General features: G+C 31.9%; 2 protein-coding genes across 5 annotated transcripts; one reads left to right on the top strand and one right to left on the bottom strand.

Annotated features, from left to right (window-relative positions):
* Positions 1 to 16,297: 16,297 nt before the first annotated feature.
* LOC145313571 (transient receptor potential cation channel subfamily V member 5-like) lies at positions 16,298 to 36,146 on the bottom strand. 4 transcript variants are annotated; one of them, XM_080153031.1, is made up of 26 exons: positions 36,038 to 36,146; positions 35,699 to 35,770; positions 34,945 to 35,062; positions 34,147 to 34,259; positions 33,598 to 33,684; positions 31,481 to 31,615; positions 31,280 to 31,374; positions 30,853 to 30,955; positions 30,057 to 30,110; positions 26,825 to 26,929; positions 26,595 to 26,686; positions 26,259 to 26,370; positions 24,462 to 24,587; positions 23,616 to 23,735; positions 23,030 to 23,093; positions 22,510 to 22,585; positions 22,042 to 22,093; positions 21,703 to 21,895; positions 21,244 to 21,323; positions 20,974 to 21,065; positions 20,321 to 20,438; positions 19,719 to 19,824; positions 19,139 to 19,233; positions 18,486 to 18,604; positions 18,004 to 18,129; positions 16,298 to 17,608 (listed from the first exon to the last, which is right to left on the bottom strand). In XM_080153031.1, exons 1-26 carry the CDS (start codon positions 36,068 to 36,070, stop codon positions 17,506 to 17,508), a joined length of 2,589 nt encoding a protein of 862 aa, XP_080009157.1. In that variant the 5' UTR covers positions 36,071 to 36,146; the 3' UTR covers positions 16,298 to 17,505. The 4 variants fall into 4 exon arrangements, with proteins under 4 accessions (XP_080009157.1, XP_080009156.1, XP_080009159.1 ...); XM_080153030.1 differs by lacking the exon at positions 19,719 to 19,824 and adding an exon at positions 19,568 to 19,673; XM_080153033.1 differs by lacking the exons at positions 19,719 to 19,824; positions 33,598 to 33,684; positions 34,147 to 34,259; ... (1 more) ...; positions 35,699 to 35,770; positions 36,038 to 36,146 and adding exons at positions 19,568 to 19,673; positions 32,398 to 32,437.
* A 30,498-nt stretch (positions 36,147 to 66,644) lies between these two features.
* LOC145313570 (uncharacterized) lies at positions 66,645 to 68,173 on the top strand. The gene has a single exon (XM_080153029.1). The coding sequence runs from the start codon at positions 66,707 to 66,709 to the stop codon at positions 67,811 to 67,813; it is 1,107 nt and encodes a 368-aa protein (XP_080009155.1). The 5' UTR covers positions 66,645 to 66,706; the 3' UTR covers positions 67,814 to 68,173.
* Positions 68,174 to 72,089: the final 3,916 nt, after the last annotated feature.

Genomic DNA, 72,089 nt, shown 5'->3' with positions numbered 1-72,089 from the left:
TTAAAAGAAGCCTTTTTTTACTTTTTCTATAATCCATTCTACTGCGGCTTTTTGGCATATGCAAATTTTAATCTTAAATATTTTTCACAATTCAATTTCTTTTCAAACAATTAGTTATTTGAATTGACTACACTATAATTGAGTGGATAAAACAAACCAGTAATTAATGCTTTTTATATTTTTCCAAAAATATCTAATATGTAATAATTATTTTCCCAACTTTAATTAGTTTACAATCAGTAACATCATTGTTTATTAAACAAAATTCACTACATTAAAAATTTTACATACGACATCTATAACATCGATTTTTCTCTTGATGAAAGAATAGTTATTTCTTTCATCGTATTATAAACCGCTTTCCGCGGATATAGAATGTACAATTATAAGATTAAAACCAGTTTTTTTAGCCCCCAGGTGCCAAAGGCACGGGATAAAAAACTGGTTTTAATCTTATGATTGTACATTTTTATATTCGTAGAAAGCTGGATATAATACGATGCTAGACATAGTTTTTTCGTATGGATGAGAACCGGTTCCTATCCACCGGATTCGAATGAATACGATCGAGAAACATTCTTATCCTTTAGAACATTATATAAGTTTGAAAATCCAACATGTAAGACACAACGAATAAGTAAACTAGGGTACTTTCAACTTTCAAAATACATTTTTGACGATGATAGAAAATTCAAATGTTGTAAATGAAACAATTTTTCGGCACTCTTTGTTTGATTTTTCCATCAAGTTGTTTTGTAATTGAATCATTGAGAATAATAATGGATGTAGAGGAGTGTTCTTTAGTTTTCGCATATTAGAACTTTGTGAAATATTTGTTTTATTTTCTCATTTATATCCACTTTACTTTGGTTACATCCCAGAACCAGTTTAACCCTGATTTTACCTTATCAAAATATCAAAATTTTCGACTATTTAAAGTTACAGATTTGTGACCCTTGCACAATGACAAATAAATGAGAGATTAAAGCAAAGAGTTTGTGTTTTTATGTTTTGTCATCCTGATGTATTTACGATTTTATAACTATGCGGCATTGATAAAACACCATAGAGGGGGCAAAAAGTGGTCAAAGTTTTCAACTCTGAATTGTTCAATTGCAAAATCAGTTTCTTGAAAACGGTGTTGCCGAATTTCAGAAATAAAATAGCCAATTTAGTTAGGCCCTTTTAAAATATGTTAGATATGTCTATTTTATTTAATCAGAAAAATAACATAACTGATAGATTAAATAAGATTATGACTTAAGTAAGTCCTTTCCATACTTGCAAATGGCAGTATATTGTAAAATAAAACGCTTTTTAAATTTTTTTCCGGCAACGTTGACATAGTTTTAAGCAGAAGAGCATAAAAGGAAAAGGTTTGTATTTGTAAATAAGCTAATCTCAAAAACTTTTTGCCACAATAAAAAATTGTTACATTAAAAAAATAAACAAGGATGACAAACTTTAAGATGCTGAATAATGGCATAGTTTGAATGAATTTGATTGTAGAAATTCTACGCCTATAGCATTATTTCTGATCTCTACAAAAAAAAGTGCTCGAGAAACTGGATATTGCTAAATGTTTCTCAGTTTTTAGTAGCGAAGCTATTCTATAATTCGGAATGGCCGTCCGTCCGTCTGAGACAAAGTGGGGAAAACTTTTTGACAACATTCCCATCACTAAGGAGCATAATAACCTTTAACATATACATGACGGTCGGACTGCTTTTTAGCAAATTTTAGGCTATTTTTGTATTTTTCACATTTTTAAAAATATCCCTGTTATTCGAAAAACTAAACAACTTAGTGCCAATATTACAAATAAAAAATTGCATAGCATTGCTACCTTTACAAGATATGAAAAAGTGTTACTGGAATCCACAAGAAAAGTTTAAAATCGATATGTGCCTATTCTACCATACCTACATTTCCAATCTGTTCATTATAAGCGTAGAAATGCTTTGTCTTTTTAAAAAGTCACAAAACATTAAAAAAAGTAATGTTTATTTTTTGGTTATATTTGAACCTTTAAAACAATTGTTAAGTCATAATGCTTGAAGAAAGTGTTAGTTTTAACTAGGACAATTGTGTTCAAAGTAGCGCAGCAATAAGAAACTACCAACATACTAGTTAAAATTTTTAATGTAATTACGCGCTTGGACATAAAACCTACACTTCTGAAAGTCAGTCAGACCTACAGGCATACTTACCTACTCTAGTTTGTCCCTGACTCTAGTTATATATAGCTAAGCTTCTAAAATGTTTAATTACTAGTCTTGGCACATAGACAACACACTTCTAAAAGTATCTTTCCACCACTTACATTAGAGCGGACAAAATTTCAAAATTAACACAGGCCACATCAAGATTTGAGAGAAAGGTTAATGGAAAACAAATTATTTCTATCTCCAAGACAGAATTTGGTCATTTTTTAATTAGAGTGTTGACATATCTTGGTATGCTAATATAATCCTAAAAAGTTAACTTTTATAATTAATTTTACTTAGTTTTTAAAAAGTAAAAATAATCAGTATTCCATTCTTAAAATTTCTACGGAGCATTTACTTGAGAATTTATCAGGCTTTCGACCATTTGTGTATGTAAAATGTATATGAGGAGGGATTTATGAGTCTCATTTCCCCTATTCTTCAACACCGTACAGGGGGGAGGGGGGATTTATGAGACTTATACCCCCACCAAGTCCATTTAAACATTTTCTCTAGAGGATCAATAGCGGACTTTTATTGTATGTACATTTTGAAATGTTAAAGACTAATAGATATTTGGTCTACAAATCTTATTTATAGGTCTTTCTGCCTGTTGATCTATAATGTTCTCTTAATCTTTTTTTTACTCCCTTTAAGTTTTTTTTCTAAGGCTTTTCGCGGAATCAAGTTACCCTGACATTTTCTTTCTTAATAATTTTCTTACAAAATATCCTAAGCTAAATAATTCAAAAAGTTCACCTTATATGAACAAATCACCCATTTTATTACTAAAATCTTAATAGGTGTCAAAATTGTTCAAATGCTGAGGTGCAATTATTGTTCATCTTTCTTTAACAGTTAAATTTAAAGGGCTTTCTTTGAAACTAATGGTTATATGAGTTTGGTTGGATTTTAGGAACGCAGGGATTGGACAATGAATAATAATTTACTACCTCCTCCCACAACTAATATGTGCGAAATTCTCCGGTTTGTAGCACATAGTTAAATATGGGTGGGGGAGAAGGGTTTAATATTAATTTAACAGCTATTTTCCACTCCCTCCCTGGGTTGGTTTAAATAGTCATATTCTTATAGTCGTGCTTTTCCCAAAAGTATAAATCTTTTTTCCACACAAAAAAATCACTAAATAAAAATTTGCGTTGGAAATAGAATGATTTTTTTTGCATTAAGAGTCTATTATGTTCATATTTTTGGTATTACTGCATCTTGAAAAGGTTTTCTTTTATTTGCCATGTAGGACATAAAGAGTTTACTTTGAATTTTTTAGACGCTGTTTTGAGACGGCAATACCGTATTCTCAATAACTATTTCAAAACTATTAATTCAAATATTTTTTGTTGAGCCATATATATGTCTAGGGGTTTATCGAAACATACACACTGACTAACATCTGCATTCTCTATAAAGATTTAGATTTTGTTGTTATTCAAATGTTGGTTTAATATTGTTGTACTCATGATATAATTGTATTTTAACACCTAGTTCTATTACAGGGATAAAGGGATGGACAATAGACGAAGAACTGAACTTCTCCTAATTTTCATGTTTGAAATTCAAGTTTGGTGGCTAGTAGGAAAGAAAGGGTTGTACAATAAATTAGTCATCATTGAACTCTCCCTCCCTAGTTTTGATATAGAGAATCAATTCGTATGTGCTTAATTGTTTATCAGGGAAAGAATGGATTGTAGTTTAATTTCAACCTCCATTGTCCTTTCTATCTGTGGTTATAATCCTAAACTCGTGCCTTTATCACATACCTTGTCTAACTTATATGAAAAGACTTTAAACTTATGCTCAAAAAATAATCCAATTCGTTTTGGCTCACTGATTTTCTAAGCCTAAAACCTTTATTATTAGAAGCGCGGCTACTATATAGAATAGTATATCTGCCCGATAGCTTGTAAATCATTTGACATGTCCTCTGTACATCTGAAGGCAGTAGTAAATTTTAAAAGATGATTAAAACTGCTTAGAATTCTATTTCAATAAAATTTCATTAGGATAATTTGATAGCACTAGCGAAAAATTTTTCTTCTTTTCTTTTAATAATAATTCAATTAATAATGTTAATAATAAATTGCTTATATTAATCCAAACATTCTTATCCTGCTATTGGTGTGCTACTTATGGGCAATGTGCATAATTGCACTTGTTAGAATCTATAGATGAATTATTGATGTGTTATATATTGTGTAAGAATCTTCACCATTTGTTCTTGAATTCCAAAGTGTAAAAATCTACACTCAAACATTTTTGGGGCTTATTCATAAAAATGGGTCTCCTTAATAGAATTTTTGATAGTAAAATATTATGCAGTAAAATAAAATTTTTAAGAACCGTTGAAAAAAAGAAGATAGGTTAATTGAAATTTCTTTAAAATCTTATTTTTGACCGTAGATGAGTGGATGGACATGTTCCAATTAATTCAAAAAGGAGATGCATTATAAAGCACTACCTATTTGATATTAATAAGTAAGACTATCTGTATCTGAATATTTATTCTTTTTTTATGAATATACCTCTTTTAAAAAGCTTAAAATAAATAGTTAGGGTTATAAAGAAAAGAACCTGCTAGGAGCCCCCTCCCCCTGTTCTGGGACCCCCCGCCATTTTACGGCAAATAAGAGATTTAGCAGCGCTCATGTCTTGGGGAGATGATTTCAATAATCATATGAAAGAGACTTTTAAGAATTGACTTTTTAAAAAGTAAACCTTGTAAAATTTGATAAAATGTATTATATGTACTTCTTATTTTTAACAGAAATATTAATCTGTAATTTTCATTATCCAAAAATTTTGTTGAAAAAAACCAAGATATTCTGAAAAAAATCAAAATAGTGTGGTTTTTGGTAAAATACCTAGAGCGTATTTGTAATAGATCCAAGTATTCTTATATATAAAATATGTTTGTTTTTATCAAATACCAGAATTTAAATGATTTTAAATGGAGAGGTGGAAAAAGGAATTCTAGCACACATTTTAAAATTTATTTTATTTTATTACAAACAAAAGTTAGATTTCATTTAAAATACCTATATAAAAAAAGCTATGAGTATTTGAAATTACCAATCATAATTCAGTAAAAGTACCCAGAGTTTTTGAGCGGAAGAATAAGATTTTTTTCTTTTAATTAAACTTAATTAACAGCCCAATGATGATTATTAAGATTTGTTTGGCCATTTGGTTTTGTCCAGCTTTACTAAAATAGATATTTGCATCCTTCCATTCTTAAAAAAAATATGACCACAATTAAAACTGTAAGATATTCAATAAGTTTAAATAAGCAAAGTTCTTGAAAATTAAGAATTCAAATATTCAATTTTTAGAATTTAGGGTATGCGATCACCGTAGCTTCCTAGACAATAAAATCTTTAATTTTCAGAAATATTTGGATATTGATTTGGTGGTATCAGTAGCGGAGAATAGCAATATCGTATAATTAGATGCAAAGCATTGTGGCATGATAAAGATATTAATACAAGGGGAATAGTCCCTTTCGTGGCAACGCCCCTTAAGGCGCGATTCGTCGTATTTTTAATATGGCTTTTTATAGGTTATTTTAGGTTAGGTTATGTTATATTGGGTTAGGTGATTGCCCCACAGGGTAAGGCAATTGGACTCGCGGGGTTAGAGCCCCCCGCAGGGGCTAGAAATTGGAGAAAAGATACTGTGAAAAACACGAAAAATCGCCCCTTAAGGTGCGTTGCCACGAAAGGGACCTAAAACAAGTACACAAGAGTTAAGTGACACAATATTGAATGCCTTATTTTTTAACAAATGCAATGTAATACCTTTAAAAAAGTCATGCATTTAAAGAGAAGATTGGTTAATGTATGTAACTTGTCAAAAATACAATATATACATAAAATTTGATTCTTTATCTAATTACTATCGGCTGCTCCCCCAGCATCTAGGGGCTTAATGTTTGAAGAGAAGAAAAATGGTCTAAAACCATACATAGACTTTTTATAAAAATGAAATGGCCTAAAACCATTCCGGGACTGTAACAGAGATTTATCCTATTATATACAGTAGTAAGCTTTTTATATAATATATGCAAATTTAACCATTCCTTTCTTCCTGAATTTTAGAATAGTTTTGACATTTGTAGATGAATTAAAAAGAATTGATGGGTTCACTCCGGCTGTGAGTCCTTCAAACTTGGCGGGAAATTTATACATTTTTACAAATAAACTATTCAAATCCTTTATTTTTAGGATTTCCAGTATTTTTATGCTTTTAAATTTGTGTTTCAAGAAGACAATGAACAAAATTGGAATTGGAAATATATGATAACAGCATTACAAGCACATATAGGAAATAGAAGGAAAACTTTATAATAATTTTCATTGGAAACCCTATATTCACTCAAAAATTATCCACAATGGCAGGATACCATGTAAAGAAAGATATTTAGAATTTTATTGTAGTAAAACTATGGCCGGGCAGACGCTTCTCTTTACGGCTACTCATGAGCGGTTGCCGAATATAAATAAGCATATCACCAGCATCAGTAGCTACTACTTTCAGAACAATTTTGGTAGCTGTGGCTGCATATTTTCTGAAAATATTGTGGCTCTACTTTGGATGATCAGAAATGAACTAATGGATGTGTATTCGGCTTGTTATTGAAACGGCAGAAAACACAACAGCGGCTGGCGAACCATGAATAAAACATTCAAAATTCAATCACAAGGCATTAAATAATTCTTTGAAAAACTTACAGATTTATGTAAATGTTAAAATTTACATCAAATTCTTTAAATAATTTAAAATAAAAAAAAACACTGCACTGTATTTCTAGATTATAGAATTTTTGATGAATTATGCATTTGCAGTTATTCTATATACCTCGAAGTTTTATGGCAACAAAATTATGTTTTATTTTTTGTCTCTTTACCTTTTAAAATTACTTTAAATTATTCTTTCTTGGGTTAGGGGTCACGTGTAATAAATTAAAAACATATCATCTCCTTGCAAATTGTTATGTCTCTTTCAAAATTCATTTAAAAAGGCAGCCATTAAATATGTATCTTTTCAATCTATCTGTATGTACCATTCATAATTCTAATTAACATATCCTTGGTTAGTTAAACAATATCGTGTACCTTGCATAAATTTGGTGTTTTAACAAAACAAGAATCAAGGCGTTTAGTAAAAAATAATAATTTGAATTTGGGATATAAAGAATAATTTAAATCCATGATAATTTTTTTATAGTAAAACAAAAGCCTTATTCTACCTTGTACTATTTTAAAATATATTTCTGCAAACATAGCACCTTTAATTGAAAAGAAGGTTTTTTTTGTTGCAAGATTAAATAAACACTATTCTTGTTATGTAGATATGGGTAACAAGATGTCTTATTTGCATATTCTGTTCTTCTAATTAGTAAAATTTCCAGGGAGGGAGAGAACAATGGCATTTACATTATCATTAATATAAAACCCTTTGTTTTCCCTGTAAGCACTAGCTACCAAAAGAAGAATATATACATACAAAGTAGAGAAATATTTAAAAACTTGTCTATCCATGCATCCCTGGTAAAATTCTTAATTAATTCAGATTTTTACTTATTTTCAATTCAGTAGCAGGATAACAAGGCCATGGTAGGGATATACCACCCAAGGGGAACTTCTGGCTTATTACCTTTTCCAAGTATGAATATACAGTGCTTATATTCATAAGAAAATACCCCGGTATTAAAAAAACTATTTTTTGACCGACAATATTTTTTTTGTTTTGTTTTAATACATTTGAATTCCCAAATTATAATTATATCTTTGTAAGAAAATCTTTTATTTATCTAAATTCAATAATCTTGAAATTTGTTTAGCAATAAAAAATTCTTAAATGTTTACAAACAAACAAAGTTAAAACTTAACAGTTACAAACGACCCTTATCTATACATTTTTTAACAACCCCTATAGCTGTCCTTTCTAATTATCAAGCTTTGCCAATTTTTTTTGCATGCGAATATTTTCTTTAATTTGCTTCATCTTTCGTGCTATTATATTTTATTTTAATGGCATTAGAATATTGTTTGCATATGAAGTATATATTTCTAATAATCGCTTCAATTGGTCATAATGTCCACGTAAACAAGCATATTGAATTTAATGAGCTGCGCTTTTAAATAATTTTTCCCCTTGTTTTGCAAATATACATATTATTATCCAATATATAATAGTTTGCAAATCTTTGCCCCTCCCACATCCTTCTCCATCTGCCTATGTTTTTCAGAGAGGAAGGGAACATTAGCAGTCAAATCATTCTGCAACCCCTTTTCCCCATACATTAGCAAACTACCAAAGAAAGGAATCTTTACAAAAAAGTTGGAAAGAAGATTAAATAATCGTTCATTGTCCTGTCTCTGAATTCCTGGGTTTCTTGCAAACTTTCTTATCTAATCCTTAGAGATCCGCTCTTCCATGTCGTAGGACTTACGGATAAAGGATATGTATGGTTAAAAAAAATTTCTTTGACTTTTTAAAGATAATAGTATTCTTGGACGCTTGTCATGATGTCATCGGCAAAATCAAGCATGATTTAGGCTCTTATAAGAGATTTAATAGCCATTTAAATTGTCTGTTTAGCTCAAAACTTTTAGTTTTCCTAGGCAAGATTTAAACTATATAAAGCACTACATCTGAAGTCTTAAGTTTATATAATAACAGCACAAGAACTAAAGTAGTGCTAAATATAAACATTAAACAAGTTTTGATTCCTTTTGTATGCATTTAAAAAACTAGAATAACAAGACTATCCATTTTCCGTGGCAAAAAAAGCTTTGCAATCATTTTCGCTAGACTAATACGCACCGACACGGGGCTTTCTGCAACACCAGAAGGTGTTAGCAAAAAAATTGCAAACATTTTTAAGACGCGTGCTTTTTTTAAACGAGAACGATAAGGTCCAATTTCTGCGATGTTATGATTGGAAATATAATTGTAAAGGACAGTTATGTTTATTAATAGTGCAGAAAAAACAAGCTAATAAAATTCCTATAACGACAAACATAGATTATCTTTGTTAGTTAATGTACCTTAAATAGCTACAGTAAACTAATCCTACTCTTAAAGGACGCCTGCAAGAAATAACATGCTTTAACTGCTGAAAGACTGCCACAAGAAGACCCAATACCCCAAATTTAAAGCCTTCAGCTTCAATAACAAAAAAGTTCTAGGCATTTCAAAATAGCATTTTATGTACAATGGAATTGTTGAAAGATTTCCAATGCTCATAAAAGAAAAAAACAATATTAAATTACGTCGCCTAGACACAAAATTATAACCTTATCTTTGTCAGAAACTTAGATTGCATGTAACTAATTATATTTTTACAATAAAAACACCACATTTCATGGTCAAAATCTATGAAAAAAATTCGATTTAAATTGCATTTTTAAACGAAAATCATAGCGGAAACAAAGGGGTAAACTAAAACAAGCTTAGCTGTGATTGGTTGTTAAGCTGAATCAGCCTTCTGATTGGCTACAGTACATTCGGTACAACGCAAGTAAAACTTAATTTTTTTTAATGATTTTGACTATAAAAATGGGTATTTTTATTGTAAAAATATAATTAGTTACTGGAAACCTAAATTTTTGACAAAAATAAGCTTATAATTTTGTTTCTAGGCCACGTAGTTTAATTTCAAAGTTTTCAACATGAGCATTGCAATTCTTTCAAAATTTTCATTGTACATAAAATGTCATTTTAAAATGCCTAGAACTTTTTTGTTATAGAAGCTGAAGGCTTCAAATTTGGGGTATTTGGTCTACTTGTGGCAGTCTTTCAGCAGTTAAAGCGTGGTATTTCTTGCAGGCTTCCTTTAATCTAAAAATTATTAAAATATTTTACTTTATTATCACCTTCTTTTTAGTTTCAAATATTTGATTATTTTAATTGACTATAAAAAAGGTATTTATATTTCCCTATCTAAATATGTAATTAATTTTTTAATATCCCCTATGGAACCAATAATTAAAGCTTTGGTATAATATTTATGTATGTAATAGTTTTTAGGTGGATTCTTTTTAATCTCATATAAGTTCATATTCATAAACATTAAATATATGTATATTATATAAGCACAAGTAAATTCATAGATAAATGAATATGTAAAGTTTTAAACATTATCTTCACATTTATTATATTTCAACACACACTAGTTTCTATTTTTCACAAGAAAACACATTTAATGGCTATGTGTAAAGATTATTGCTAATAACTTCATTCAAGAGGGCTTGCTATAACGTATCTTTATGTATGTAAAGAATATATGGTACACCGACAAACCTCCTAAAGGGACAAACGTCCTAATGCGACAAACGTCCTAAACCTCATAATGCGATACATCCTAATGCGACAAACCTCCTAAACGACATACCCCCTAATGCGACAAACCACCTAAAGGGACAAACACCCTAATGCGACATTTCTTAAGTAAAACGTCCTAAAATTTTTCAAAAGTTAAAAAATAAAAAAAATCTTCCAAAATTTGAGGACAAAATCCACCACTGTTAAAAAAGGTAAACAATAAAATCCAATATGGCGATAAAACACACAGGGACGAAATTCGAAACCGAAATTTCTTTCTTGAATAACTTTGTCCACAGGGTGAAATTTAAAAATCCGTCCTACAGTTGTCCCAAAGTCTGTGTTGGCTACCCAACGGCATGGTTTCGAACCCGATACAACCTTGCATTAAAAATATCGACCCTTACATCACACTTAATAAATGTGATATCACTTGAAAAAGTTTTTAGGGGGTTTTACTTAAAAGATGTCGCATTAGGAGGTTTGTCGTTTAGGAGGTTTGTCGCTTAGGACGTTTGTCGTTTAGGAGGTTTGTCGCTTAGGACGTTTGTCGTTTAGGAGGTTTGTCGGATTAGGATGTTTGTCGCATTAGGACGTTTGTCGTAGTAGGACGTTTGTCGGTGTACCGAATATATTTACTGAAATTCTCAATAATTATTGTACTTATAACATTTTTATTTTCCTTTTTACAAAAAAGTTGTTAGTATTATTTATTTTAATTTAAACTGTTTTTAACCTATTTTTAAAACGTATATAAAAAATATACTATGACACCAGTAGAATGAGACTGCAGAGCCTAAATTTGAATTAAGTCCCCAATAAACTTTTTTTGGGGGAATTAAATATTAATTTTTACTGTTGCCGTGATCATTTTGACCGAAGCAAAAGGTCTTTTGTTTATTTGGGTAAAATTCGTAGCTTTTAGAGTGTTTTGCTTCATAAATATTGTATTCTGGTATAGAGTAAAATTAGGCCTTATGATTTTACTATAAAAATTCACTAAAAAGTTAATTCTTTATAATATATCAACGAATTAACATTAACATGTTTGTGTTCTCTCACTTATTTTAAAAACATAAAAAATGGCTGTAAAGGGTTAAATGACAACAAATGTTTATGCAATACAACAAATTTATTTTTGTCACATATACAAATGTGTTATAAAATAAGATTATTCAAACTTATCTTTTAAAATAATTTTAAAAAGTATGTATCTTTTATGTGTATGTTTTTCATTCTTTTTATTTTAATTAAATAAAAAATATTTAACTACATTGGAAATACGTCACTTTGTGAAAACACTCTTTTTTTGAATTGTAAAGAATTATATAAAACAAGACTTCTTATTGGTTAGATTTCAGAATTATTTGTTTTATTGTAAATGTTAGATTTTTCAATGAAATTAATTGTTTTGGATAAAATTATTTCCAATGAACAGAGTAATGTTTTTTTTATTGTATCAATATAAAGTGAATTATATAAAAATGTTCTGTAAGCCACAATATTACCTGAAGTAAAAAAAGAGCTTTTGCTTCGGTCAAAATGATTACAGCAACACTAAAAATTAATTTTTAAATCCCCCAAAAAAAGTTTATTGGGGACTTAATTCAAATTTGGGCTCTGCAGTCTGATTCTATAGGTGTCCTAGTATATTTTTGACCCCCCATTCAAAAATAGGTTAAAAACAGTTTAAATACACAAAAAAAATTTTATCCAAAATTTTGCACCATTTAAAATCAGACGTTACAAAATATATAATTTTAACAAAACCTAAAACCTATATTTTGCCCATTTAGCCCATAACTTGATGCGTAAATTCATGGCTCTGCATCCGCCAACAAGTATATTGCGGCTCGGCTGCTTCACCACTCAAAACAAGACAGCTTAGTTAAAAAATTTAAATAATGACGGTTCTGTTAAAGCTCCAACTTTAAGTTGCCCTTTGGCGGCTGAAACTTGTCCAAAAAACTTTGCTCAGCTGCGGATCGGCTTAGATTTTTGCTTTGGATTATCCAATGTTATGATGGTGGCTGCGGCTTCAAAAGAGCAATAGTTGCGGCTGTAGAGCCCTGCTCAAATTATAGTGGCTTGAGGCAGCACAAATCGTGAGCTTTATTGTTTAATTGCAAACTGTAAATTGAAATCAACTTTGCGTGGCTCGTGTCTACTTAAGTATAGTGTGTGTGTTTATATGAGCGTGTGTTTTAGTGTGTGTGCATGTTGGTTTTCTGGTGTATAATGTATAATGTATATAGGTGTCTTGGAAATTTGCTATAAGCATTTCTATTAAAATTTTAAGTTCTGTCTAATAATCCTATATTGATATTAAAGTGAACATTATTCACATTTATATTTAAAGATCATTAGACATCAAATTTGAAAACCATAAGACACAAAATTTCCTACCTTCCCCTAAAAATTAAAATGCCTAGCCCCCGCGAGAAACTATCCCCTATTTCCCAATATTTTTTTTAACGGAAGGGGGGTCTGTGCTCTTTGGGGTATTTTTAGGGAAAGCTCCAGATATTTTGATCTAAGAATTCATACTTTTTTTATTTTAAAAGTTTATCCTAATAATTTAAATTCTAAACCATATTTACCAACAATTTGACTCATCTACGGACTAAGAAAATGCCATTTCCCCATTACCTTTTTAACGAAAGAAATAACAGAGATACTCAGTCAAAGTAAATTATAGTGTAGCCTTGCTTCTAAAAGCCATAAAGCATAAACTATGAAACATTGAACACGCGCAGAAAATAAATTCGCCATAAAATCCTCTAAAAATCTTATCTACTTTTCATTTAATTTTTAAATCTCTGTAAATGCAGGGATACAGCCAACAGGGGTAAGTTCGGGATATTTGAATTTATAAAATTTAAAAAAAGAATAGGGCAGATAAAAATCATGAAATTGGAAAAATAAATTTGGTAGAGTTTTTAAAATCTTTGAACCTTTTTGAGTTATCCAGGCAACTTAAAATTAAAGCAATACATTCTACATTTTAAACAATGATTAAATTAATTATTTTATTAAAGAATTCTTTTATCTATCCTTATTTTCATGTGAGTTTATATTTTTACAAGAAAATCATCATAATGTATTGTATATGTAGACTAGTATGTATATATTTGTTATATACTTTATGAGAACATATTGGACGTATAAAACCTAGAAGAATTGAAGAAGCCAATTTTGTAAAGCTTTTACTGTAAGGTTTATTTTTTTTTTTTTTTGAAGGGAAGGGGAGGGTAAGTATTCACTTAACCCCACCCATGGAGTCCTTACTCTGAGTTACTTTATAAATAGTTTGTCAGTTTTTACTTTACATCTATGCTTGTTCAAACCATTTCTCAGTCACGTTATAAAAAATATATCAAGATTTCTTCCAAATAATACCATTTAATCTTAAAATATATCCATAAATCCGTTTGTTGTCAAGTAGGTTATGTTATATTGGGTATAGAGTGGCCCAACAGGGTTAAGGCCCCACTCACGCAGAAGTTAGGTAACATTTATTTGAAAAGGGTTGAGGTTTGGGGGGGGGGGGGGTGGGGGTTGGATTAGTACTTAACCTATTTTGTGCGGAAAAAAATTGTGTTTTGTAGGTGAATTTAATTAAAGGATAACTCTGCAACTCTATTGTTGGCTTGGGGTCAGTATTGAGGTCAACCAGTTACGCAGAAAATACATACAAACATATATGATATACACACACATGAATATGGAGATGGGAAATCTGGGAATTAGATTTGTTTGCAGCACAACTACTCTTTTATTTTGTGTACGTCTGTTTAAACTATAAAGATAGGCAAAATCAGATAAGAATATGTTGATTTCAATAAAAAAAACTTTTATTGAAATCCTTCCTTTACTATTTTTTAGTGGCTAGGTAAGGTTAACTTGAGCATAGGAAAGACACATAGATATTTGAACCCATTGGATTTAAGCTTCCTGCAGAGGCTATTTTTATTGTTTTTTTATTGATCCGCCCACCTTTAAGATGTACTAGTTTTGAATATTTCCATCCTTGTGCGCTTGTGTGCCGTGCGCGTGCCGCAATAATTTTTCTACACGATTTTACGGATTTTCCGAGCAATAAATGGCAAAATTATGGGAATTTCTGCCTTTTTTATGGCACAAACGGAGATTTAAACGGGTAAATAGTGTTTGCCTCGTATTTATAACAACACATACACACGATTATTATCTACCATTTAACTTTGAGAAAGTTTTAATTCATTTTTGTTTTATTTTTTTCTCTGTGTTGCTTGTTTAATGTATATTACCTACACTGTTAAAAATAATTTTTTTTTTAGCATCAGATGATACTCTATATTCTTCACATTAATGTATAGTATCAATCCGTACGTAGTAGGAAAAAAACCTCATTACGATACAAGGAAGTTTTCAATAATGTATTAAGTATTAGGTAATGTTCTGTGAAGTAACACGTAGTACTAAATAATGTATTTGTCTGTATAGTATTGTCTAATACGCTCTTGGGAATATAATTCAATACGATAGAAGTAATTTTTCATTGCCCTCCTTCGCAATTGTTGTTACCCTCTATCATAATTTTTGATACTTTGTAGGGAATGAAACTGTTTTACTTTGTATGAAAGATCAGTTTATAATATATGATTATTATATGTACATATACATTTTGTTATATCAACAAACATACCAAGCAGAGCCATAAAACATTAATTTAAATGTAAATTTAGTAAAAAAATTACTTTAAAGATGTTTAGGACTAAACATTATCCTTAAAAATAAAAACTATGGTCAGTCATAATTACAAAAAACAAAACTATAAATCTGAGCATAAATAGTTACATTTCATCTTTGTCTAAAACGACCAAGCATTGAAACACTTCCATGAGAGGTGTGCACGAATGGTGCCTGTTTCAGTTATTCTTTACAGTACACATTCGTACCCTAGAACGAATGAATAGTTACTATTTTAATAAACCATTCTCTTGCGTATTGTCTGATACGCTACAGCGTATGAAATAGTACTAAATCAAGAAACATTTCTACAGCGTATTTTCCGATACCCTACAACGTATAAAATATTACTATTTTTATAAACTTTTCTACAGCGTATTCTATAGTACCCTAGAGCGTATCAATCAATACTAAAAAATGTATGGGTTCTGTATAGTAATAATTATTGTGTTATATAGTATTACATAGTGTTATATATTAATTATATAGTTGTAGGGTACTTACGGGTCCAATACTCTCCAGAGTATCAATTGATACTAAATAAAAAAATTATTTTTAACAGTGTACATTTGCGAAGAAGGTTTGTGTGTAAATGTATCAAAATTATGTTAAATAGCATATAATATTTTAAGTTTGGTCAGTTGGACCATGTAAAAGTTTGAAATTACAAAGTAAAGTACACAATAATGATGGGGGTAAATGAATTTAGGAAAAAAAGTTTGAATTTCTGTGTGAAATTTTTTGTGAGTTATGCCAAATTATGTAAAAATCAACCCTTTAAACCTGTGTACAAAAAATGTTAAATGTTTCTTCTAGAATACAAAAAATAGCTGGACTGAGATATCTAAAATTGGTAGGGATGCTTTGTGTCAGTCCCTATATTGCCACATATGTATATATATTTTTATTCAAATAGAAACCTGGTCGATATTTTGAATTATAAATCAACTAATAAACCTTGATGCATGCTGTAATTAAATGGGTATAAAAACTAACTAAGATACAAAAAGATAAAAAAAAGTTGTAATATATATTTGATATAATTAATAACATTTTAAATAGATAATTTCAAAAAAATGAATATACATATATGGTGAAATGATATACGTAAAGAATCTACTCTATAAAGCACTAAATCAGTCAGTAACGCAATTTCCGGTTGACTTTGAAAAGCTTTCAGGAGTTTTTCATTGAGAAAACAATTAAACCTCCACCTTTTTAAAAACTTTTTTGAATATCTTTTCTAAGCTCGATATTGAATTCAATAATGTCATTTAAAACAATTAAGGATGAACATCAAGGAATATACAAGCTTTTTTGAGAATGGCAAATGAGGGATTTCAAAGCACATTAGCCCCCTCTTCTCTGAACATAATACAATTTTTATATCATAATGCAGCGTCGCTACTATTATACGTAATCTTCCTTGTTATAATGTAAGTATTTTATCTACTTAAATGCATTACAATTTGAACACTACGTTTCTATTTACAAATTATTTGAAGTTTTAAATGCAACTACCTCTAGAGATTAAAGGATGTATGTATTACATAAAATAAAAAGAAATTTGATAATTAGATTTTAAATATGACTTAAATTCTTTTTAGAATATCATAAAAAAAGAAAATTAAATCAAGTAAGATTAAACTTTAAAGGGACAAGAAATAATGCAATGCACATTAATAAAAAATAAGAAAAATATTAGATTAAATAAGTTGTTTTTCAGCAACTATGGGGGCCATGCCAAAATTCATAAGTAACTTTATTTTAGACCAGCAAAAAATTGTTAAAAAAAGATTCAGATGCTTTGTAATCCCTGCAAATTTACTTCTTTTATGATAGTTTGTCTTTGCTCTATCATGAAGAGTTTGATTTTAATTAATATTGATCTCCATATAGATTGATTAAATATATCAATTCTACTGAGTATTTTATATTTTACTTATATAAAGAATAATAAAGTAATAAATATATTTGAATTGTGCATAGTTAGAAAAAGTTCTTTGCATAAATAACCCCAAATCAAGTTTACCCCTGCAGAATGTCTAAATTCAACAATTTTAAATTTGATTTAATTGCCTAAACCCAGCTCCTGTTAGATATTTAGTTAGTTTTTATAAGTTTCATTTTCATTAATAAATTTTGCTGTTCATAAAATTTATATTTTGACTAAATAATTAGGATTGTTTATTTAGCATTTGGAACCACCAACAAATGCATAAATCTAATCTCCATAAGGATTCTCAGGTTCAGTTCCATCAGAAGAGTCTGGGATAATAACTGCTGCTCCAGCCATATTCAAGCCCATCTTAGATACAGAATCGTGCCTGAAAACGCAAAAAAAACATGTAAAAAGATAGATCATTTATAAAAAAAACCAAAACAATCTATAATTGTACTCTCGTAAGGACGGAACTGTTATCTATGATACTTTAAAGTAGGACCAAGCAACTTAAAATAATCAAGGGAATCATTGTTTCAATTTCTGTCCAAACCAACCCTTGATTGCAAAACCATTTTGCTGCAATGGAGATGCACCTGTTTATGAGCTAAAGCATTAACCCTGTGCTTATTGTTTAGCATCCGACTTAGCAGCAGCAGAAACTTTTTATAGTTTGGACTTGTAATGAAATCCATCACCTTATTGAGGACTAATGAATGAATTTGAATGCTGATCATGTAAAGTCAAAGCTTCTATGTTACAAGAAAGGACAAAACTCACCCAAACTTTGCCTTTCTCCTATCAATATTCTTCCTATGTGTTATCTTCATCTCAATAATTTCTTCAATTTCCTCAATTTTCTCCTTGGACAAGAACTGCTTCATTACAAGGGCTTTGTCCCCCTCACTTAAATAAAAATAGATTATTAGAACGAACAATTATGTCTGAAAATAGCAAAGTATTCTGAAACTAGGTATTTCTTTTTAGGTGTAAGAGGTGTAAAATTAAAATGGTAAAAAAAGTATAACAATGATTAAGTAGATAAAATATCTGTTACAGACAGAAAACCACTAGTCCTTTTAAGAGTAGCTGCAGCCATTTTATGACATTTTTTAACAGAGGTTAATTCTTGACAAATCTTTCTAATAACTTTAGCATTATTAAAAAAAGTATTAAAAAAATAAGCAAATTAACATGGGTTTTATAGAACATAGTTGCATAAAATTAAAAAAATCTCCCAAAGTAGAAATTATGTTATTAACCTATTAATGTCACAATAGATATTCTGCCATTTAAGCCTCTGTGCGGGGGATATGAGTCTTTCTGTGATTAGAACTGTCTTGGCCCACTGTCGCATCCACTCGTTCTTGATCTCTGCAATCTAAATACAACATGGTTGATATGATTCATATAATCATAGCAAACAATTAGTTCCTTTTCTGTATTTTTTTGCTTTAAATTGTGAAAATTTTACAGATTGATGTACATGTATGAGAAATTAGTTTTAGCAAGGGATCTCATGGGTTAAGACAATGAACGACAAAATTATCACTTATAAAGATTTTTTGTTGAAACGCATGGACACTGATATTTTGTAACAAACTAAACTAACATTTCAAGTCAAAAAATGCGAGAACGGATGTTTAAACTCTGGTTCACCAGCATAATTTGTAGTCTAATGTCCCCTCCCTACCAGATTTTAACTACAAATATTTAAGAATTAAGACAAAATGTTGGAAGGAATATATTTCGGGAACAAGAAACACGGTAACTGTAGAAAAAAACTATTTTACATCTGCGTTTTCCATTTTAAATGTTAAATATTTGTAAAAATTGTTGCATAAGGCAAAAGCAACCTCTATAAAATAGATATAAGTTATCTTGAAATATTTCCTGTAAAAGTATGTCAACTAACCTTGGCGTATGTATCACCCATCATAGCAATAAGCAAGTTAAGAAGGAGAAGAAAGACGACCGACACAAACAAAAACCAGTGCAGTGTTCCAATAACTTAATAGAAATTTAATATTTTTTTTTATACAAAATTTGATAAAATATGCAAAAATTGAAGAAAAATAGTTTGTTCAAAAAATATTTGAATATTCATGCACTTTATGTTTAAAGCTTTATTATTTGTCGACTTGAATCCTTTCTTAAATATTTCTTTATTGGTATACCTTTCATCAAGTCTTAAGTGGAAAGGTTTTTTTACTCGTGTTTTAGTTAAAATTAACAAATAAGAATAATGTTTCCAATGTTTTGCTTTAATTTGACAATTTTAACTATGTTATTGCATATTTAATGAAGTATTGTTTATTAATTTGTATGATAATGTATAGCTCACTGTTATGATTAGTGTGTTCAACTGTGTCCCAAACAGGTTCTAAGTCTCCAGTAGACATCATAAAGGCGTGGATTACACTCTCTATAGGATTAGGCATGGGGCTAGCCTAAATTTTTATATTGTGTACGATTATATTTTACCACAAACTTACAATTATGATTTGTATATTCAACAGTATCCCAAACTGGTTCTAAATCTCCAGTAGACATCATGAAGGCATGGATTACACTTTCAACAGGGTCAGGCATAGGATTACCCTAAAATATCAAATGGTTCTTCTAGAGTATTATTAATCTCATGCACCTACCACATCTAGGTTATCTCCAGTCTTGTTGGGAGGAACCATGTTTTTTTTCTGAAATTTTTATAACATTGAACCTACTACATTAATTATTTAAGTCGGGTTATAGTCTGGAACAAACATCATTTAATAGACATGTCAAAAATGATACCTACTGTTGCCATTCCTGGCATGTGACATATTAGTGTGAGTGGGAAAGGGAAATTCAGTTGAGACTTTCATACAATGTCCGTCCATCAAAGAGTCTATATTCTGTAAGCTTTTGTTTAACTTGGTGATCTGGTGAAATATTTTTGTATATAATAGTTCTCTATAATCATGTGCCAAATACTTTAAGTCTATGAGAATCTTGCTTAACTAAGATTTAAGTAATAAAAGTAATTTGATCCTCAAATCTCACAATATGAACTTGAAACATCAAGCTTTAACTTCTTATCTTTGCAACTACGTACCAAACAGTCTCCATCTGGTGCATCTTCAGGACACTCTCCAGTCTTGTTAAGAGCAGCCATAATGTCCTCATCATCAGTTGTAAACTTAAAACTCTGGAAAACTATGTATAGTCCCTGATTATAAAATTAGTCATATCAATAAATTTAAATAGACAAAATTGTGTTAAAAGAAAATTTTCGAAATCGAAATCATAGGTAAATAGCAAATTTTCATAAAGAAAGAAGGCTCAAGGATAATAACAAAATCAATTTTGCAGTTTCACTCAGAGTGCTAAGCCATCCTACAACTCCCCCCTCCCCCCTCCCCCTTACTTATTTTTAAATAAATTGAAAATTAGGGAAGGAGTCAAAGTGGATACAATGTAGCCCTAGAAGATAACATCACCCTGCATGGGTTAGGCATAAGAAAATAAGGTATTATCAAGCAAATGGAAATAATTGATGTGTTCCTTCTAACTTTTCCATCATTGTTGCATTCAAGATTGCTGTAGCTTTAAAGGAGGTTTAGAAAATACTCAATATACCTTAATTTAAATTTCCATTTTTAAAAAAAGGTGATGGGTGGGGGGATCATACATTGCGAAAGACTTGATTCAAGGGAAACCACAATCAGTTTTTAAAAATCTTGCTTTAGAATATTGATCTGTTCCTGAGAGAATCCAAAGATAAAGATGGTGAATACAAGACCAAACTTGGCCAAATCCTGTGCCAACATTCTGTATATCATCACAACCATAGGTCCTACCTTAATTTATTACAACATTCAATTCATAATTCCAAAAGTTTTTCAAGAATTGTAGTGGGGATGGAATGGGGGACAAAAATGAATGTTTAACTATTAAAAGTATTTTTACAAAATAACATGGGAGTAAGGAGGATGAGTGCCAACAATATGTTTTTTTTTCAAGAAAAAAATATCTTACCAGTTTAAATCCTCTGCAGAAGAACAAAGTATAAGATCCAGTAAGACCCATGACAACAATAGCCATACAGTCTTCAGCATCTAAAAACAGAAAATGAAATTGTCATTAATTTTAGGTAATTGGGTTATTTAGTAAAATTACAGTTTCCAGGTAACATAAAGGAAAACTATTTTAGCCAAACTTTTCACAGGTTAATTTTTGTTGTTTAAATTTTAACAATATAATCATATATCAATCATACAATGTTACCAATAATATATTCCTTCCTATTAATAGTTTTTAATAGTTTGTAAATAATTCATATGAAAGCAAAAATGTCAACATACATTAGTAACAAAGAACAAAAAGATATTGCCTCCATTGATGATTTACACCTGACAGTATTAGGTACATTGTCAACCTGTCTTTGAAGATTAGGCAATCTCGGCTACTAAATAAATTTGCTTAATTCTAACTCACCTGATTGACATGTTAACCTCGCTGGCACCATGAAGAGGACCACAACGCAAGCAATCAAGAACGCGCATCTGCCAGGGCACATGAACAGTGTCTCCTTGAAGATCTTTGCTCCTAAGAAGTTTCTCTCCCGCAGAGCTCCACACAGATACATAATACTGAAGAAGATGAGCGCTATCTCTGCACATAATCGTACCTGTATAAAAACATTTGATGATAAGCATATAACCATATTAACACCTAATTTTCCGCATTTTTATGATTTGATAATATTTACAGTGTACATTTTTAAAAATATGATAAAACGATTTACATAATTTATAAAGTTCTTATATAGTTTACCCGCTTAAAATCAGAGTCATATCTGTTTAGATAACACGGATCCAAGCATTCCCTGAAAGTAAGACATTGTGTCAAATACTTTAAAAGGAAAACCAGGATGACAACATCCATAAAAGCACGAAGCTCTGAGACGGTAGGAAAAACGAGCATTAACACTTGTAGAGTGTCAGAACTGAATAAACAGAATATAAAGTCGCAATTTAATTAACTTAACAGATTTTCAAATGAGTGGTAGGTATTTTTTTCTCGCCTTTATATATCTTTGATCTTTTTTTGAGGGGAGGAGTGCAATGTGGAGCATTTTTCGACATTAAACTAATATCAGTTGGTCTATAAGTTTTTAGAGAACTCATAGAATTAATCTTAATTTGGGAACCTTTGTGTAATATGTAAATGAATGTTTCAGGCCTAGGATAACTTTATTAAAATGAATTGTATAGGAACAAAGCTATTCTACAATTAACTTACTCCTCTTCTTCTGGCATATCTGTAGTTGTCGTCAACACGGCCATAGTTGTAGATGTTATTGTAGTTGTCATTTTACCTAATATAAAAATAGTTTTAGATTGTAAATTAAAGTTTTTAAACATTGTAAAACATTTGGTGCTTTCCCTCAAAGGGCCTAGCGAGCACATAATACATGTTATTTTTAAATAACTAAATTAGGGATGATGGATAATTCAAACTTGCGGGGTACCAGCCTAAGCCTATCATTTGAAATATTTTAAAATAAAAGGTGGGGTTTCTGGGCTCGACAGGAAACTTTAAAGGAAACAGCCAAACATTAGTATAGATCTATAGCATAGTTGATAATTATATTAAAATCAATATTGATTATCTCTTCCAAAGGATTTTTTTATATATTTCAAAAGTTCAAAACTTAAAGGTATTGTGTAACAACCATTTTTACATAATTACAAAATTATAGCCTAAAATCAAAGCTTCAAAGTGTTAAAAAGAAGTATAATAAATAATTACAAAATTTTACCTTCATTCATTTCCATTAAGTTCATAAGTCCATCAGCAAGTCCATCAAAATCAAAAGTTCCATTCTAAGATAAGAAATGGTTGTAATGAACCTGATATACATTAAAAACGCATCAGCCCTTTCTAAAGATATTTTCAGAGTTAATCAAAAGAATATTGTAATTTATATAAAGTCCACCTAACCCTTTTTTGTAACAAAACAAGCTCTTCTTGACTTTGAAAATGTAATGTTTGTTTGTATTCCTTATTTATAAATGCTATGTAAATAAATCTAAGAAATAGTAATCATAATATATACAGTTTTCCGCGGATAGCAAAATCAAAAAGATATTGGGTTAATTCCAGGTTTGAGGGTCTCAAAAGGACTATGGCCTCGGCCACCAATGAAGTAATTAAGACCATTATTCATATTTTATTTTTCGTGTAGAATTCTTTATAATATAAAACATTACATGATTTTTCAGTATGGCTTAGCACTGGTTTTAATCTCGCAGAAATGAATCGGATTCAGGGTCATACTGGAAAATTGTTATACCTCGTATACAAACTAATAAGCATTTTGAAGAATATAAAAAGTTGATTGTTACCGTATTGTTGACACTGGCACAGTCAACTTTAGCTTCCAAATGAGATGGCCGGGTCACAAACACAAACATGGACATCAACAAGAACAGGAGAAACACAAAGAACTGGCGCATAAAGATCTTTCTAATATGTCGACACTTAATTGCCTCAACGATCAAGAACAGTTATGAATCTAGGTTTAAGCAAAAAGAAGTTTTGGCTATTGTCGGTTTCGTGTATTTGTAGCTTTTGATAGGTTATTTTATTTTAGGTTGGATGCTTGGACGTCCTTGCCTCTATGATAAAAAAGTTAACCCCCCCCCCGAAAAAAAAATCAAAAAGCTTGGAGAGGAGATAGGAGAAAAGCTACTGTGAAAATACGACGAAACGCCCCTTAAGAGGCCATGTCACAAACCCGACAATACTCAAAGTTTTTTTTCTACAAATTAATCAATCAAGTTATATTGTCAGTCTTTGATTAGCTAGAACATGTTTTCAATAAGGATAATTATGTTCACGCATTGAAAAATTTGGGGATACTTCAGGACATTATCATTTGTAAAATAAATCACTTTTGTAGTCGAACAAATATATCATTCAGTAGTTCATTACTAAAAAACACAGGTATCTTAAGTGATAAGACAATAAACAATAAATAGTTGTATCTTCAATTTTGTCAAATCACTCTTTATGTACATGAATTGAAATTGTTAGTGGAAAAGTTTGTACACTGCAATACTATTTTCATAAAAGTCTCCAAAGTTTTAAAGCTAAAAATAAATATAAATAAGATTTTTAGACCAGTATAATTTACAGTGCAACATCGTTCTTTTGAATAAAAAAATAGATTGCCAAAATTAAGTTTCGTCCCTGATGTAGGTCTTGTACTTTACATTCAACAAGTCAACGATGACGTACTCAATGAGGTCGAGATGTTCCAGTTTGGGGCCGAATACAATCAGGTTCAAGGCAGAGCTCATTTGCAGCTCACCAGTCTGAAAAAAGATTATCAATCCCGAGGTATGAAAAAAAAATATTAATAAACTGCAATTTTTTAAGATAAACATTATTTTATAAGTTTCTTAGGTTTTTAGAATAATTTCTCTTGTTAAATAAAATTTTCTCTTGTTTATAGTTTATTTCCTCTACATATTGGGTATTTTACTGATTTAATTGAAAATACCAACATTATCAGTAAAAGTTAAATTGTCCTATGAACTATTTTCCAATACTGATCATCAAAAATGACCTTACTTTTGGAAATATTTTGCATTAGTGTATTGCATTTTTTTGCAACATTTTCAAAGGAAAGTAATGACAAGAATCGAGCTTTATTGTATTTACAAGCAGAAAAGGATTTAGCTAATAAAAAGTTACCATTTTGCCTCCAGATTTTCCATCTGTCAAACAGTATAGTATACATATTTAAATTTATATGTGGAAAAAATCTTAAGCTGTGAGAGGATTTTTATAGAATTTTAAACTCTTTATCTAGGGAGGATTTCTCTTAGGAGAGTGGTGGTAGCCTCCTTCAATAAAGGTACAAAACTTTCCTGAACCTATGAGTGAGAAGCTACAATGAAATGAAGAATCATTTTGGTTAAGCAGTTAACGAGCTTCTTCGGATCACACAGACAGACATACCAACAGACCAACATTATGTTACTATATAATACCTCCGTATCTGTAGTGTCCAAATACTTGAGTGGGTAGGCAGAACATGTTCCATACCTCTGAGTGTATTGTGTCCAGATACTTGATTGAGTAGGCAGAACATGTTACATACCTCTGAGTGTATAGTATCCAGATACTTCAGTGGGTAGGCAGAACAGGTTACATACCACTGAGTGTATAGTATCCAGATACTTGAGTGGGTAGGCAGAACATGTTCCATACCTCTGAGTGTATTGTGTCCAGATACTTGATTGAGTAGGCAGAACATGTTACATACCTCTGAGTGTATAGTATCCAGATACTTCAGTGGGTAGGCAGAACATGTTCCATACCTCTGAGTGTATTGTGTCCAGATACTTGAGCGGGTAGGCAGAACAGGTTACATACCTCTGAGTGTATAGTATCCAGACTCTTGAGTGGGTAGGCAGAACATGTTCCATACCTCTGAGTGTATTGTGTCCAGATACTTGAGTGGGTAGGCAGAACAGGTTACATACCTCTAAGTGTATAGTATCCAGATACTTAAGTGGGTAGGCAGAACATGTTCCATACCTCTGAGTGTATTGTGTCCAGATACTTGAGTGGGTAGGCAGAACAGGTTACATACCTCTGAGTGTATTGTGTCCAGATACTTGATTGAGTAGGCAGAACATGTTACATACCTCTGAGTGTATAGTATCCAGATACTTCAGTGGGTAGGCAGAACATGTTCCATACCTCTGAGTGTATTGTGTCCAGATACTTAAGCGGGTAGGCAGAACAGGTTACATACCTCTGAGTGTATAGTATCCAGACTCTTGAGTGGGTAGGCAGAACATGTTCCATACCTCTGAGTGTATTGTGTCCAGATACTTGAGTGGGTAGGCAGAACATGTTCCATACCTCTGAGAGTATTGTGTCCAGATACTTGAGTGGGTAGGCAGAACAGGTTACATACCTCTGAGTGTATAGTGTCCAGATACTTGAGTGGGTAGGCAGAACAGGTTACATACCTCTGAGTGTATAGTGTCCAGATACTTGAGTGGGTAGGCAGAACAGGTTACGTTGCCAATTTGCCAATAAACTTCTCTCTCAATGCTGGCAATGTGGAAAAACATGTCCATCCTACAAAAGAAAATATTATGTAACATTTCATTATATATTTCGCATGCTGTTTCTTTCCTTATTGAATTTAACCTTTAGGCTAGCCATATTCGATATCTTTTAAGCCTCAGACACAAAGCTTCCCTTAAAATTGTTTAGTGGTTATCGAAATCCTACTTTAAATCATGCTTTTTATTACCAATTATAGAAAAATAAAATATTTTATAGGTTAAAAAAATAATTACCTAGCAAGGTAAGCAGCCATAGTGAGTGGAGTAAGTCCAGCATTGTTTTCAATATTGATAGCAGCTCCACATTCAACTGCCATATCAAACATCTAAAGCATAGTTTATTGAAACTTATGTAAAAGCAATTTAGATTTTTAAAAATCATTTATGACAGAGAATTTTTATTTTCTTACAACTTAAATTTAGTCCCTTTCTATTAGTGTCTATGGCCAAAAACATATCTTTACCTTTAGATTATCAAATACAACTAAAATATGAGCCACTGTATTTCCATTAATATCTTGCAGATCATGGTTGCCTCCTTTAGCCAAAATCAACCGATAACATTCCTCCTGAAACAAAGAAAGATTGTTTATAGAAAGAATACTTTCCCATTCCTAAATGTCTGTCGGTTATACCAGGGATCTAAAGGGATAAGACATTGAACATTAAATTGATGTACATCCCTAGTGATGATACACAAAACTACGCCTTCTGTAGATTAAAATTAGTGGTTAAAACGTTTGGACACTCACATTAATGATCCAAGCAATCAAAATTCAAAGTCCCCAAACTTGTTATGCCAACGAATAAGAAAATGGTAATATAAAACTTTTGGGACCAGTGCGATAAACAGGTCTATTCCCCCTCCCTCTCTGCGGTGATACGCCCTCTCTCCGACCGATATATTTTTGATGGTAAATGTTATTTTCTCAGCTGCAATAACAGATAGGCATCTGATTTTTTGTAAGTATATGAATATGTTTGAAATAAATTTGTGTTGGTGTTTTACTAAGTCGTCAGTGATCCTTGTTATATGGTTAACTAAATAATAGAATGATGTTTTAGTTATTCATGTAAATATTTGTGTTTAGAAACAGTTCGCATTATCTCTTTGTTATTGTTCAACTTTACTTATTAGACCTAAGGAGTTTTCCTAGGTAATACCTAATTTTTGTTGATTTTTAATCATTTTTAAATGCCCAACTTCAAGCGAATGCAAAATGCAAAGCTTCCCTGAAAATTGCTAACCCTTTCGCTTATCAATATCAGATAATCGGACAAAGTAGCCTTGGGACATTTACTTAAGAAAATAAGCCTTCTAAGGAGAATACATGGTGGTTTAAAATTTCGTGGATTTTACAAAAATTAGTTGGTAGATTTTTACAATTTTTTATATTGTTTTTACAATGTTTAGGTTAGGTTAGGTTATAATCTAGGGGGCCGAGCGCCAGCGACTAGGCAGGCCAGGTGGCTACTTTTCTTAAGTAAATGTCCTGAGGCTACTTTGTTCAAGATCCGATAATTGTAGTTTATTAAGATTTCTGTACTATTGTCACCATCTGAGAAAATCCAAAACAAAAGTTTGTTCCTACTTTATTATTATGAAAAGTTTATCACTAGTCATCAATTAAATTGTCACAAAAAAAACAACAAGGATTACAACAGCCATTTAGCGAAGCTTGAAAACATAAATGAAAGGGATAAAATATCTTCAAGATTCGCAATTTAAAGGACCAGTTAACTGTTAAATAATTCAACAATTTTAAGCCATTGAGAAACCAGCCATAGTTTTAAATGTTATGTAAACAATAAAAATAATTATGTTTATAATTTGGCCTAACAATAAAATGCAAATAATACTTTTACCAATTTTTTTTGGCTAGTTTTGTCATGGAAACAATGAAATGCCTTTTACATTTAAATGAGATTACATTTTTTACAGCAATTTTTAAAAATATATTCTTAAATGCTTGAAAATATTTTGTGACATACAGTTTTGCTCCAACATTACTTCGCTGAACAAAACACACGGTGTAATCCTCATTATTCACGTTTAAACTTTTCTATTTATAATCTCAAAACTTTGCAATTTTAATTTGAAATCATAGTTGCTTATCTAAATTATTTTTACAATAAAATGCTATCATTGGTCATTTGTATTGTATGACGTCATTATTTTATAAGTACTATAACCTGTTTCTCTTATATCATTTGCAGCATTTCGATAACCACATGATTGACATAAAACGAAAGAGTTATGTTAAACAGTTATGTTTTTTATTTAAAGGAAATAGAAATATTGTAAGAGAGGAAACACCCTATCAACATTTCAACTTTGTAAAAAGTACATTTAAACTTTATTAACTATTGGGTCAATAGATTATCAATTAAACATGTTTTTTCTCTATCAAAATCTGCAGTGGATCACGTTTTTTATACTTTAAAAACTTATTACAAATGGTACTTAAACAGAGTGATATATTTGTAAAAGCGAAGCTTTTCTATAATTAGGATAGGTCCGTCCGTCCGTCCGTAACGGTTAGCTATTTTCGTTAATCTAAGCATGTTAAAACTGTCCTATCGATTTCAAACTTTGCATGGTGATTCCTGTAGTAGTTAGGTAGGATTTAGAAAGCGTAGCAACTCTATAATCGCTATCAGAATGTCAGTTGGTCCATTTAAAGTATGTTGATTTTTAACTTTTTTAACAGTAAATTTTTATGTGATATAATTGTTCGAATGATAGATTTTTGGCATACTAATTCCTAGGACAACAAAGTACAATGTTATAAGCGAAGCATCTCTATAATCAAGTCTTAAAAATGTAAATATGTCCTTAAACATTATCCTGTATTAAAACAGTTTTTCAACAAATTTACTTAAAATTTTGTTATGACTTTTATACATTTATATTCTGATTATTCAGTTCTGACACTCTATAAGTGTTAATGTTTGTTTGTCCTACCGTTTCAGAGCTTCGCTTTTATGGATGTTGTCACCCTTGTTTTTCTATATGCCCATCTACAATGTAAGTACTAAGTAGACGTCTATATTTAGTGTTGCTTGGTTTGTATTGAAACATCGGCTGTGGATTGTTAAAAAAAATAAGCGGCCATGGTTAATTTTCAGCTTTAAATTGCTACCAACTGCGATTCTAAACGACTGCTTGTGTGTACTATTAAATTTCAAGCTGTTGCTGTGTTAAAAAATTTGGTTAGTCGATATTTTGATAAAAACAAGGATGACAACATCCATAAAAGCGAAGCTCTAAAATTAGAAGGAAGGACAAATGAACAATAACTCTTGTAGAGAATTAGATGCATTAAAAGCACATATGATTTAATTATAGAGATGCCTCGTTTATAACATTGTTCCTTGTTTTCATATGAATCATTATTCCAAAAATCAGATGAATAGACTAATTGTATTGTACAAAATTTTGTTGTTAAAAGGTAAAAAAAGCATGTTTTAAATGGACTATATATTATACAGTTGCTACGCTTCCTAAATCGTACCTAACTATTATAGGAATCAGCAGCCAGCAGCCAAAGTTTAAAATCGATAGGACAAAATTACCAAAAAGTTAATCCTTCCGGATGTACGGACGGACGGACCGACCCGACGGCAGTGGATATTGTTGTTACACACTTTATGTTTTTCTCGAGAAGCTCTATAGATTTTTTATAACCTGATTACCTGATTAAGTACTGCAGCAAAGGCGTGAGCGTATTCACCCCAAGCAACATAGCCCTAGAAAAAAAGTATATAAATCAATCAGAATGGTACACAATAATATTTTTAACATAATAATATCTTGCAAGAACATTCTTTTGAACTAAGCAAAGTTAAGACAGCCAAGAAAATTTTTAACCCAATGTCTTACCCCTTTATACCTGTCAATGAATAATAATATAACAATAATTTATATCATACATAGTTGCTATACAACCCTTATGACCTAACAATTCTTTACAAAATAGCTTAAAACCTATCTATTGTCAGAAAAGATTTCCTGATAATTTGCGATGCACAGGTTTTGTCGTTTAAAAGATATTAGAGAGCACGCAAACATCAAAATATATAAAATAAAATAGTTTTTATGAAGTTCTATTAAAAACCTATTAAATGTTACTTTATTGGCCTTGAAGGAAAAAAGGTCTAATATTTTCTAACATGAAATTAAGTAAATAATTTTTTAATAGAAAAACACATTGTGTTAGAATACAGCAGTGATTATCTTTTTGTTTAATCTTATATTTATACAGTGAAAAAAGTAATTATTTCTTATTGAAAAAAAGAGTAAATAAATAAATGAAGATATTACACTAATGAAAAAAATAATTCTTTTCTTTTTATTGCTTAAAACCTATCTTTTTCTCAGCCAGTCAAATATAATAAGTTTTTGATAATTTTTTTTTATAATTTAAGTTCCCTTACTGTCCCAAATTTGTAAACTTAAAGTTATTGTCATCAAATCATTAACTAATCCTACCATGTAATCAGTCTTGAGGGGTAACAGAACCTCTTCCTGAACTTTGGAATCCATCCGAAACTTTTTCTGGTCGTCGCAAGTGAAAAAATTGCCATAGCATTTTCTGAACAAAATGTAGTTAAATATTGTCCAGTACTAGGAGCTCATATTGCAATTTATATAATTTTAAATGATTGAAATAGAATTTGAAAAATGTCAATTGATTGATTACAGTACAGATGTGGGTCTAAAATACTTTGCGCGTTACACTTCCTTTAAACTAGCATAAAACCTGTCAAGGACAAACATAAATCGTTTTTCAAAAGGAAAATAATAGGTAAAGTCAATTGTAAAACCCACAGAGACAAACATCATTCTAACTTTTTCATACTATTATAGATATAATTTTAACCTTAAAGGTAAGGCTACAGAGACAACTAACTATTACCTGTCAAAGTCAGATCCCACCTCCAGAAGCCACTTGACCAGGCTAGGATCTTCAGCTACAACAGCCATGTGCAGCACATTCTCGCCATAGTATTCCTGGTAATAAGATATACTCTGTGATAAGTCAGGTCTTTAATGCATTGGAAGACAGAAAGAAAGAGTGGGTTACATTACTATCTTTAAACTTGTAATTAAATATTACCTCTGATAGATAGATATCATTGAGAAGCATTGGGTAAAACTTCATCATTCTCTTGGCTAAATGTAGATGGATAGCAGTACCACAGAGAAAACATACATGGAACACTGTCTCTCCAACAGCTCCCCTACACTCAACCTAATATATTTAATTTTCATTGGAGTTATCATTTTCTACCATGTAAATAGTTTTCTAATTATGAATGTATGCATAGAACTTTAACAATCTCTTACCAATAAGTAAGTTTTAGATATATAGCAGAACTACATGTTAAATTACACTTTTTTATTTCAGCTAATTAAGATCATTTCTTTATTCCAGTTTATTAACATATAACATTTTTTTTCAGATTTGATGCCTATGAATAAAACTGTCCTTGATTTTATTAAACATGATTTTTTAGTATGGCTGAGAACCGGTTCTAATCCACCAGATTTTAAACAGTTGCGAAACCAAAATGGAATAGTTTTTCCTCTTTTAAATTTAGTGTATGAAAATACTAGCAACTATGCTCCTAGAGGTCTCTAATTGTAAAATTGAGAATAAATTCTTTGGGGCGGATATTTTTTCTAGGGGCAGGGAGGTCCATATTAATCCAGCGGTTAGTGAGATCCCTTGTTACAGTTAGACAGACATACAGACAAATGTCCTTTTATAAAATATAAGAATTAGCTAATTACATCCCAACAGTGCATGGTATAGTATTGAGGATGTGTCTTAGTGGAATATTAACTACTTACATCCCAGCAGTGCATGGTATAGTATTGAGGATATGTCTCAGTGGAATATTAACTACTTACATCCCAACAGTGCATGGTATAGTATTGAGGATGTGTCTCAGGAGAATATCAACTACTTACATCCCAGCAGAGCATGGTATAGTATTGAGGATGTGTCTCAGGACAATATTTACTACTTACATCCCAGCAGTGCATGGTATAGTATTGAGGATGTGTCTCAGTGGAATATTAACTACTTACATCCCAGCAGTGCATGGTATAGTATTGAGGATGTGTCTCAGGAGAATATTAACTACTTACATCCCAGCAGTGCATGGTATAGTATTGAGGATGTGTCTCAGTGGAATATTAACTACTTACATCCCAGCAGTGCATGGTATAGTATTGAGGATGTGTCTCAGTGGAATATTAACTACTTACATCCCAACAGTGCATGGTATAGTATTGAGGATGTGTCTTAGTGGAATATTAACTACTTACATCCCAGCAGTGCATGGTATAGTATTGGGGATGTGTCTCAGGAGAATATTAACTACTTACATCCCAGCAGTGCATGGTATAGTATTGAGGATGTGTCTCAGTAGAATATTAACTACTTACATCCCAGCAGTGCATGGTATAGTATTGAGGATGTGTCTCAGGAGAATATCAACTACTTACATCCCAACAGAGCATGGTATAGTATTGAGGATGTGTCTCAGGAGAATATTAACTACTTACATCCCAGCAGTGCATGGTATAGTATTGAGGATGTGTCTCAGTGGAATATTAACTACTTACGTCCCAGCAGTGCATGGTACAGTATTGAGGATGTGTCTCAGGAGAATATTAACTACTTACATCCCAGCAGTGCATGGTATAGTATTGAGGATGTGTCTCAGGAGAATATTAACTACTTACATCCCAGCAGAGCATGGTATAGTATTGAGGATGTGTCTCAGGAGAATATTAACTACTTACATCCCAGCAGTGCATGGTATAGTATTGAGGATGTGTCTCAGTGGAATATTAACTACTTACGTCCCATCAGTGCATGGTACAGTATTGAGGATGTGTCTCAGGAGAATATTAACTACTTACATCCCAGCAGTGCATGGTATAGTATTGAGGATGTGTCTCAGGAGAATATCAACTACTTACATCCCAGCAGAGCATGGTTTAGTATTGAGGATGTGTCTCAGGAGAATATTAACTACTTACATCCCAGCAGTGCATGGTATAGTATTGAGGATGTGTCTCAGGAGAATATTAACTACTTACATCCCAGCAGTGCATGGTATAGTATTGAGGATGTGTCTTAGTGGAATATTAACTACTTACATCCCAGCAGTGCATGGTATAGTATTGAGGATATGTTTCAGGGGAATATTAACTACTTACATCCCAGCAGTGCATGGTATAGTATTGAGGATGTGTCTCAGGAGAATGTCCTTCAGTCAGCTTGGCCAGAACAGGGCTACCATCAAACTTGGAGCAGTAATAATCCATTAATTTAGATAAGGCTAAATAAAAGCACCATTGAATATAAAAATGTGGATATTATACAACTTTAAAATAAGTAAAACTATATCGTGTTAGTTTTAAAGGTATTAAACTTTCAATGGTTTCCCTAATGTTAACCCCCCAAAGAAAAAAGGGGACTATAGGGAGAGAAAGTTACGACATTCTCGATTAAAAAAACATAGGCGTTAATGTTAGATTTTTCCAGCAGAGTAACATAATTTTTTAACAATCAATAATACTATGTTTTTTTAAGCCTAACTCCAGAGTTTTACCAAATAGGGTTATCCAGTACCTAACTTAACACAACCTTATCTGGATTGGGTTAGAAACTTAAACGATTACTTTAACGAATTACTCATCCTTTCCCTTAATTCTATTTTTCAAAAACACTTTTAAGCAGCTACTCCTTTTAATAATAGATTATGCCTTATAGTCAAACAATTCATCCTCCGGAATTTCGCGTAGCTCTGCAAATTGTTTGGTAGCGCTTCGATCTCGGTTCCGCAGGCAGGCCAAGTGGGCACAGTGAATCATTTTACCTGTAAAAGTAAAAAATTTCAAATAGGCTGTTTAATCAAGAGGAGATAATAATAAGTTACTAGTTGCTTCGCTCCTAGACTATAAAGCTTCTCTAAAAAGTACAACCAATTTGCATAGTATTTTCCGAGTTATTGAGTTTCAGACCAAAAAAAAAACAAAAAAAAACGTTGCTATATTATAGGGGTGTGTAAAAAGATGCACCCTTTTTAAAAACACAAATTGCGCGGCTTGTATTAATGGTACAAAAATACCACTCATATTGTTAGAACTGCTTTGAGTTATAGTTTTTTGAAATATAATATCATATGATGTGTATACTTTATTATCCTATTATATAAAGTACTATGCTTTTTTTGTCTGTAGCGAAGGATCTCACTAACCACTGAACCGATATTGTTCTCCTTTAGAGGGAAGTTTCGTATAGGCCCTGAGATGGTTTTAGGTTATTTTATTTTTATTTTTATAACTAAGTCTTTGTATGGTTTTAAGCTATTTTTCTGCCCTTCCATATCCTTTCGAATTTAGAGCTCCTAGATGCTAGGGGTGCAGCCGCTAGTAGGAAATTAAAGTTGCTCAATAAATGGTATTCGTTGACATAGAAAATCATCAAACTCTTTGTAATTAACAGAACGACGTGCTGATCTACTCAAAAATAAAGTAGCTATGCAAAAATATAGACAGTACCTTCTCCATTATTATAAGTGTAAGGTGGTATTCGCTGACGTATAGTATCATCCAATTCTTTGTAATTTTTAGTCAACATTGCTTTCTTGGATAACTCATACAGCAATCCACCACCACCCTAAATATTAATATAGGTTAGAATTTGCACTCATAGCTACAAATGAACCATTGAAACCTTCAACCCTAATATTTATCTTTTCAGAAAAAAAGGTACTGTGGGGGGCTCTAACCATAACCATCTTTATTTAAATAGTAAACACAATAGTTTCCTTATAATAATGACCGATTATGAGCGAAACAGATTGACAGAAAGTCTCTATGAATTTGGCGAACTGCTTTCCAGTTGTAGTTTTACAACATTCATAAAAGCGATGCTTTGAAACAGTAGGACAAATAAACATTAACACTTATAGAGTGTTAAAACTGACTAAGCATACTTACATTTTTAGAACTTGATTATTAAAATGCTTCGCTTATAACATTCTACCTGGTTGTAATAGGAATCAGTATTCCAACAATAAGACGAATAATACAAAAAATTATTTATTTAAAAGTAAAAAAGCATGTTTTAAATGGACATGTGGACTTTATGGTAATTATATAGAGTTGCTATGCTTCCTAAATCATACCTAATCGTTGCAGAAATCATCATACAAAGTTTGAAATCGATGGGACAATTGTAACATATTTAAACTTAAGAAAAGAGCTAACATTCTGACTCTAATTATAGAAAAGATTCGCTTTTAAAACTTACCAGATTAGCAAGCTGGTACATGGGGTTGCCTAAACCCTCAGCTTGACGTTTGACACCAGCCTCATTGTTCTCCTATATAACAATTAATTTGTTCTTATTAAGATCTTTGGAACAGCTGGTATAGCCTCGTTGTTTTTCTAAAAAAAACTTAATTTTTGCTAATAAGACCTTTAAAACCCTTGATGAAGCACTCAGCTTAAAATTTAGCACAATTTTTATTGTTCTCATAATCAATGTGTGCTCCTTAGAATCTTTATAACTGCAGAATTATTTGATCCGTGCTTTTAAAGTATTTTTTTAACAATTACAAATTTTTTTTTACAAAAATGATTAACTAACCTCCTTCTGAAACAAAGCTAAAATAGTTCCCATTTTCAAAGATAAATTCTTTTCTCACTAATTATAAATTCTCCATTTCAAATGGAATCTGTAAACATCTCCATATTCTGAAAAAAAGTATTTTTTTGCTAACGGAAAAGTAGGATGCAAAATGATTTTCTTTATGTTTAAGGATCCACCTTGAAAAATAGAATTACTTGCTAGAAACAAAGTTGTTTATATTATAGCTGGATGACTCAATAAATTGCATTGGAAATAAAGTAAGCAAAACCTGACCATAAATTTTTTTTATTTTTTTTTGAGTGTTAGGTAGGCGTTTAATTTATATTTTCTAAGCAAGAAATTCAATAAGAGCTTTATACCACATTTTTATCATGCTATAGTTTTAGACATTTAAATAAATTAAAGTTTCACCATTAATGAATTATGAATAGTGTAAGTACACTGACAAACAAAAGGTTTTTTTTACTTAAAATCATGAAATATTGCATTATTAATCTATTGTTACGTCACAACTACTCCAAAATCAATATTAACGAATTCTTATTCCTTCCCAGGACCTATGAGAAGCTACCCTGTAAAGGAGAACCATATCGGTTCAGCGGTTAGCTAGATCCTTCGGTAAGGACAGACAGACAAAGGATAAGTGTCGAACGAACGATAAATCATAATGAAAGTGTAACTGTGCTAATAATAACTAAGTTTGTTTAATATGACTTGTTGCTGAAATAATCTCTCAATAGAAACTAAATAACTAAATAGATTCCCCTGAATATTGTTCCAACACAAAATACAAGAATCAGAATTGTAGAGAATAAAGGGGAAGAAAAGGAAAAGAGATAGAGAGAGAAAGAAAGAGAGGGTAAATAGAGAGATAAAGAAAAAGAAGCAAAAAGAAAAAAAGAACTGAAATTACCAAAACTAAATATATTTTGTTTGATTATAACCCGCTTTATATCCAGAACTAGATATATTTTTTTTTCATTATAACCCGCTTATTCCACTTAAAAAGTTTTTTTTTTCAATTTCTAATGTAAACATTATTCTTCACCAAAACTTTATTATTTTTCTACAAAAATTGTAGAAATAATGTAGACTTGTAGAAGGAATAAATTATAGCAATGCACAAAGGTCGAGCAATCAAATGGTGTTTTGTATGGAGGATCGTATAAGCATGAACATCATGAGTTTGGACCTAAAATCACAGTGTCATGGACATCAACCTCGCTTTACTTGTCATAAAAGGGGGCGTTTTTACAATATGTAATTACAACCATTTGTTTCGACTATATGTCACTAAATAAAAGTGATCATGGCTTTCTTGTTATTGACATACCATATTTCAAATTATCACTATTGACAGTGTTTATGTATAATTGTATATGTCATTGATTAAAAGTTGCCATGGCTAACTTAATATTGACATTACAACATTCTACTTTTTAATTTTGATAAAATGCATTTCGTCAGATTTTTCAATATAATTTTCAAGTTACTTCCTTTAATGAGGTCCAAACTAACTAACAGAGAAATTGCCTAATATAAAGTGAGGTTTGTTATTTAGTTGTTATAGCAACCAAAAAGTTTGGCAATCCAAATGAAAATGATCATTCTTTTTCTTCCTCAAAAAATGTCCTCCCTCTCCTCTACTTTTCTGTTTATCTACAAACATTTAATTAAAAGGACACTCAGAAAGACAGGCATATGTGTTTGCTTTTTAGCTGTATAGTATTATAAATAGATAAATTACCTTTGATTAAATTGTTGAGAAAAAAACTTTGATTTCATTCGATTTCTAATTTTTATCAAAAACATTCAGTTAAAAATCTTTCTCAATCTAATTTAAAGAAAAAAGTCTCCTTTATCATTCCGAAATATATTTCAAGTAAAAAATACTTATTATCAATCGCATCTTTTGTAGAAGTGTATCAAGCAATATCAGCTTGGTGATTTATTTTTTTATGGTTTTTCAAATGATAGATTTGAACTACAAACTTACAAGGCCTAAAACTTTATAAATTTATAAATAAAATCAAATTTACTTCAGTATAATAGTTTCTTTTTATGACAGGCATATAATTATTTGCAACCAGCTATAATACTAATTAATTATTTTATTCCAATCTTAAATTGTGAAAAGTCATTAGATACCAGGATAACAACATCTATAAAAGCAATGTAGCAATAATAAACATATTTTTGTAGTTCTTAGATGGTTCTAGCTAATTTCGGATCATAAAGAAACATCGAGAACTAAAAATAGACAGAGCAGTAATGTCTCAATGTTTTATGGGTTTGTATTTTTTATGCCAAATTGGCAAGGATTAAGTTAGAAACCTGGTTAAGGTGTCTACAGATAGGTCTTTACATGCCCCATCAAAAACTCCAAACATTATGGGGTCTATCTCCAAGATTTTAAGTATTTAAGACTGTTTGAATTGTGAGTAATTGTTTTTTTTCTACATGTAGCCATAACATAATTAGACTAGAGCATAAATGTGTCGATATTATATAAACCATTATCATTGTTAATTGGAACAATACAGTAAAATTATATTTTGTCAATAATTTTTTTCATTGAACAGCAATAGCTGTTTAGCCTTTTGACTATTTTCAGCCACGACTACTTTTTATTTCCGCCATATAGTCGATGTGAATATTTTTAAAAAATATTTTGAAAATATGTCAATGTTATGTCAGTTTAATAAAGTAGTTTAGTCGATGTATTTAATTTGCATAGGGATAAAATTACAGGGTCAAAACTAGACTAACCTACAAATCCTATTCGTGTACTATATTATGATAATGAACTACTTATTATTGTCCAAATAAAGAAGGTCAAAATATTCCCTTTTACATGTAGTATTGCATTTAAAATATATATATAGAAAGTCTAGATGGACAATACCTTATTTGTAACCAATAGTAGCTAAAGTAGGAACAATCCGAACACATTGTTGGTAATGAAGTGTGCACATTTTGGTACGAAAGATAATAAATCAGTTGAATTTCTTTAAATTGTTTTGCTTGTGGAAATTTTATTTCCAAAATTATTACAGGATTACATCATATGTGAGTAATATAATAATAAATTTTTTGTCTGCTAAAAACTCCTTTCTACTGACGATTATATTATTGAAGATCTAGAGTAATACATCTATTCATTAAAGAGCAATTTTCCTTCCTTTGAAAAGTATTTGTTGATTATGTGGAACATTTTATCCCAACAAAACTTTGTCCAACACAAAAACAGTAGAAAATATTGTTCTTAAAATGAACGTCGAAACATAAATAGGACATTAGTTGATGCCTAATCAAAGATAGTTGTGACGAAAAGACACGCGCCTAATGCAGTATAGCATTGCTTTTAAAAATTGACGAACGAATAAATAGTAAACTGTTTAAAAATGTCTAGGAAGTAAAAAGGGTTAAATAAAGGGGTATAGTCCCTTTCGTAACATCGCACCTTATGGGGGGATTCTTCGTATTTTTCATAGTAGCTTTTCTCCTATTTCTAGCCCCTGCGGGGGACTCAAACCCTGCGGGGCCAATTACCTAAACCTCTGGGGCAATCACCTAACCCAATATAACCTAACCTAACCTAAAATAACCTATAGAAAGCTATTTTAAAAATACGACGAATCGCTCCTTATGGGGCGATGTTACGAAAGGGACTATTCCCCAAAAAAGTTAGTGTTAACATTTTCTCTTTTATTTTTGTGTTAAATCTCTTGCTCCGCTACTAATGGTCATGCTTATCTTTGTTTAAAGATGGATAGATAGAAAAGAATCGAAAGAAAGTCAATCTAATTTAAATATCTTAGGTTTAGAAAGTTTAACTTTACTAATGAACTTAAAATTGGGTTAAAACTGTGAAAAAACAAGAATAACGAAATCCATTAAGTCTTAGTAACAATTTAATTCGGGTTGTAAAAGGTTGACTATTGAACTTAAAATTGTGAAAAAACAAGGATGACGCAATTAAAAATACGCAAAAATAAGTAAAGCTTGATTAATATGTTTGTTGTGCGCGTTCCTGCTGAACTTGGAGGTCTTATGCTGACTTAAGATGACAACATTAATAAAATATGAATTAACAGAAAATTAAGAAAGCCAATCTAATTTAAATATCTTAGAAAGTTAAACTTTACTAATGAACTAAAATCTGCGTTAAATACATGAAAAACAAGGATGACAAAATTGATAACAGCGAAAAAAACTCAAGCTTGATATGCTTTTTTGTGTAAAATTCTTATGATATATAGGTTGTGCAGTTTTATGTTAATATATGTCTGAAGTCATAATGATATTAAAGATATGTCGATATTATATCAGCCATATAGTCGACATAGAAAATTATCAAAATCATAATTTTGAAAATAATCCATTTAATGTCAGCTACGATCACCTTTTATTGAAGCCATTAGTCGACATAATTGCATATCAACAGTTTTGACAGGGATATGTTGATAAAACAAAATCTCAACAGATAGAATATTTTAATAACCTACAGCAAAGCAAAGCTTTTAATTTTATGCAAGATGACGCTATTGTATTATGTGTAGAAAATGCTTGCACCGAAAGCCTATTATAAAGGTGTGATAACTATGGTATGCTAATGACTTTTACTCATTTTATGGAAATACCATTCTTATAATTATAAGTAGTGCAACTACTATATAACTTGCGATTGTATTCCTACTAACCAGGAAAATACGAATTTATTTTATAGCTGTTCAAATCTTGAATTGACTTTTTTGTCATTTCAAAATATCATTTGTCCAATATGCCTGAAGACTTTAATTTAATTTAATCTTCAGTGATGGAGGGGACATAGTACTGTAAATTAGACTGGTTGTAAAACATGATATATATTTCGTTTGCTTAAACACCTTAAGAGTTTTTTTTTATCAAATCATGATTTGATTTTACAAAACCTCAGTGTCCAAACTTTTCCACCATTAATTTTACCCTATAAAAAGGATAATTTAGTTAATTCCAATTGAGGTTGTACATTTCCTTACGGTTATTATAGTTTATTGATAATTTTTAACTCAATTATATCCGTAATTGCTGCGCTAAATATTAACATAATTGTCCTTGTTAGAGGTTTGTTTAATTAATGAAATTGATTAGGTTTGGTATGTTTCTATCTTCATTTATAATGCCATTGGCGATAAAGTATTATAAGAATTATAAAAAATATAATTCTTTGATTCAAATGTAAAATTTGATCATTATGGGGAACAAAGATGTAGGAAAAGAATTTGATTTGGTTGTTGTTTTTTAATTTATAAATCCGCCAATAAAAAAGGAAGATACAGTCTGTTTTTAATTGGTCATTGCTATTTTTGTTTTAGTTTCTTTCTTTTTAGTTGTTATCATCCTTGCTTTTTTTATCACTAAAGTATTTTCTCTAATATTGAGACACCTAAATTATTGGCTTAAATCAATTAAGTTGTGTGAAATCTCCGGCCCCTCTCCCACTTCTAGTCTTCTAACATACATAATAATTTAGGGGGGGGGGGGGAGGGGGAGAAGATTTCTCACCTTCCCGACCATTAAAATTTAACCTGCATCACCTTTTGAGTAACTTTCCCTTGCAGAACCTAATGTGTGAAACCACTGAAATAATTTTCTGACTTGTTGACTGACACACTGCACGTAACAAATGTTTCTTCAGTGTAACTTAATTTGTGATAATAGCACAGGAGGAGGGGGGGGGGGGGATATGGCATTAAAGAAAACTTTTTATTTCTATTACTTTTTATTATAATATTCGGCCATAGTTATTTTATAAAAACGTGTTGATTATAAACAACTTACAGTACAACAGAATGAAAAATATTTGAATAATCATTATCAATTATTTTGCACTATTATGATATTTTTAGTTTATTCTTTAGTATATTCTTTTAAGCAGTGCAACTTATCTATAATTATTGCATCTTTTTACGTTTATGACGTTTTTAAGGATTTTCTAACGCAGAAGTGATGTTGAATTTAAATGCCAAAATTTTTTAAATTCATAATTAGAAAATAAAAAAGATGTTAGCATTAATTCATTGATTATTGTCTTTCTTCTGATTATGATTACAATTTAATTATAAATTTCTTTTTTTATTGCTGTACAATACTTTACTGTTTAACTTCCCTATTTTATCACAACACCAATAAAAGGCCTAGATACACAAGACCTTTTCCCTCTGAATATTTCTCAATATTCCCCAAATATAATATTTAACGTTTAAACAAATTGGTTAAAATAAACCAAATAGCAAATAAAATAAAAATATATAAAATAAAAACATTGTGTTAACATTAATTCATTACGTCGACCATGCTGTATTAGATCAAAGTGGTCACGGCTGACTTTTTTTTTGCATATTGTGCGATTTATGTTCGATTTGCATTTACAAAGAAAACTTGCAAGTCCATCTTATAATACTTAGGAGAAGTTCGGATAAGTAAAGAAAAAAGTAAATGAAGGAGTGATTAAATGCGGTTCTGATTTTGACACTCTTGATGAAACATATCAAGCCATCAAAAATGGTTTGAAATATTATATGAGTGACGGAGCTTTGACGAAAAGCAGGCATGGTTCATTATTGATTTCTTCCCAGGGAAAAATGGTTTGGCAAATAAGCTTTAAGATAAGCCTATTTTTACAGAGTAAACTGTTTTCTATCCTTATTTTAACTAATAAAAGTGTATTTTGTCTTAAAATTGCCTGTTATCTAAAAAGCAGTTACGTAGAGATATGACAATAGATTGTGAATGTTTTTCATTTTATCTCCAAATATGCTTGAAGTTCGACCTTTGGTTACTACATAGTGTATATTCAAAAAAAGAGTATCACATTAATTTAACCGGCATTATTCTAAAAAACTCAATAAAAGATTCAGTATTTATTATATATAGAGGATAATTTGATGTATTTCATTTATTTAATTGTATGCTATTAAAAATTATATTTTATTCCACAAAAAACATACTCTTTTTGAATAGCTTAAAGCAGGGTTCGGAAGCCGCGCCTCAGCCGCGCATAAGCCTCAGTTTTAAACCTGCTTGTGAGCAGAAAAAGAAATTTTTGAAAGAAGGATTGTCTACTAAAGAGACAGTTTTATACATCCAGCTAAATTTTATAGTGATAAAATGACGATTTCACTGAGGCTTACACGCGGCTTACGCGCGGCTTCCGATCCCTGGCTTAAAGTATGTTTAAATTTAAATAAAATATGTTTAAAATAAAAATGTCTTTTTGGCACGACATTTATGCATATCAATTATTTATTTGAATTTTTAAATTATTCTTATAACAGGATGTGTGTTTGTATGTCTGTTTGTCTGTACCGAAGGATCTCGCTGAACCAATATGGTTCTCCTTAACAGAGTAGCTTCTCATAGGCCCCGGAAAAGTTAATATCTATTTTATGTTAGGGCACCACCAACCTCCCAAGATAAATCGCTCCTAGAAATTACCCCCCTAAATCTTTTTTAAATTTTTTTTAACTAAAATTAAATTAAATCTGAAATAAGAAATTAGGTTATTAAATTCGACTCTCCCCCCCCCCCCCTCAAGTGCCCCAAGAGGCCTCTAGAGCGTAGCCGCTAGTATTTGATAGATTACTTGGTACATTATTTTTTTAATTTAAGAAATAGTTTAAGCTTAATAAATAATACAAAAATAAGATTGTAATTGACAAAATAGGTAAAATAAGCTTGTAAGGTGCATAGTTATGAAGGTATACAGGCAGAGCTATTCGTTATGAACACACGGATTCAATGTAGAAAAGCTTCGCTTTCAAAAAAGATAGATAGATAGATAGATATATAGCAAGGTATACATCATATTGATGTCTCCTTCTCACGATCTCTTTTCATAATAATTATAGTGATCACACTTTAACACTTGTGTGGGAATATGGATGTATGTGTCAATCGATATATTATCACTTGAATGTTGCACCAGATTTCCATGTACTCTAATAAAGTAATGCTAGCAGCCGGCTAGAATAACCAATATAACGATAACCCCGTAACCCCCTTTAACCCAACTGGATTAAAGAATTGACCAATAGATAAGGTCCATATTAGCAACCTAAATTGACGAAAAATTTTCCTATATATCCTCGCATATCCCATATCCATTTATGTGTGTATGTGACGTACACTTTTCATTGTGAATAGATAACACACAAACCGTAGATCTAGATTGCACTCGTGTCCAAAAAGTACAAGAACATCTTATTTTCAGTTTATATTAACACTCAGGAATGACTATTAGTCTGAATTAAATCTCTTCACAATTCCAAGTTTTCTTGCAGAGCAAGGGAAGATAATTTTAATTGAACAAAATTTTGTCTGAAAAATGTAAAATTTTTGTATAAAATATGAATTTATGAAGATTGATTATTATAGCGCAGGGTTCTTATTTACTCCCTAAAATAAGGAGCTATTTAATATCATAATGGTTTCTCCAGGCATAATGGACCAGGATTCTGGCAAACAAAGATATAGGGAGATATTTATCAATCTGTGGGAGGTGACCCGACCCTCAACTTCTAATTATATTTTTTGAATAGTTTTAAACCTTCCCTAGACTTATAAGAAGCATCACTGTAAAGGAGACCAATTTTGGTTCAGAGATTATTTAGATTTTTTGGTACACAAAGACAAACAAACAGCATCCTGTTACTTTTGTAAAAAGAAAATAGTGAAATAAATTTTTGTTGATCTTTAAAAATTGGCTTATTTAAAGAAAAGCCCCTGCACTGTGCAGTTATGGGTGGGATGGGGGTTTATTAAATGGAAGGGTATAAAAAGTTAAAGAAAGGGGAAGAGAGGTTGAGGATTAAAGTTAAAAATTAAAATCATGAGAATTTATTAAATGTGCTATTATGGTTTTTAGTCTACCATTATATTAACTACATCATACAATTTGCAATTTCAAAAAGGTTTTGTGAACCAAGTTCAACCCTTTGATTATACTACCTTTTACAATTATACTTTTTCGAATCTTATAATTAAATTTTTTATGTAAATTACTGACGAAAGAAGTACTTTTAAAAAGTTAAATTTGTAAGAGACATCAACCATAATGATATAAAATGCTTTGTCAGGGATTTAAATTTCATCAGAACTCGCCATAGAGTAACTATGCAAAGAAACATTTAGTAGATTTTTAGATATATAGTATCATATACACTTTATTACAACAAAAGCTGAAAGAATTATCCTATCAATTTAAAATTCTCATGATATATTCAAAATAATTTCTTTGCAATAAACAGCTGAAAATTAGTAAAAAGTGCCTAATAGTCAATAAATTGTAAACGAACGTTAAATTAAACATGTAGAAAATATTTTCTTAAATATGTCTATGCTTTGAATTAATCCATGCAATCTAAAAGACCACACACTAATTTTAAGTTCCATAAAAATACATTTTTATAAGTGTTATCTCTATAAATTAAAGACTGGTGGTTCCACCTCTAGCTTTTTCCCTCATCTAAAAAAAATTACTTCAAGATTTTTTAGGATAGATCTGGGGGGGGGGGGTATATTATTTAGTAGTGTTAAAATTTCTAGAAATTTCGTAATTTATTTTCAATATTGCCTAAAAAGGTTAATACAAGCTTAAGATCTCGGTAAATGTTGAACCGATCTAGATGGGAAGCCACACCCCCTTAAAAATTGGCAACCCCTAATAAAAACAACTTATTCTTATATATTTTGTTTCAAGACTAAAATAAAGTGCGGGAAGAATGTATATTGTATACATCCCTCGTTGAGCAAAGCCCCTAAAGGCTAGATATAAAGTCACTAGTCATGCAATAAAGTAATTGCAATACTATTAAAAATATTTTCAGGGAAGAGGACAAGGGAGATCAAAATTAATTAACTTTGCTTCCCCCTAATATTTACCATCTTACTATGGTAAAAAGTTTAAAAGAGTTCTTTTAGTCTATTGTCCTATCTCTGAATCCCTGGTTTAATTTAAATAATACCCGTGAAAAAAAACTATTTTCAATAACATTTGTTTAGCGTTTTCAGGAGCGAGACTTCCGTACAATTATAAAAGTATTTATGCTTTTTTATACTAGAATAAGTATATAATTCAAGATATTTTTTTCCTGCATTCTTTTTTTTTCTTGATAATTTGAAATTTGACCATAAACAGAATAACAATGTTTTATATAGAGTTCATTTAACATCTAAGATTAATTTAAATTCTTGTTACGAATAAATAATTGCAATTAAAGAATTATAAATATCTAATCAATGAGGGTTTGAGGCAGTGCAGTGGCGTGTACAGCAATTTTCCAGGGGGATGTAAAACCTTGCTGGGTAAAAAAGAAGTGAACTCATTTCGAGACTCCCCTTCCGCTTTTTATTAGTTTGAGACTGTTATAGTTGTTACAATAGCAGAATAAAGGATTTTTCAAAATATTTCGTATATGAAAAATGAATTCCTCTGACCAAATATGCTAAGGATGACTCTGTATAAATGTAAATGTATATTTGATTGTTTATTTAGATCTGGCCCACATAGTTTACAATATCAACATTACAGCGCAACATTTAAGGATCAAACTCTTTGATTTCAATTACATTTTTCTTTATGTTTTAAATAAATATGATTTAAAGTTTTATATACGATTATTTGAGATGGAAAAAGTTGCCAACAATTTTTTTTCATCTGCAAATGTACCATTCAATCCTAAATCTTATAGTAGCTAATGGTATGTGTGTGTGTAAAATAAGATCTTTTAAATGGTTTGATCAATCTTTCCTCTATTTTCTGGACGACGAATAAGGTAGGTTTTATGCTATTTGAAGAGGTAAAAGGTAAATAAAGCCCAAAAGAAAAAGTACCCCTCAATTATGAAAAATCTTAGACAAATTTGACTAATCAAAAAGTTAGAACTTATAGGCATTAAAAGGGCCGCACACACACACTCACACATTCCGCTTAAAATTCTCCACGTTCCTCAACTTATTATGATTTAATTTCCTGATATTGAAATCAAAAGCTTCTGTAAGAAGAAGAAGGCCAGTTTAAATGATGTGTAGGCAATGCAACCAAAAGTTCGGCAAATCCTATAAAAATATATTTGTTTGGTCTGTTTCTTAGAATCTTTAAACAGGTAAAATACATAATTTGGTCTATGTTCTATATTATCGCCCCGAAAAAATGATGTAGACTAAAACAGTGAGTTATTATTAAATTCCGTATGGCTTTTCAATAAATGTAAAAGTACACTGTAATCTGCCAAAAAAGTTGATTTTAAACAATTAATAAAGGGAGGAGGAACGGACATAAACTGATTATAGAGTTCATATACTGCCAATTCATATAATATAGAGTTTTGTATAAATCCTTGAATTTCAGAGTTAGGGATAGAGAGGAATAAATCAGGGATAGAGGGGATAATGATGTTTAAATTAATCTACATCCATTTCTTCCCCTAATATCACAATCAATCAAAGGTAAAAATGCATGTAAGATCTAAAGGAAAGGTTATTTTTACTATCTATTGTTCTATCCATGACTTCCTGGAAATAAAGCTACTGGTTTACATTAATGTAGGCATGTCAAAATTTTTATATGCACACTTGTGGCATTTTAATTTGTTACCCCTTTATCGGCTGGTTGTTAATAAATTTAATTGATTATGAATTAATAGGTAAGAAGTTAGTAATCAAATCATAATAATTAAGTTCCAAATATTTAATTAGCATATTATCTACACCAATTTTTAGTTGCATTAACATAGTATTAATACGATTAATATTTCGTCCATTTTCAACTTTATCTCACTTACATGTGTCACTTTATGTTTTATTCTTTTAATGTACTACATATGGACACAAATAAACTTGTTAAATAATGCATCAAAATATATTCCCCTCATATATAAAATTATACCTTTTCATGTTATTCATGACAGGCTTGTTATAAACAAAGATTTTCTACATTTACAGTGTTTTCGTCCGTTCGGCTAGGTGACGGCCAGCTATTATAAATTATTTTATGAAGCGTAGCAACACTACTTATCATCACCAACTAAACGTATTTTTTAAGCATCTTGATTTTTAACTATTTATCAAAGAATTTTGAAATGATAAAATTATTGAGTTGATCTATGAGAGTGATAATTATACTGCTGATTAGACAAGACTTTATAAATACAGCATATCTATAATAACGTTCTTGAGGTTCTTTTTGTCTATGTTCTTAAAATATGTATATTCTGTAACTTTGTATATCAAAACTCACTCTTTGCTGTTTATGTTTATCGCATACGTTGAGCTTCGCTTTTAATTTCGTGGATGTTGTCATTCTTGTTTAAACACTTTTCCTAATGTGTTTAATGTACATTGTTTTAATAGCTTATGCGGAAATGTAGTCTATGCATGAAAATTAGAACAAGTTTTATATTGTTAATAATATTGATAAGACAAATTTTATGTAATTTTTTAAGACAGTAATCTTTATGCTTATGGTTAATATGTAAAAAAATCCTTTTCTGTTTATGCTTATACTAGCGGCTACGCCTCCTAGAAGCCTCTAGGGGCACTTAAAGTATGAAGGGGAAAAGTCGACCTCATCCCATTTTAAATATAAGTTTCAAAAAAGTAAAAAAATCATTTTTTTGAGGGGGGGGGGGTGAAGACACCCTCCCCAAAAAAAGTTTAAAACCTTCCCAGGACCTATAAGAAGCTTCACTGTAAAGGAGAACAATATCGGTTCAGCGGTTAGCGAGATCCTTCGTGACAGACAAAAATCGCTTACTACTTTATATAATAGGATTAGGACCTAAAACATCACACCTTTATAATTGTGCTAACTTTGTCTGGAAATGGAAAAGTTGTAAGATCCAGTGTTTAAAGAATAACACTTTTGCTACCACATATATCATGTAGTTGACTTTTAAGCAGGAGTTTGCAAGATTTTAAACGAGGTTCGAACCCTCGCGTAAAATTATCCCAAATTTAAAAAAAAACTGCAAAAAGTAAATTTCTCAAAGGTTTTATTTTCGTTCAATTTATAACGTGTAGCAACAAAAGTCTAACAACGAAGGGTTAAGTCAACTTCTTAGCAAGTTGCTTCTTATACAGATTATGTTATATTAGAATGAGGAATATGGGATTGGTTCATGAAAAATAAATTCCTCTAAATCCAGAAGAATACCTGAATTTTTAGCAAGCAGCAAATCAAACCTTTTGTATCCATTTAATTTGTTTTGACCTGTGCAAAGATTTAGATACATTGGCATTCTAAATTGAAAATAACCCTCAGATGAGGAAGATTGTGAATTGATTATCCTTCTATTGTCCATTCCATGTAGCCCTGAGCAGAGCACACTTTTTATCTTCCCGGATTTTGTTGTTATTAATCTAATAATCATTTAGAAATCTTAATCCAAATTCTTGCATACCATGTAATAATAATGTGCTAACATGGTCTTGTATGTAGGTTAATCTTGTGTTAACAAGGATGGCTAAGATTAGAAATAGCTAAGCCGTGATACATCCCAATAAAGATATGTTAACTGACCATCCTACGTACGAGTAAGGAACGTAGAAACTTTTTAAAATATTTGAAAGTTCAAAACCAATAAAGATAATATTTTTCGACTAGCTTAAGCAAAAACTTCCTTCTTCATAAAAAATTGTATTTTTTGGGTTTTTAACACAAGTGTCCTTTAAGAGAAGCTCCTGATTCGGGAAGGTTTTAATCTATAAGTCGAGAACGCTACCAAAAATACAGGCGATTTTAGGTTTAATTCTTTGTAATAGAATTTTTATGCTTCTTATTTTCAATTTAAGATAAACAATATCTTTAAAATATTCCCTAGAGGTTAGGGGAGCACTGCTAGTCTATCCTAAACCTGCAGTTTTCATGTTAATGTATTGTTTACTGATTAACATATAAGACAGACATCTGTACAACATCTTTACTTGTCAACACATCCATCATATTAACTCTGTTGGTGCCCATACTGGATATAATAATAATGGATACATCATAATATTTGAATTTTCGTTTGGCCGTTTAAGAAATTATTTTTTTTGTTATTAGAAACTACATTGAATGCAGAACATTTCAATAAAACACGCAGTGAAAATGGGGCCATTGCACTGTAATTTTTACTGGTACCCAAAGTATTATTGACATGTCCTCTCATACGTTGGCTTAAAAACTTTGGTAACTATTCTTAAATCTTAATTCGTTTTAACTAGCAGTCTCAAATAATAATTCTAAAATACAGAAGGATTTATTTTAGGGTTGTACATTAATCTATCATCCATTGTTTTATCCCTGTTAAAACGATTGAAAATAAATTTGTATGAATGATTCAATAAGCTTAAAATCAACATAAAAGTTAGCAAATGAATGAAAATTTATTAATTTATGCATACATATTTTAAAGTTCATGTACAATACAAATAACTTTTCTGAAAGATACATATAAAACATTATGTCCGTCTGTCGATCATAGGCAATAGATATATGAACGTGGTAATTGTCTGTTTTAAGGGTAACTTTCTGATAACCTATCATAAATTTTTAAGGCTATCACTATGTTCCAGCGAGTGACAAATAATCGTTTTTTACATTTTGGAAAATACACTTTTAAACAATTGTTTAGTAATATACACAAGTATTTGGAAATAAAGCCGAAAGAATTAGCTCTTTTCTATGAAAAATAAGAATTTCATGTGTAATTATACCAGAGGTATGGAATTAAGTTCCTTTTCATCATTGTTAACAACTATTTTTAAGGTCAACTAAACTACATTTCAAATCAGTGTGGACCCTTTATTTTTAAAGCTATTTTTAAGTATTATATATTTTTGGAATCAGTGTGTAATAATTTATACGTTTAGCCTTTAAAAGAAGTCAAATCTCCATTTTTTAATGTAATTGTAGATGGTTTTCTTAGCATACCCGATTTCTGTAAAATAGACAATTTTCTTCTAATGAAAATTTTACGTTTGGTTCCAGATCTCGTAAGCGCAAAAGAGCGCAAGCAAATCCTCTTACATGGTGATATTAGATGTATGTATAATATCAGAGAACTTTACCCTGTGTATGCGAAAGTATGCGAAGTTTGTTTTTTTAAGCCCTAAAAATACTGTGTCTATAAAAAAATAACAATTTTTTTAGATATAAAAGTAATTTATTTTCTACTTATTTAAAACACATATTCATTTAAACTAAAAGTAAAGAAAAGTTTTAAATAAAGATTATCCCTAAATGTCTAGGCTCTTATCTGAACCATTTTACCTTTTTATTGAGGGGGGGGGGGGGATGCCCCACTTATATCCACATCTGAACCCATTAAAGCTAGAAGTTTAAAAATTTTTATGTCGTTTCCTAATTCAAATATATATTCTTATTTAATTCGTTAGCATTATTTACTCCCTTCACCCTTTCATTAAACAACCTTATTCCAAAGGTGCTTTCATACTTATTAAAAAAAGACAAGTAGAATTTGTATTGTTTAAGATAGAAAATGCTTCCTTTCAAGTAAATTGAAAATTAAATAAAAGTATTACATATCAGAGATTTATAGGGATTAGACAATGGCCGAGAAATTCCCAATGCTAATACACAAAATTGCCTCTTCTATAAATTACAATTAGTGATTGAAATGTTTGGGCACTCAACTAATAAAGTAACCAATCAAAATTCAATAAAGTCCAGCAAATTGTTATGCTTACAAATAAGAAAACGCTATTTGGTGAATTTGGGGACTATTATAATAAACAGCCCATTGTCCACTCCCTCCCTACATATACATACAGAAAATAAATAAGAAATAGGCTCATCTGTATGTCAAATTTGGATTAGAAATCGTAAAATATAAATTTCGGCGGCGGCGGTCGGCGGGAAAACGGCGGGAGATTTTTATATGATTTCAGTAGGTCATACATACTTGTTAGAAAAGCTTATGTTTAAAATCTGAAGTCTATAGGTCAAAAATTGCGGTCTCAAGAGCTGTTTAAATATTTCTGAGGGATCAGGACCTGCAGGATCATACCTGGACCCTGAAATTGACTTAAACACTTAAATTTGATATTGGTATGTAGTAGTATAGGATATTTTAGTATTTGGTAACTTAAAATGCTCAGTTTAAGGCAAACAAAATATTTTTGCTCTTTACCTGTATGACCCTGCCAGGTTTGCTGGCATCCTGTGCCAGCTAGGATGGAGATATTTAAAATTTCACCATTATATTGAAAGATATATTGATACTTATTACTATTTAAATAAAATTTCATCAAATTTCTAAAATATACACTCTCTATGATTTTTTGTCATTTCTTGGCTTTTCTGGAACACGGTGGCTATGGGACATTTTCTAGCCCTTTCCAGGAAAGTTTTTTTGTAATGTAAGTTGGCCTGTATATAAGAAATACCCTAAAACCAATTTAAATTAATTATACGTTACTTTTATTTTATTTTAGAGCAAAAGCTCACTGAGGTTAGGGAAGAAGTCTCTTGTATATATTTTCTTAATTAAAAATTAATAGAAGACGTAATGATCAGATGGCTTGTAGTGATTCCACGCAGATAAAAATTCATGAAATATGATCAATCTTAAAGCTAAGATCTTACAAAATATATGAAAAAAATATTATGAAAAAATCATAGATTATACAGTAAACACTAGAATCCTTTTATTGTGATTGTGCATGCTTAAAGAGAAACTGCATAGTGCCTGTATTTAATGTCTTTTAAAATAGATATTATACGAATCATCAGTTTTCAGAATTGATCATCAAACAATTTAGTTTTCATGTTTGCTATTAAACTATTAACCAATCTTAAACTTTGATCTTAAAACGACACAACATATTTGTTGTGTAAATTTTTTTTCTTCAAATTTCATTGCCCAGGCCTATTTTAATTGCTGGTATTATAAGCACAACATTGTATTTATGATGTTATTAGAACAGCGTTATTTCGACTCTTTAGTGCTTTGCTTAATAAAATGATTTTTAAAAAATACTAAAAATTCTCAATGTAAAAACTAACCAAGAAATTGGTTGTGATACATAAATGGTTGTAATGAGGATGAAATCATTGATTTCTTTATCCAGGGACTAAATGGATTTAGCCGAATAAAATACTCTAAACTAGGATTTCTTCTTCCACCATTATTTGTTTTCATTATGATATAAGTAAATATTCAACGCTCCACGCCGTTTTTATCTACACTCATTTTATTTCTACATTTGTTTTAAAAGCTTGGCTGTAGGGCTGCTTATTATTAACAAAATATTTTATTTACTAATATATTATTTCATATTCATAATATAATCCATGCACTCCCTGAATTTATCGTCCCGTCAGATAGCCTGATATCTAGTTGCCGAATGTGTACGCAGTTTCCTGGGTGTTTCCTCATCCTCGCTCAATATTTACTACTAGCTACAAATCTTCAAACTTCCCTTAAAAAAATCAAAATTTGAATGTGTAAACGATTTATACAATATACATTATAAATTTGAATTTTTTAAATTTTGATTTTTTTTTTTTGAAGTTTGAAGCTTTTTTAGCTAGTAGTAAATATTGAGCTAGGATGAGGAAACACTCAGGAAACTGCGTACACATTCGGCAACTAGATATCAGGCTATCTCCCGTCATCTAATTTTTTATCAATATAATATCAGGAAAACAGGGATTTGCCAATGTGAGATAAATTATTTCATTTCAAAATATTGCCCCTTTTACACCTCCTTTGCATTATCCTGCGCACGCCACAGATCTCAATGCTTTTGAAGAATAATGAAATTTTTAAAAAATCTACTTACTTAATGATGTATCCCTGTAACACAGATGACACAATACCAGTTTTGGTCAAAAGGTGCTTCTTTATCTCTTTGATGGAAATTTTAAAATCATTGGCTATGAGAATCGTCGACAGTATGATCTGTAAAAAAAGAGGCATTTTCCTGTACGGTCGTTATTATGCTCTATTTGCTATTCTTAATCTTCATAGGAATCAACATGCAATTTTAAGTGCAATCAAAGATATCTGTAACGGACTGACAGATACTAATAACAATTAGTGTCAAAAATCCTCATTTTTTGTGTATTTGCTCAGGCCACTTAAAAATTCTTCAGGTGTCATTTACCAAAATTTGTTTTGTAAAAAATTAAAATATTTGTATGGATTAATAATGTAATTTGAGTGGTGTTATTACTTATTGGGTGGTATAAGCAACAGGTTAAATTAAGGGATGTCAATTTCTCTTGTTGGGACCTAAAAATTTAATAAAAAATGGTTGATATTTTTATTGACATAAATGTTGATAGGTGAAAATTATGATATTGCTTTGATTATTTTTGAAAACAATATAATTTTTCTTTACTTATAATTCTATTTTTTTGGATAAATTTTTCAATTGTTTCCTACAGCATTTATTATTTTCAAATATTAATCAAAACCCACCTTGAACAGAGGACAATTTATATCTTATTGTGTCACAATGTATTTTGTTTACTGCTAGTTAGAGCTACTTGACATAACTCATAAGTGAGTAATTACGGGTTCTAGAGATGATCTTGCAAAGTTTCATACCAATTCAGAAAGCATGAATTTTATGTTGAAATTTAACTTTGAATTATGAAATTAGATAACTGGAGGACTAGCCTTGACTATTTCTAATTCAAGTGTCAAAATTATTCAAACCATAATAGAAAATCTTTTTAACAGTTAGATGATTATCAGAGATAAATGCATAGGATAATGAAAGAATATTTAGTATCTTGCCAGTTATCATATAATTTTCAGAAGCTTTAACCCTTTTTTGGAATGTGGGGTGGAATGGATCATGGGTGTAAAATTGTTATTTGTTATTCCCCATTAAGTTTAGTATAACAAGCCAAAGAAAAAATACTTTAAACAAATATTAAATGTATTATACAGATAAACTGATAGCATACATAGAATAAAAATAAGTAAAAGAGTAAGATATGGTCAAAGATATACAAGTGGACTTACAATTGTGAACTAGTCTGTATAAGTGTGTGTTGAAATATTATAGAACAATCATGCAATGCTTCGCTACTTAAAAAAAGTTTTTACTTAAACTTTTATCTGAAATTTTTTAACTATCTGTAATACAAAGCATAATGATGTATGTCTGTTTCCAAGTCTGAAGCTTCAGATCTCAGTAACCACCTAACTGAATGGTCTCTACTCTTTAGGGAATATACCTACTGGTCCTGTGATGATTTTAAGCTATTAAAATCCCTCCCCCAAAATTTTTTTTTTACTTTTTCTTTTTAAATCTAAAATACAAAAAATTAGGTTGATCAAACCTCTTGGGGCAAAGCTCCTAGAGGCTAGGGGCGAAGCCGCTAGTACATTATAAATAACCTTGTATGACAACCATATACTATTGTGGTTGAATCAAATTGAGTGACAGTAAATGATTATCTAAATCAAAATAGTATCATTTGTCATCATAACTTGAAAAGTACAGTAGAGTTTAATAACTCTAGAAGATGAAAACCTTTAAAATATTTTGTCTGAAATACTGCCTTAGTAGCAAAAATATATTAGGAGGGATTTGAGATTGATATAACAGTTTTTGTTACCTACCATGAATTTTTCCTGAGTGGTGGAGGGGGGGGGGGGGGGCGGTCTAAACTAACGCTACTATTGGACATAACTATTAACTATCCAGATTTAATTCTATTTTTAAAGGTTAAATTGAGCTTACAACTTAAAAGTTAAAGTTACCAAACCTTTAATTCAATTTTTAAAGAAGATTAATGAAAATGAATATCAAAACTTCTTTATTATTAACGTGGGAAAAGTAAAAAAATAATTAAAAATCTATTTTTATTAACATTATCAATTTAAAACATTATAAAAATACAAATTGAATAAAAAACAAATTGATTATTCAAACGATTTACACATATCTATTATTCTTAGTGCAATAATTCAAATTTCAATTATTATTTTTTTGTATTGTCCAATAAGAACTCATACGCAAATTTTTTAATTAGTTTAAAAAAACAATTACTTTTTAGGTAAATTTTATTAATATCACATAAATTAATAATCTTATTTTGTGTAAAAAGTCACGAAACCTTTCAATACAAAAGTTATCTAGGAAAACTGTGAAAATAAAATTTGAACAAACGTTTGATAACATAAGTAAGATCAAATTGGAATAAGGTACACAAACAAAAAGTATGCTGTATTTATTATCAATAAAAAACAAGTAAATATTTAAATCTCTAATATAAAAAATAATTTTAAAATATCAATAAAACCCCAAATTTTGCAAATGTCCTTGTGTAATCAGCATTTATTTGATATTTGGTAGCAAAATTACAGTTTAAAATTAAAATACTGAATCCATGACAGTTTGACATTTTACTTTTAGTTTTAAGCTGATTCATTAAACAAACATTTACCTTATTAATAGTTATTTATTGCATCGTATCCAGTTTTCAGGACTAATGAAACTAATATTAATTCGATGATTTTTATTTAATATTCTTTGAAAATTGTCTGTAATACAATGCTATCTATGAATTTTCATTATGGCTGAGAACTAAGGTGAATTCTTAAAATACTTTTGCCCCACTAAAATCAGTGAGGCAAACTAAAAATTTAGAGGGGATAATTTTGCCTTACTGAAATTTTAGTGGGGCAAAATTTTTTTTTAAGAATTCATCTCTGGTTCTTAATAAGCGGATATCTATAGATTTCAAATAAAAATGTATTGAAATTAACTTTGATATCAACATGGGATTACATATGTACATAATTAATTGTATGTTGCATTGTATTGGTTATTTTTGCTGGTAGAACTTGAAAACTTTTTTTTTAATCCAAAAAATTCTTAATGAACTCGGATTTTTAAATATGATATTTCATATGCGCACGATAAGCAAATAACTGCGAATATCAGAATACTATCATACTAATATCATGAAACCAAGGATATGCAATCAAAAAGTTTAAAAAATAAAGTTTCTCACTATGTAAATATTTGTTTGAAAAATGGAATAATGAACTGTTTATTTGAGCCAAAATTTTTATAAGTACAAGAAGCTTTACAAAAAAAATTGGGTATAGTCCTTTCCATGACATCGCTCCATATGGGGCGATGATTTTAATTGATCGCCTCTTATGACAAGGGGCGATGTATTGGCTCCTTGAAAGGAGCGATTTAATAGCCCCTTATAACAAGAGGCGATGTTATGACTCCTTGAAAGGAGCGATTTGATAGCCCCTTGCCCTAAGAGGCGATTAAATGATCCTTTATCGCTCCTTTATCGCCCCTTCTAAAGAGGAGATGATATGTCCTCTTATCCCAAGGGGCTATTTAATTAAATATCGCCTCTTCATGGCCCCTTCACTATTATATATATCTTAGTCCCTTGATGGCCCCTACATCGCTCCTACATCGCTCCTCCATCGCTCCTTCTCCAAATTTATATTACATTGTACTTTGATGGCCCCTACATCGCCCCTCCATCGCTCCTACATCGCCCCTTCATCGCTCCTTCTTCAAATTTATATTACATTGTACTTTGATGGCCCCTACATCGCCCCTCCATCGCTCCTACATCGCCCCTCCATCGCTCCTACATCGCCCCTTCATCGCTCCTTCTTCAAATTTATATTACATTGTACTGTGATGGCCCCTACATCGCTCCTACATCGCTCCTTCATCGCTCCTACATCGCCCCTTCATCGCTCCTTCTCCAAATTTATATTACATTGCAACTTGATGGCCCCTACATCGCTGCTACATTGCTCCTTCATCGCTCCTACATCGCTCCTTCATCGCTCCTTCATCGCTCCTTCTCCAAATTTATATTAAATTGTACTGTGATGGCCCCTACATCGCTCCTACATCGCCCCTACATCGCTCCTACATCGCCCCTTCATCGCTCCTTCTACAAATTTATATTACATTGCAACTTGATGGCCCCTACATCGCTGCTACATCGCTCCTTCATTGCTCCTACATCGCTCCTTCTCCAAATTTATATTAAATTGTACTGTGATGGCCCCTACATCGCTCCTACATCGCTCCTTCATCGCTCCTACATCGCCCCTTCATCGCTCCTTCTCCAAATTTATATTACATTGCAACTTGATGGCCCCTACATCGCTGCTACATCGCTCCTCCATCGCTCCTACATCGCCCCTTCATCGCTCCTTCCACAAATTTATATTACATTGTACTTTGATGGCCCCTACATCTCTCCTCCATCGCTCCTCCATCGCCCCATCGCCCCTTAATAGCCCCTTACCTTAATTTATATAAAAAAGCCCCTACATAGCCTCTCCATCGCCCCTTAATAGCTCCTTACCTTAATTTATATAACATAGCCCCTACATAGCCTCTCCATCGCCCCTTAATAGCCCCTTACCTTAATTTATATAACAAAGCCCCTACATAGCCTCTCCATCGCCCCTAATAGCCCCTTACCTTTATTTATATAACAAAGCTCCTACATAGCCTCTCCATCGCCCCTTAATAGTCCCTTACCTTAATTTATATAACATAGCCCCTACATAGCCTCTCCATCGCCCCTTAAAAGCCCATTACCTTAATTTATATAACATAGCCCCTACATAGCCTCTCCATCGCCCCTTACCTTAATTTATATAACATAGCCCCTACATAGCCTCTCCATCGCCCCTTAATAGCTCCTTACCTTAATTTATATAACATAGCCTCTACATAGCCTCTTCATCGCCCCTTAATAGCCCCTTACCTTAATTTATATAACATAGCCTCTACATAGCCTCTCCATCGCCCCTTAATAGCCCCTTACCTTAATTTATATAACATAGCCCTACATAGCCTCTCCATCGCCCCTTAATAGCCCCTTACCTTAATTTATATAGCATAGCCCCTACATAGCCTCTCCATCGCCCCTTAATAGCCTCTTACCTTAATTTATATAATCCTTACCTTAATATATATAACATAGCCCCTACATAGCCCCTTACCTTAATTTATATAACATAGCCCCTACATAGCCTCTCCATCGCCCCTTAATAGCCCCTTACCTTAATTTATATAACAAAGCCCCTACATAGCCTCTCCATCGCCCCTTACCTTAATTTATATAACATAGCCCCTACATAGCCTCTCCATCGCCCCTTAATAGCTCCTTACCTTAATTTATATAACATAGCCTCTACATAGCCTTTTCATCGCCCCTTAATAGCCCCTTACCTTAATTTATATAACATAGCCTCTACATAGCCTCTTCATCGCCCCTTAATAGCCCCTTACCTTAATTTATATAACATAGCCCCTACATAGCCTCTCCATCGCCCCTTAATAGCCCCTTACCTTAATTTATATAACAAAGCCCCTACATAGCCTCTCCATCGCCCCTTACCTTAATTTATATAACATAGCCCCTACATAGCCTCTCCATCGCCCCTTAATAGCTCCTTACCTTAATTTATATAACATAGCCTCTACATAGCCTCTTCATCGCCCCTTAATAGCCCCTTACCTTAATTTATCTAACATAGCCTCTACATAGCCTCTCCATCGCCCCTTAATAGCCCCTTACCTTAATTTATATAACATAGCCCTACATAGCCTCTCCATCGCCCCTTAATAGCCCCTTACCTTAATTTATATAGCATAGCCCCTACATAGCCTCTCCATCGCCCCTTAATAGCCTCTTACCTTAATTTATATAATCCTTACCTTAATATATATAACATAGCCCCTACATAGCCTCTCCATCGCCCCTTAATAGCCTCTTACCTTAATTTATATAACATAGGCCCTACAAAGCATCTCCATCGCCCCTTAATAGCCCCTTACCTTAATTATATAACATAGCCCCTACATAGCCTCTCCATCGCCCCTTAATAGCCTCTTACCTTAATTTATATAACATAGCCCCTACATAGCCTCTCCATCGCCCCTTAATAGCCCCTTACCTTAATTTATATAACAAAGCCCCTACATAGCCTCTCCATCGCCCCTTAATAGCCCCTTACCTTAATTTATATAACATAGCCCTACATAGCCTCTCCATCGCCCCTTACCTTAATTTATATAACATAGCCCCTACATAGCCTCTCCATCGCCCCTTAATAGCTCCTTACCTTAATTTATATAACATAGCCTCTACATAGCCTCTTCATCGCCCCTTAATAGCCCCTTACCTTAATTTATATAACATAGCCCCTACATAGCCTCTCCATCGCCCCTAATAGCCCCTTACCTTTATTTATATAACAAAGCTCCTACATAGCCTCTCCATCGCCCCTTAATAGTCCCTTACCTTAATTTATATAACATAGCCCCTACATAGCCTCTCCATCGCCCCTTAATAGCCTCTTACCTTAATTTATATAACAAAGCTCCTACATAGCCTCTCCATCGCCCCTTAATAGTCCCTTACCTTAATTTATATAACATAGCCCCTACATAGCCTCTCCATCGCCCCTTAAAAGCCCATTACCTTAATTTATATAACATAGCCCCTACATAGCCTCTCCATCGCCCCTTACCTTAATTTATATAACATAGCCCCTACATAGCCTCTCCATCGCCCCTTAATAGCCCCTTACCTTAATTTATATAACATAGCCCCTACATAGCCTCTCCATCGCCCCTTAATAGCTCCTTACCTTAATTTATATAACATAGCCTCTACATAGCCTCTTCATCGCCCCTTAATAGCCCCTTACCTTAATTTATATAACATAGCCTCTACATAGCCTCTCCATCGCCCCTTAATAGCCCCTTACCTTAATTTATATAACATAGCCCTACATAGCCTCTCCATCGCCCCTTAATAGCCCCTTACCTTAATTTATATAGCATAGCCCCTACATAGCCTCTCCATCGCCCCTTAATAGCCTCTTACCTTAATTTATATAATCCTTACCTTAATATATATAACATAGCCCCTACATAGCCTCTCCATCGCCCCTTGTCATCCTTGTCATCCTTTTAAAACTTAAATTTAAAACTGTAGAGGGTCACATTCCTTCCTTACCTTAATGCCCTACCTTCTATAATGAAGGGGCAATACAATTACAGAGGCTGTACAGGAGCCATAAAGGGCCTATGTTATATAAATTAAGGTAAGGGGCTATTAAGGGGCGATGGAGAGGCTATGTAGGGGCTATGTTATATAAATTAAGGTAAGGGGCTATTAAGGGGCGATGAAGAGGCTATGTAGAGGCTATGTTATATAAATTAAGGTAAGGGGCTATTAAGGGGCGATGGAGAGGCTATGTAGGGGCTTTGTTATATAAATTAAGGTAAGGGGCTATTAAGGGGCGATGGAGAGGCTATGTAGGGGCTATGTTATATAAATTAAGGTAAGAGGCTATTAAGGGGCGATGGAGAGGCTATGTAGGGGCTATGTTATATAATTAAGGTAAGGGGCTATTAAGGGGCGATGGAGATGCTTTGTAGGGCCTATGTTATATAAATTAAGGTAAGAGGCTATTAAGGGGCGATGGAGAGGCTATGTAGGGGCTATGTTATATAAATTAGGGTAAGGGGCTATTTAGGGGCGATGGAGAGGCTATGTAGGGGCTATGTTATATATATTAAGGTAAGGATTATATAAATTAAGGTAAGAGGCTATTAAGGGGCGATGGAGAGGCTATGTAGGGGCTATGCTATATAAATTAAGGTAAGGGGCTATTAAGGGGCGATGGAGAGGCTATGTAGGGCTATGTTATATAAATTAAGGTAAGGGGCTATTAAGGGGCGATGGAGAGGCTATGTAGAGGCTATGTTATATAAATTAAGGTAAGGGGCTATTAAGGGGCGATGAAGAGGCTATGTAGAGGCTATGTTATATAAATTAAGGTAAGGAGCTATTAAGGGGCGATGGAGAGGCTATGTAGGGGCTATGTTATATAAATTAAGGTAAGGGGCGATGGAGAGGCTATGTAGGGGCTTTGTTATATAAATTAAGGTAAGGGGCTATTAAGGGGCGATGGAGAGGCTATGTAGGGGCTATGTTATATAAATTAAGGTAAGGGGCTATTAAGGGGCGATGAAGAGGCTATGTAGAGGCTATGTTATATAAATTAAGGTAAGGGGCTATTAAGGGGCGATGAAGAGGCTATGTAGAGGCTATGTTATATAAATTAAGGTAAGGAGCTATTAAGGGGCGATGGAGAGGCTATGTAGGGGCTATGTTATATAAATTAAGGTAAGGGGCGATGGAGAGGCTATGTAGGGGCTTTGTTATATAAATTAAGGTAAGGGGCTATTAAGGGGCGATGGAGAGGCTATGTAGGGGCTATGTTATATAAATTAAGGTAAGGGGCTATTAAGGGGCGATGAAGAGGCTATGTAGAGGCTATGTTATATAAATTAAGGTAAGGAGCTATTAAGGGGCGATGGAGAGGCTATGTAGGGGCTATGTTATATAAATTAAGGTAAGGGGCGATGGAGAGGCTATGTAGGGCTATGTTATATAAATTAAGGTAAGGGGCTATTAAGGGGCGATGGAGAGGCTATGTAGAGGCTATGTTATATAAATTAAGGTAAGGGGCTATTAAGGGGCGATGAAGAGGCTATGTAGAGGCTATGTTATATAAATTAAGGTAAGGAGCTATTAAGGGGCGATGGAGAGGCTATGTAGGGGCTATGTTATATAAATTAAGGTAAGGGGCGATGGAGAGGCTATGTAGGGGCTATGTTATATAAATTAAGGTAATGGGCTTTTAAGGGGCGATGGAGAGGCTATGTAGGGGCTATGTTATATAAATTAAGGTAAGGGACTATTAAGGGGCGATGGAGAGGCTATGTAGGAGCTTTGTTATATAAATAAAGGTAAGGGGCTATTAGGGGCGATGGAGAGGCTATGTAGGGGCTTTGTTATATAAATTAAGGTAAGGGGCTATTAAGGGGCGATGGAGAGGCTATGTAGGGGCTATGTTATATAAATTAAGGTAAGGGGCTATTAAGGGGCGATGAAGAGGCTATGTAGAGGCTATGTTATATAAATTAAGGTAAGGAGCTATTAAGGGGCGATGGAGAGGCTATGTAGGGGCTATGTTATATAAATTAAGGTAAGGGGCGATGGAGAGGCTATGTAGGGGCTATGTTATATAAATTAAGGTAATGGGCTTTTAAGAGGCGATGGAGAGGCTATGTAGGGGCTATGTTATATAAATTAAGGTAAGGGACTATTAAGGGGCGATGGAGAGGCTATGTAGGAGCTTTGTTATATAAATAAAGGTAAGGGGCTATTAGGGGCGATGGAGAGGCTATGTAGGGGCTTTGTTATATAAATTAAGGTAAGGGGCTATTAAGGGGCGATGGAGAGGCTATGTAGGGGCTATGTTATATAAATTAAGGTAAGGAGCTATTAAGGGGCGATGGAGAGGCTATGTAGGGGCTTTTTTATATAAATTAAGGTAAGTGGCTATTAAGGGGCGATGGGGCGATGGAGGAGCGATGGAGGAGAGATGTAGGGGCCATCAAAGTACAATGTAATATAAATTTGTGGAAGGAGCGATGAAGGGGCGATGTAGGAGCGATGGAGGAGCGATGTAGCAGCGATGTAGGGGCCATCAAGTTGCAATGTTATATAAATTTGGAGAAGGAGCAATGAAGGGGCGATGGAGGAGCGATGTAGGAGCGATGAGGAGCGATGTAGGAGCGATGTAGGGGCCATCAAGTTGCAATGTAATATAAATTTGGAGAAGGAGCGATGAAGGGGCGATGTAGGAGCGATGAAGGAGCGATGAAGGAGCGATGTAGGAGCGATGTAGGGGCCATCACAGTACAATTTAATATAAATTTGGAGAAGGAGCGATGTAGGAGCGATGGAGGGGCGATGTAGGGGCCATCAAAGTACAATGTAATATAAATTTGGAGATGGAGCGATGAAGGAGCGATGGAGGGGCGATGTAGGAGCGATGGAGGGGCGATGTAGGGGCCATCAAAGTACAATGTAATATAAATTTGGAGAAGGAGCGATGAAGGGGCGATGTAGGAGCGATGAAGGAGCGATGTAGGAGCGATGTAGGGGCCATCACAGTACAATTTAATATAAATTTGGAGAAGGAGCGATGAAGGAGCGATGGAGGAGCGATGGAGGGGCGATGTAGGAGCGATGAAGGAGCGATGTAGGAGCGATGTAGGGGCCATCACAGTACAATTTAATATAAATTTGGAGAAGGAGCGATGAAGGAGCGATGTAGGAGCGATGAAGGGGCGATGTAGGAGCGATGTAGGGGCCATCAAAGTACAATGTAATATAAATTTGGAGAAGGGGCGATGGAGGAGCGATGTAGGGGCCATCAAGTGGGATGTTATATAAATTAAGGTAAGGGACTACGGAGGGGCGATGGAGAGGCTATGAAGGAGCCATCATGGGGCTATAGTATAGCCTCTTATCATAAGAGGCGATATTAACGCCCCTTCAAAGGAGCTATTAAGAGGCCATGAAGGAGCTATAGCATAGCCTCTTATCATAAGAGGCGATATGAACGCTCCTTAAAAGGGGCTATCACATCGCTCCATATGATAAGAGGCTATGCTATAGCTCCTTGAAGGAGCTATAGAAAATCATCGCCCTATATGGAGCGATGTCATGGAAAGGACTATACCCAAAAAATTAATACAACTAAAAATATTTAGAAAAATTCCATAAAATATTTAAATTTGGCGTAACATTAGCCATGTTTAAATGTTGAAGGCCTGCTGATAATTAAAACTTGCTACTGCCATTAAATTAAGAGTAATTTTGTAAAAAATGTTATTGTTGACATAATAAGTTGTAGGACGGTATTTGTAATAAATTATTTTTCAACTTCTTAGTAATAACCTTTAAATCCAAAAAATCATTTTAAATTTGACATTTAAAAACTTTATTACTTTTTTTATATCCAGCTATTATAATTTTGCATATTGTACTTGTAAAATGGCACAACAGTTATTAAAAAGATAAAAAGATTTCAAAATTTAAAATTATGCAACATTCTACTATTTTCATAAAAAGCCTAATAATAAATTACCCTAATAAAATTCAACCTTTTTTAAATATGTCAATGTCGCTATTATTTTAGCAGATTTCTGCCAAAATTTACATATATTCATGTTGTCTTTTCTAAAAGAAGAAAATAAAAAAGATAACAGTAAAATGCAATCATTTAAATAATTCAAAAAAATAATCTTGAATTTCTAGACTTGTACCAGACAAGGAAGCCCACACCTAGTTAAGGAATGCGGTAGGAAGGTAAACCCCAAGGGAGGAGCCCAACCCGCCCCACCCTTTTTATACGTCTTAAACCTACATAATATTATAAATAGATAGATAAATACATAAAAACAGGGAAAGCCTGATACACCCAAGTTTGCATTTCTCCAGTTTGGGAGGATTTTCTTATGAATGTTGGTACAGACATACAGACCAACCTACAGCCCCTCCCTTACAGTAACAACCAGGCAGATGAAATGTATTACTTTTCCTTATTATAGATTTGATATTTTAAAGGAAAACTTCTTTAAAATTCTAATTGCATGTCTGTCATTTTGTAAAATACTCTTTCTGGAAAATGATTTTTTTCGGTTGTTATTTAAGAAAGACAATTAACAATAGTTAAATAAATTCCTTTGAAGATGATATTTTCTATATATCAAACGTGAATTACTTGACTGCTAAATAAGATAGGTTTAAACTTTAAAAGCAATGCTCCATGGAGATCTTTTCATACAAAAATATGTTAACAAACTCAAAATTAAACAATTTTTATATTTGGCTTCATTGATTTGTAATAGGACTTTTATAATTGTAGATATGCTTTTCATGATATATTTTAAATATAATAAATATAGGAAAGTAAACGATGAATTAATTTTCCACAAATTTTTATATGTGAAGTTTTATCTTTGGTTATTACATTATTGTTGGAGACAGAAAGGGGTGTAGAATAAAATAATGCAGTTATTATCTACAGATTTTAAGACTTCTTTTCAAGAAAACTGATTATGTTTACACCACCCAACCAGTATAACCCATCTATTTGGTATTGAACTTGAAATTGTATTTTTATCACATATCCACCCAAATTTTCTAGTCCAAATTTTATTTTATTATTTTCTGTACGCCCGAAAAAAGGCCTACATTTCTTAAAAATATTGTACAAATCTGCATTTTTGTTTGGCTAGCACAGTGACATATATAAATATATTTATTTATATGTGATATATAGAGATTCTTATGGCAGAAAGAGAGAGAGCGTAGTATATATTATGATGGTGTGGGGCAGAAATCGGCGCGCGAAATTTCAGCCAATAGCATTGCAGATTATGGACAAAAGTGAATAAGGGTCGGTGGGTGAAAAAAAAATACGGGAAGCAAGGTAGGTAGAAGTGTCGGGAAAAGGGGAGGGGGTATGACACGGGCACAGGTGAAAGGACTTGACTTTTTGGGGGAGTTGTATAATAGGTGGAAGGAAGAAAGGAAAGTCAAATGTAAGAGCTGTTAAAAAGGGAGTGGAGTATCCCCCGCCGCTATGCACGGTATGAGTGTAATCTAATTGTACTGATGATACTCTAACCATCCTCCCTTCACATCCTCAGTTGCTCAATACATTTCAACTAGAACACACCTTGATCAGTAAAATCTAAAGTGAAAGCTAGATTATAATCATGTGGATATCAGAAGATCTGCACCAAACCGGCGGTGCCACCGCCTTATATTCTTATCCTGAAACAATGGGCTATCCCGGCGGACAGTTATCACCCGCCTATACCCCGCCACAAGACCCAGCCGCTAGATTTTCCCCGCCTGTTTCGACTACATCTGATTATATGGGATATGGTGATTATTACAATTATAATTCATCTCACCAGACAATGTTAAATGACCCTATGTTGCCGTATCCTGGAACAACCGAAGGGTCCAGTGGCCCTCAGGATCAGTATTACCTGCCACCAACACCTTCTCCCTGTTATTCCTCCTCCTCTCCTGTGCACCACCAGGAAATCAGCAGCTCAGCCTCCCCCACACATATTCTTCCAAACTGTCCGTCCTCCCCAAACTCTCTATACTCCTCAGATGTATCTTCAACCACCTCAGGTTCAATAACAGAGACAGCCTCCAGGAGTCCAAATCACGTGACAGATCTAGATAATGGCACCAGTTCCCACCTGCTATGGTATCCAGGTTATCACGGCAGCTATGGCGGACAACCGTCTGAATGGTATCCTAGTAATATTAAGGTTGAAGGAGGAGGGTATACATCTGGTGTTAGTGCAGGGTATGGTGGACCTGTGTATGGAGATTATCCTGTACCTGGCCTGGATCTCAGTGTCTATGGTGGTGGCTTTCATCCTGGTGCACACCTAGGTGCTCCATCCTCACATCATGGCCACCATGCACAGCAGCTTCAACATTCCCCCACAGCTCTTCGCACATCCTCTCAACAACAAGGTGCCCAACAGCAGCCTCCAGCCAAGAAACGGCGTCGGCGTACAGTAAAGCGTACTCCCGTGATCCACACATGTCCGCAGCCCGGGTGTGGTAAAATTTACAACAAAGCCTCGCACATGAAGGCACACATGCGGACACACACAGGAGAGAAACCATACCTGTGTACCTGGCAAGGATGTGGATGGAAATTCTCCAGGTCTGATGAACTTGGGAGACACATGAGGAAACACACAGGAGTCAGACCATACAAGTGTAACATGTGTGAACGAGCTTTTGCCAGAAGTGATCATCTTGCACTACACATTAAAAAGCATATGGAATGAAAAAAGAGCCCCAAAAACATTAAACAATAAGCAAAATATTTTTTATAAATCTATTTTGCTTTTTTACCAGTGATAATTGATCCAAAGTTTGGCTCCTAAGAAAGAATATTTTTGAATTTTTTGCATTTAGGAAATTTTCCAAAAAAAGTGCAATGACAAAAATATTTAATCTCAGCATACCTCTAGTCTTTCCAAATTAGATTTTAAGGATATTTTTTTATATTATTTTTATATTTTTGTTATCTTTAATTGTAAATTATGTAAATATTTATGTCACTATTATATTCACATTGCTATGTTATTATTTTATTATGAAAATTCCACTGAATAGCACCAATTCTAAAAATAAATTTTGATCTCAATATATATTTATTCTTATTTATTGTAATAGATAGATAGTCTGAAATAGCAAAGCTACTCTAAAACCATGTCATAAAGTTTCAATTTTTTCAAACAGAAATTTAAAAATCTATTTTTATCACTAAACCTAGTAAAAAAGGATTCATTTACTAAAATTATATCTAGGATGATTGATGTAAGGGGAAACTATTTTAATTCGAGCCAACCATTCACCAGTAAAATTTATGTTTTTTCAAGTCGAATTTTCTATTGACAAGAAAAATTTGTATACATATTTCTACTTATATACATAGGTTAACTTATTTAATAGAAATATATGAAAAACGTTGGTGTAAGGAGGTTAAGTTAGGTACTTAAGTTTTAAACTTTTAAGTAACAGGATAACATTTAAGATAAAATAAATGTAAAATGTTACATCCTTAATGTATTTAAAATTTACCTTTAAAGCCCATAACATATTTCCTTCTTATCTTCTATTAGATCCAAGTTTAAGAATCTGTTTAAAGGGCTAAAAATATTTGTAAAACTATTCTAACAAGGATGATTATGTAGATAAGAAGCGCAGCAAAGAAAAATAAGAAAAAAGTCACTGCGTTATCGTATGGGGAATTAATTATTTGTCTGACGTACATTTGATATTTCTCACCTGACAGACGGACGTAAGGAATCAAAAGTCCTATCCTAGTGTAGCTGCGCTACAAAAAAGGTATTGGTTTGAGGTTTCAACAGATAGTTAGAGATAAGAATCAATATTACATATTCAGATATCTTATCCCTTTAAATATACCTAGAGGCAACTTAGAAACATAAATGGGTACAATCCCTACAATTGTGAAGTGAAACAATCTTTTTCCTTGTTTCAGTTATTTTATACTTCGATGATTGCTTTTTTAAAATTTAAATCAATAAAAAAGGTAAATGATTTTTTTGAGTTTCTACACTTTCTAAATTATGCTTTACTGTTACATGAATCCTTGTCAATGGATTTGAATCAATAGGAAGATTCTAACAAACTATCTTGCAAAATATTAAACATAAAGAATATTGGACGAGGGGCTATGGTGGTCCAATTGTGATTCGAGGGATATTAACTATAAATGAGATACTTATATATAAACATTATTTTTAGAAAGATGCTCATTTTGTAGGAATTTTGAAATGGTATTATAAATTATCATAAGATATTAAGATTTTTAAAATTATTGATTGAAATTGTTTTGGAAGCAATTATTGTCAGTCTAATAAAGAAAATTAGGCATGCATTATTAAGGTTTTTTTGTCTGAAGCTTAAAATCTCAATAACTACAAAACTGATTGGATCCTCTTTTGTATGCAAGCTTCACATAGACCCAGTGATGGTTTTAGGCTAATTCTTTTGAGATATAAGTCTTTGGATGATTTTACGATATTTTTTTAACCACTTACTGCCCCGTAGTAGGACGTAACTGCAAGTATCCTTTAGTGTCTCTTAAAAATTGCCACTGTATCTATGTTTTATTATTATACATAAGGAAAAAAATATTATTAAAAAAATATTATTTCTTATGTTTCTTTCAACATTTTTATTAATTAAAAACTTGTTGATGTATAGAAATAGGAACAAGTGTAAATTTTCTATCTAAATGAACAAATATTTACTATGTAATTTTGAGCAGCGTAGCTACTCTTAACTATCTGTTTTTCGAATATCTTATAGTGCCTATAAAAAGGGGTTAAATTTAAAACTTTTGGCTGAAGTATCCCGAATGATGTCATATTAGAAAAATCCATCACTCAAATATGACGTCATTCGGGATACTTCGGCCAAAAGTTTTTGTAATTTATTCACTTTTTTATAGGCACTATAAGGAGCTACAAAAAAATTTGGTTTCATATTTTCATAAATTGCTGCAAAAAATGATAACGTTAATGTTTATAATTTACTGCTCTTTTTTATGTTGACAATTTATTTTAACTTGTTTTTGCTGCGTTACTAATGGATGTAATTGTAATTATGATGATATAACAGTCTCATAATTGATAGATGTATATGCAACTAAAATCAAGTTAAAATTCATGTTTTCAGAAACGGAGCAACCCATACCGCTCTTTCACTAAAAATAATCTTACTACTGTGGAGATCTTAATCCTGTGTGTCTGTATTTTAAAACAGAATCATGCATTTCTGAAATTTAATTTTATCACATAGAATCACATAATAATTTAATAATACAATATCATAAGGTGTCAACGATAGATACTTATAAAAATGCCTATTATTTTACACAAACCATTGATTTTGTAAGCTATTACAAATCCCCTTAGTTTTTTTCTTCAACTTGTTAAAAAAAAGACAGTGCTATGGTATGTCGACTTTCAAAATCAGAGAATTTACCTCAATTTAAATAAAAATTTAATGAAGAAGTTTTTTTTATAGCATCCCATATGTATATTACATGACTTTATTTTAACTTTTGAAAACAAATGTGTAATCAAATTCAAATTTTTAGATCAAATGTTTCTATTTGTCAATGTTTGAAAAGAAATGTTTTATGTAAGAAAAAAAATATTTTTTTAAAATTTGGATTGGCTTTTAGCTCAATAAATGTATCAAAAATGGACCCATTTAATACAATTTTAAATAAGGACAATATTGTTCATATGTACCGCTGCAAAATTACAAGATAAATTCTTTTTATATGAAACAATTACAGGTAATTAAAGTGAAATATACATGTAATTGAAAGATGTATTATGTAAAATAGTATTTTTTTGTCTAAAGCTAAAGATCTCGGAAAATGCTGGTCTGAATTGATTGCACTTTTCAGGTAAGCTTTATAGAGGTCTTTGGGTAGTTTTAGGCTATTTTCATGACCTTCTTCGACTCCCCCAACGTTGCAAGTTCTGATTCTTTTGTGACATACAGGTGGACATTGCACCTTTTTATAATAGCTTCCTTCTACTAAATCAATTAAAGATGCTCAAACCTCCTGATCCTAATATGGCATTGCTCTAAAAGCACAATTTGTCAGGGAAGTAAGGATAAATCAATTTAACAAAATTTTGGGGAATAGTCTCTTTCGTAACATCGCCCCATAAGGGGCGATTCGTCGTATTTTTAAAATGGCTTTTTATAGGTTATTTTAGGTTAGGTTAGGTTATATTGGGTTAGGTGATTGCCCCACAGGGTTAGGTAATTGGCCCCGCAGGGTTAGAGCCCCCTGCAGGGGCTAGAAATAGAAGAAAAGCTACTGTGAAAAATACGAAGAATCGCCCCATTAGGTGATATGTTACGAAAGGGACTATACCCAAATTTTGTTCAAATCAATTATTACCTGCTACCAGTAGCATATATAAGACTTTGGAGGGTATATTGATTTATTGTTCATTGTACTATCCCTTTATCCCTGCATAAAAGCCCAGTTTGTCCAATTTGATGATCCATTAAAGGCTTGTTGTGAGTGTTTCAGCGGTATCAATGCAAAAATGCTAAAATTTAAACAATAACTACCCTTGGACGATTATGAAACTTCCCTAAAATGGAGAAGTCAATCGGTTTTTACTAGTTTTTATATAAAATGCGCGGCATCAAAAACACAACCTACCTCATAAAAAGCACACATAACTCACTATTTCTGAACCTTTTTTATGAAAACACTTATTTTATATTTTATAATCAAACTAGATTATGATGGAACCGCTAGGTCAACATATAATAAAACTAGAATGACAACATACATATAAAGCAAAGCTCTTAAATTAGACAACAAAAACTTAAAAAGAAATCATTTGTATTGTGTAGTGCTTACAAAGAAGAATATCAATTAACTAGTCGTTACAAAACTGTATATAAACATGTCGAAAAATTGATGAAATATAAGATACTGTAAAAATATACATTTTTAGTGCTTGATCATAGAGATGCTTCGCGACTTGT

The sequence above is a fragment of the Acartia tonsa genome, chromosome 3 (genome assembly GCF_053477335.1).
Source record: "Acartia tonsa isolate MP-2025a chromosome 3, ASM5347733v1, whole genome shotgun sequence".
NCBI lineage: Eukaryota > Metazoa > Arthropoda > Copepoda > Calanoida > Acartiidae > Acartia > Acartia tonsa.
Note: the sequence above shows the minus strand (reverse complement) of the source record. Positions and strands in the feature narration are given on the sequence as shown.

What these genes read in the sequence shown, in the direction of transcription:
- LOC145313571 (XM_080153031.1), bottom strand. Translation starts at nt 36,070, where the DNA reads ATGGGAACTATTTTAGCTTTGTTTCAGAAGGAG. An exon ending in ATGAATTGTTTGACTATAAG is followed by an intron (nt 33,685 to 34,146) that starts GCATAATCTATT and finishes TACTGCTCCAAG; the next exon opens with TTTGATGGTAGCCCTGTTCT. An exon ending in AGTACAAGACCTACATCAGG is followed by an intron (nt 23,736 to 24,461) that starts GACGAAACTTAA and finishes CGACATATTAGA; the next exon opens with AAGATCTTTATGCGCCAGTT.
- LOC145313570 (XM_080153029.1), top strand. Translation starts at nt 66,707, where the DNA reads ATGTGGATATCAGAAGATCTGCACCAAACCGGCGGTGCCACCGCCTTA.